Here is a 72089-nt window from a genome sequence, read left to right on the forward strand (position 1 = left end):
TAAAGTGTTTAGAACCAGATGCATGGAACTGCCTTCAAAATGCATTTTGTCCCCACAGGAAACTTGTGTTTGGGACAGGGAAATGGAGGCTTCTGCTGACAGACCAATGTTTTTGAATGCCTTAGTTGTCATAAGATCTATTTGCCATTTTTCTGCATCAAAAGATTCCAGAAATTGTGTAATTAAAATTTTTCATTTATAAAGGTCATTGGCAATAGATCACTTGTTTTGCCAACTTTTGAAGGTAAAATTACATCATAACAAATTGATGGTTTTTTCTGTGCCGTACTGAAATGTCATGAAGGTGCTAAGATGAAGATTAGAAATGCCCCACTACAAGTTGGCATATTAAAGGCAGAACAATTGTCAGCTATAGTTGCATATCACTTTGCTGCAGAAAAAATAATCTCATGATAAATGGAAAAAAGAATCAAAGAAATGTGGTATGGTAAATAAAAATATTTTTAAAAAACCCTCCTTTTCTAGATTTCATTGATACAGTACATAAATAGAGATATTGGCTGATAAAGCTTGAAAATCTCAACATTTTGTCTTGATAACAATATAAATATTGGATAGTGGAAATAAAGAGAATTAGAGAGAGCCAAGCTTTGGTTTATTATTATTAATGACTAATCGGTAATGTTCATAACAATATGGTTATTAATAATATTACTTATGTTTTTGTTAATTACAAGAGCTGCTATTATTGAGCATGAAGTATATATCAGCTATTGCCCTAGTCACTTTGGTATTTCTCTTTTTTCTCACAGTATTGTCAGTGTAGGTATCATTATCTGCATTTTATAAGGGAGAGCTAAGACTCAGAAGAGTAGATCTAGGGTTTGTAGTAGTGAGCCTGACCCCAAAGCTCATATCTTTTGCCAACTGATGGCCAAAATCAAAGAGCAATTTATTAATTGCCTACTGTGAGCAGGGGCCTATGCTGGGTGTCAAAGTATAAAATAAGTTCCTGGGAATATGAGTATGAATGGTGACAAATAACAACACAAAGTGGCATCCAAAAGCTGTGAAAGCAGGACAGATAATAAATGGCAGGAAGTCAGTGGAGGATTCATCACTGAGTAGGAAGGACAGACTTCATCAACCCAGCTTGTGGGGAAAGGCAAGATTTGAACAAGTAAGACAGGAAGTATGAGTGGGGCTGTGATGTCTTTTTTGAAAATTAACCTGACTTCAGTGGGAGAATAGATTGTTTCTTTTGGAGCAGGTGAGTGGGGAGACGCCTGAGGCAGTTCATCCCTACAGCCTCCTTCCTATGTCCATGCCATGGGGTGATGATGACCTAGAAAAGTGAACATAGAAAAAGAAAGGTTGTGGAAACATAAAATTATAAGCTTTGTATACTTTACCTCAGCCTTGTCTAGGAAATATGTCAGAGCAGAAACTGCTATTCTTAGTTAATGGCTGTACATGAAGAACCTTGTAAAAATGGGGACTGTGGACATAGCTGCTTCGGGGGGACAAGCATGCTGCCAGCCATTACTTATTGTTAGAGAAGAGCAATATAGTGAGCATTTGCATACCTGCCACTAAAATGTTTAATCCATACTTGTTTGTATCCCATCAGTATTAAGTTATATTTTTCTTGAAAGCTCTTTGCTAATCAGAGGAAAGAGCTTTCCTGTAATAACAACAAAAAAGATTTTTTAAACTGTTGACATATAACTGTTAGACTAGAAAGTGTCATAAGCAACTACATTTACTAGAACATTGTTATATAAAATTGTGTTCACCTAAGGTTGTAAACTATATTTGCATATATTTGGTATTTATTTGTTTACTGTGGCATTAATAGCTTTCATAATCAACCTGGATAAAAGCTCTGTGAAAATTTTCTTATAAATAGCAGATGGCTGAGAATTTATTTCCTCCTCGAAAGTGAATTAAAAGTAAAACACAGGATCTTACAGATTGACTTTCAGCCACAACTCAGAATTAGTTGTCAGGGTAGAATGGATTCCAAAGACCTAGGAAGGGTAAAGGAATAGGGTGTGCGATTGATTGAGCAGAACATGCTCTGAGAGAGTTTCCTGCATGTGGTGACCCATTTCCCAGATATCCACCCACATGCCTGAGGCAGAATAAACTGAATCAGGACTTCTGGATTCTTGTCCTGACTGCCCATCTGCCAAACGTGGATAAATATTTGGCTAAGTTGGGTAAAACTTTGGATAAATCTTGTAATGTCTGAAAAGATTTCTAAGACCCAAAGAAGTTCTAAGATGCCACAATTCATTGATGCTTTCATTTTCTTGGGACCGTTAGAATATATTTGCAGGGTGGTGGTTTGGGTTTGAGAACAGCCCACTGCTATGAAGCTGAGTGGAACTAACTGGGGCTTACAGAGAATGAAACCATAATTCTGTTATTATACTCTAACTGATTCCTTCCAAATATATCTGACAGTTCAAAGAAAGGCAGTAAAATTGGTTCTCAAGACTCTTAGCATAATTTCTGACTCCTTAGGCAGCAATGCTGTCAGTTGCTAGTTATTTTAAATCAAGGTGAGCAAAAAGATACCTTTGGAAAAGGCAGTAATATTTTATCGAACTTAAAACAATTTTTTGGGGTATTATATTTACCAAACTGATCATTTCACGCTCAACTCCAAACACATTTAGACTTGGTTTCAATAGTTTCAGGGTCCACATGTGCTTCAGAGATAATTTAATACCATATTTCATTTAATGTTCACTCACACGGTCTGCTTTAGCCACACTTCCAAGTTAGCGTTCTAAATTGATTCAGAAGAATTAATCTTCAGACACTCTTACCTCCTTCTGCCAGCTGGTCCCTTTGTAGGTTCTTTAGAAGATATTGGACTGGTAAAAATAAAGGTTTTACTTTGTTAAGTGGTTATCCTATCATCAGATCAAAACAGATTCTAGTCAATTTTCAGAACAAACAATTGAATCTCCTTGGGTATAAATGGGCAATATGATAGTGATTTGAGAGTTATAAAACTAAGGAATAATTTGTTTGGTTAAAGTTTCTTTATTTGTAGAAATGATTGTTTCTTATAGTATTTGAGAGCTGGGCTATGTAATCATGATGATATTTGTAGATGTGAGATGTGTTTGTAAAGAAGTTTTGCTTGCTGGAAAAAGAATACTTTCCAATCATCATGAGTAGAATTCTAAGAACTACGCATTCAGCATGGGCATTCTTTTCTTTATTCTCTTCTTTCTTTAGTCGGAATTACCATGCTTTGTCTTGTTGTTAAAAAGATGCTCAAGATCTTAATTGTGTTCACCTGGCCCCTTTGAAGTGACTTAGGATATTTTTCTTCTAGTGGGAAAAAGGCCAGCCTCAAGAATAACTCATTAACTTGTCTCCAACAAGTTTTTCTAGCCATACTGTTATATATGTTAATGGGAAATATGAACACTCAGATTCCAAATCTTTCTTGGAGAAAGGATTGGGAAATGATATAATAAAGGCAGGGTAAAGGAAATGTGCCCATTTCTGATTCTGTCAATTTTGTAGGAGTCCTGTAAATTTTAACTAAACATTTAATTTGCAAGTTAAGAAAATATAAGAAATAAATGGGGGAAACTGAGCAATGAGGGTAAATAATGTCTTTATTAGTCAGGGTATGACTTGGAAAGTGGAAAATAGAAACCACTTTCAAGCAGAGAGGAATTAATGCAGGGAGTTGGTGAATGACCTGGAAGGATGGAGGAGCGAATCAGAAAAGAGCACGTTACCCAGAGATGGCTCCCACTCCTGTTACCGCCACTGCAGCTGCTGCTGTTGGAACCCTGCTGCTGAACTGCAGCTGCCACTCCAGAGGTACTTATACCAGGTGGCGAGAAGAGATGAGACGTTCTAGTTGAGCAGCCAAAGATTGTAGGTGAGACGTGTGCAAGAGACTTGGAAGAGTCCATACTCCGACGATGAACTGGGAAATAATGGCTTTGTTTTCTTGTAAATGAGAAGTATTGAAGGAGTTAGACTCAATGATGACTGAGACATAATACATTTTTACAGAAAATTGTTGAGTCAAAGATGTGGTAGCTCATTTTAAGAACTTGGGAAGTTGACTGAATTTGATACTAGAATCAAGATGTTTTGTTTCACCAGTATTGGGCAGTTATACTTCCTTTGGTTATAAAATGCAAGCCCTCTCACATGGCCAATGCCTAATCTTTTCTTGGGGATCCTCTCTTTATATAATTCAAAGTGTAACTTACTGGTTTTTGAATTAGTCTTTGTTATTCGTCTGTTGCAACTCTCCAGGAGACAAGGAACTTCAACACATCTTTGGAGACAAAACATCCTTGACACCCACATAACTGACTGGGCAGTCTTGTCTGCTGGCCCTTTCTGCCTCCAGTAAAATTTCTATGGAAATCTCTCCTTCTTGGGTTTTTCTTTTTCCTGTTTTAAACCATATATTGGTTCTGATAAACCGGGGTGTTCACCACACATCCCTGCTCACACTGTGGCAGAACTGGACCTAATCTATTGGCATCAGAAACAAATGCTATGAAATTGATTCCTTGCTTTCTTATTTTTTGGAGGTGGCTGAGACGTGGCTCTATGTGGAACAAAGAAATCAACATTTTAAAATGGCTCGATAAATTAAGCCAAATAACTACTTGTCTATTTCTTCCTTCACTAAATTAACCAGATATTTCATAGAACTGAGTAATTAATTAAATAAAAATGGCCACTTCAGCACATAACTTTATTCCATCCTTATTTGTTACTTGAAAATTGTTTTTATTGCAACCAGCAAGTAACTGGAAATGGGTTTGTAAACAATTTGCCTTGAATGACAAGATAATCACCAGAGCTTAATATTTTCCCAAAGATTTCTCCAAGACATGGGAACTGCCTTGAAATGTAGGTCATTGGCACCTATATATATTTTTATACTCTACTTGTCTATCACTTCTTATCAACTTTTGCAAGTTCCTAGATAGGTGCCATAGTCGTCCAATAGAACTATAGAGCCCTGCAAAAGAAGACATAATGTCTGTCTTCCCCTACTTTTGCCTGGCTCTCCAGTTCTACTGGTTGACTGCAGTGTCTACCTAGAAATACCTTGGTCTCTTCTGCATCACTTTGATGAAGGGGGAATAGCACTTTTGATCTACCATTATAGATAATAGGAGCTATCACATTCTCATGTTTCCCAATTAGGAGGCTCTTTCTTTTGCTCAGTTAGTGGAGTTGGTTGTAGCCTTGAAGGTCATTACAATTAGTAGAATAATAGAAAAATTCTGGGTGTGTTTAATTCTGTTCCCAAGCATACCACCACGTAGTCAAATGATCATAACACTGTTTTCCCCAACTAAGTCTCTAAGAAATTGTTAGTGTCTACATAATGTGAGGAAAAATGCCAATTGCATTTGGACCAATATACAAGATGGCGTTTACCATATGTGATGAGTCTCATAGTTTATTCCATGAAGTTTGTAACTTCCCATGGGACTCCACAATCAAATGCATGTCAGTGATGCATTGAAACAAAGTGTAATGTAAAAAAAGAATGTCAGGAAGTGGGGTACAGGTCTTTACAGAAATTTTTAGGGATGGACAGGTATGGGAGAGGGTAGGAAGTAGGGTTGGCTAATATCAGAGGCTCCATCAGGCAAGTCCAAGATGGTGATCCAGAAGCTTGGATTCCTAGCTATGGTTTAGGCAAGCATTTATTTGTTACCATATGTCCAAGCCAAAGAGGCAAGAGAAGCATGGCAATGGGGACTGCATATGCATTCCCTGGTGTCATCTGTGAGAGACTTACATGAATAATTCACACTGCAGACAGTCCACTTCTAGATAACTGAGACTTGGTTGTTGAGAGAATTACATTAAGAAGGCATGCTATGTACATTTTATGCTTTCTAAGTCTATGCTTTGACCTGATCTAAATTGTTACAGAAATAAATTACAACTGACATTTCATTCTTAGTCACAACTCTGAAATATTATACCATGTTCTTGGAAAAATTTTTGGTTTTGGCAAATAAAAGTTGGCAGTTATTATTTGTAAAAATCCATTCCATTGAGATGAAGTTGACAGCACCATTTAATGTAAGTCCAATTCTTCCACATAGGAGAGTTATGAAGATTAATAAAGTCATTTAAAAATTTTTCTTTGATAGCATATGGTAGAAAAAACTTTTAAGAAAAATATTATCATACCTGGGTTTTGGTAATAAGGACATAAACTTTTCTTAAATAAATGGAAATCTATCACTTACCAGCCTCTCCTCTATTTAGTCTAATCTACAAAATAATGTCTTTCAAATATATTTGACTTTGGCCTAGAATGAGAAAGGCATTTCATATCACACACTAGTGCATGCGTGTGCACACACCACACACACATACACACGAGGAAAAAAATAAGAGGCAAGACAGACAGATGGTTGAAAGCCATTAACCTGGTTTCATGGCTCTTCGGTTGTGACTTGTGGCTTGAAAAATACTGTTAGTACATATCCTCAATAAACAGATAAGCAATAAAAAAATGTATATGCCAAAACCCTTTATAAAAATAATTCAAAGCAGAGCACAAGACTCAGAGCTGTGTTTAATTAGAGCAGAGCTCTTTTCTTTAGGGTCCTAGAGGTGGTGGGGAGAGTTATAATAGGTTGCCTCTGAGTTCAGCCTAATTGAGCACTGACTCCCCCACAGGGTTTCTGATTGAACTTTCCTCTCTTTATTGCTGTGAGGGATGTAGAAATTAACTGGCTAATTTCCATAGCTAGTCTATACACTATTTTTGAAAACAATGAGATTATTTAAAAAAATAAGTTTTTAAAGACACTGGGGTTATTTCATATTTTTTTGCATCCATATGCACATGTGTACTAGAAGATAACTGCATGCTCAGTTCTGCACCCCCTTCTATTGTTCTGCAGGAATCTAGACAACAGTCCTTTTTCTCAGTTATAATCCAGTGTTGGGAAACCCCAGAGAGCATTCAGACATTTGCCTGTGTAAGCATTGGGACAGTTTCCCAAGTCAGAATAGATAATATCTCTTCCCATGTGCTTAGCTTTGTCAAAATGATTGGCCAGTTATGTGGAAATAGCCTGAAATTATATCTTAATGATCATCTACATTGTTTCCCCAAGTTAGAAGTTTTATACACTACTATAGCTCATACTTAACTACGTGTTTTGTATAACTTAAATTCTACTTTTATTTCTAAGGATCACACTGTATTCAAAATCTCACACTGTTTCATAAACCTTTCAGCAAGAATCCACAGAGCAGTGACATGCTGTTTTGATTATATGTCAGCTCATCCATTTAAGAAGGCAGAAAAGTTTTTTCAGCAGATTTTCTGCAGGTGTGTCTGATTATCAGGGTTCCATTGTTTTAGTAAGATAAATGGAAAACTTAGGTCTTCATAAAATAAGAGCTGGAGGGAGAAATTCTGCAATGAATTGTCTTAAGAAGCAAAGAGCTTTCCATCCCTAGAAATGTTTAGTTATAGGCTTAGTTATTACTGTTGGAGATCTTTTGGAGAGGATGGTGATGCAGGATTGTAAGGCTTGTAGGCTTGTAAAGTTTTATCCAATTGGAAGATTCTATGTGTTTAGATTATGTGAAAATATGGATATATTAGGCCTTAGGATCTATTGAATTTTCAATGACATACAGATGGCTGGCACCCATGTAAGAATGACACCAAATGTTCTACGCTATTACTGGTAGAGTTTGGGTTCAGCAAGACAGCAACTTTGAAAAAGCATGTGCTTAATTTATTCCTCAGCTTAAAAATTTGAGTCACTGCTCTTCAACCTATTCTTCTTTTTGGTGGGATGTCAAACTCCAGATTTAAAATATGATTGTTAACATTTAAATTTATTAAAATTTAAAGCTTGAGAAATCCAGATAGTGTCAGACATGAAATTCTTCAAAGAATTTCTAAGGATTCTTAATCATTTTGAAATCATAGATCCATTCAGATTCCACCCAGAAAAGTGTTAGTTGGATTTTATAGGCTCATAGGATTCACCTCAGATTAAGAATTTTTGTAAGGAAAAATATATCCTCTCCAGTCTCACATTCTCCATTCTTAGGGACTGCCAGGACACACCAATTAATTCTCCAGCTATTCGCATGAAACACTGATTCTCTTTGCACAAATTAAACACAGTAACAGAAATAATACCCTCCCCCCACCCAACAAAAATTGCATTTTGTTTTCACTGAAAATCATCTCAGAATTGAAAAGGGGTTTATAAAGCATAAAAACAGTAGAAAAAAGGCCAGTAGATGACTATGTAAAAATGAAAGGCTATTCATCGAAGAACATCAAAGATTAAAAGGAAAATTAGAACTTGGGGGGAAATAATTGCAATAAAAATTTAGTTTATAAATGGCTTTTAGAAATCAACAAGAAAAACCTTAAATAACTGTTACTGGTGATGTTGGCTCTTGGTTCTTGAGTTTGGCAAAGAAAGAATTCAAAACCAAGAACTCTAATGCAAGAGGAAGTTTATTTAGCATACTAAGCGAAAGTAGACTTGAAGGAATTGAGCAGGTTGCTCAGAGAGCTGCCTTGGCCTCTTAGGAAGAAAGTCACAGAGGCAGAAGAAGGGAGCCAGCTGGGCTGTGTAGACTCATGAAACAAATTACAGAGGCAAAAGAAGGGCTGAGACAGATAGCTGGCTTAAACTACCCTCATCCAACACTGATTCACCTGCCTTCTCTCTTGCAGGACCATTACCTGAAGCATTAAACCCTCAGGACAATGAAGATCTGATCAGCATAAAATAATCTTAGGAACAAAGCCTCAGGCCTGTTGACCACAGAGACAGAGTTTTGGTCAAACTAGAGATAATATCTAGGCCTCAGATGTGTTTTAGCTCCAGGTCCAGAAAAGCAGCGAAACCAGAAGAAGCAATGCCATGGCTGGCATCAGGACCAGATGCAATGACCAATGACCCCCTACCCTAGTGACAACAAATCAGTAGAGACCATGACCCTAACCCTATACACTCATTTTGATGAATCAGTGTATTAAAGGACACAGCTGGAAAGCTAATGAATATTCTGTTGAGATCCCCTGAGACCTTCCTTAAAATTCCTGCCTTTAGAAAACAGGTAAAAACCCTTAAGGCAAAGGACCCAGCACGAGCTCTCTCTAGACCACTCTCCAGACTTCTTTCTTCAGGTGTGTATATGTGCTTTCTTTCTCCTAAGCTATGAGGGTCCACACAAAACTTGCAACCAGGGGAACAGTGGGCAGCAGCAGCTTACTCTGGGCTAACCCCCTGAACCTGTCTCCAGGAGCCCCTCTTTTGCCTCTGTAATTTGTTTCCTGAGTCCACACAGCCCAGCTGGCTTACTTTTTCTGCCTCTGTGACTTTCTTTCTAAAAGGCCAAGGCAGCTCTCTGAGCATCCTGCTCAATTCTTTTCTTCAAGTGTACTTTCGTTCTGCATGCTAGAAAAACCTCCTCTTGCACTAGAGTTCTTGGTTCTGAATTCTTTCTTTGCCAATCAGTTGTCTCCACTTGCCAAGAAATTTTCCTAGCTTCTTACTATCCTTCCTCAAACCAATATAATAAGTGGCTGAAGTATATGAAAATATAGTTCTTTCTACAGCAGTGATTGAGTGATTACAATGTGGCAGACACAAAGTGTCTTGGAACAAACACCCCTGTCATCAAGTAGCTTAATTCACAATCAGGGAAATAAAAATAGCCAATTAACATATGAAAAATGCCTAACTTCATAAAGAATTGCACAAAATCATTGAGGAACAACACTGACCATTCTTTTTAGTAGAGATGAAAAATAATACTGAATATTATTGAGGAGGTGGGAAACAGATGCTCTTATCTATTGCATGTAAGAGGGTCCATGGTGACAACTTTTTTAGAAAGTATTTTTGCAACACATATTAAGAGTTTCCAAAAGTGGGTACTCTTTGTTCTATTTATTTTTCTCCTAAGAATCTGTTCCAAAAAAGTAGTTGAAAACTCAGACAAATAGTTATATACAAAGTCCATTGCAGTATTAATTATAACCTCAAAAAACTGGGAGTAATCGAAATTCTATTTAAAAATATATACTATGGTCCAAATTGTGTGAAATATCATATATATATGTATACACATGCACACACACTTAGGAAAAACTAATATAGAAAACATTGTGGTTTTCATTTTATTTTTTGCTTTTAATTTCTAAACTTTCTATTTATATTATTTTTCTAATGAAATATGAGGCAATATTAGCAATAATTATCTCAAGCTGCTGAATTTAGGATGTTTTTATTTTCTCCTAAAGAATAACACTTGTTTTCCAAGTTTTCTATAGTGAGTATTCTTATATCTTTTATGCAGTAAGAGAAAAAAGCCATTGTCTAAAAGCATATCTTGACTGCAAGAATATATTTAAATTATTTTTCAAATGCCCATCAAATTATAATAATTCTATGGAAGCCAGAAAAAACTTTTTCATGTAGAGAAGACACCCAGTAGAATCAGCTGTCTTTAAAACCTGTCATTATTTCTTGATAACATCTATGGGATTTTGATTTATTAAAAAAGAAGACAGAACTGAGTATTTTCTACTTGATACCTAACATAATCATATAATTTTGAAAAGGTTATTCTTTGAACTTTCAAAAGTTCTTAAAATGTATTAGGCATTTTTGAAGTTTAGAAATGGGTTTACAGGGGTGTAAGCTTTAAGTTAAGCACTTGTATCATTTCTTAAATATTATTCTCATAGATTTGCAGTGAGACATCTGAAACCATTTTAAATCTTTTAATCTACTTTATTTGTATTTTTTCACATTAAATCTTAAGGAATGCAGATCAGTTGCCTTTTAGAAAATCCCAGCTAAAACCTAACTAAGGGCAAAAGGTCTGCAAGTATTGTACTACGCTAGTAATATGCAGGTGATTTATTACTACATTCAGAATAAAGAAATGAAAAGAAGAGTTTAAAGAGATCTGTAAGGCATCTCAAACACAAAGTCTTTTCATAGCTTGTATAAGAAGTCTTCCTATTTGTTAATATCTAGATATATATCTTTCCACACCCATATATAACTATGACTATGAATATAAATATGAATATATACATAACACATGCACACAGACACACACTCCAACATCCCTTCAGATATTCTTTGTCTCCTTTTCTTTCTCATTAAGTCATCCATTTATTCCATCAATTGAATGTTTCCTGAATACCTGTTATGTGATAATTCTTAAGTATTACCAGTACCAAGATAAGTCAGATATATTCAGGGCTTGAGGTGCTTACAAGGTAGTGGGTAAGACAAGTGCACAAAAGCTATTACTGGTTATGCTATGATAGACGGAGCCACAAAGTGATATGTAAGTACCAACAAGAGGATGACTAATTTTGGTTTGCTTGGGGGTGGGAGTATGAAGAAGTAACATTTAAATTAGGTATAAAGAGTAGGAGTTTGGTGAAAGGGGAAAGGGTATTCTAGGTAGCAGGACTGGCACTAAAAAAAGTATGGATTTGTGTCCTGGCTGGTGTGGCTCAGTTGGTTGAGCGTCATTCCATGCACTGAGAGGTTGCCCGTTGGTTCGATTCCTCATCAATGTTTTTCTCTCTCATTGATGTTTCTCTCTTCCTCTCCCTCCCTCTCTCTCTAAAATCAATAAAAGCATATTTAAAGGAACACAAAGATTTGTGAATATATACCCTATGTGTAGGACTGACTCAATTGTAGGGTAAATAGAGGGGAATGGCCACTGGGTTTTAATTGTGAAGGGCTTTGTACACGAGGCTATATTTAAGCCTCAGTCACAGTAGCCTGACACGTAACTATTCTCAAGTCCTTCAAGGCCAAGGGTCCTTTGGTTATTTGTCAGACCCAGTTATCCCAGAGCTTTCTGTTTGGGCATGCAAATAAGGCTAGCTCTGTGCAGAAGGCAACCCTCCATTCCTGCTGAAGAAGTGCTTTGCCTAAGCCCATTTGTCTCTTCAGGTGTTTGATGCTCTCAGAATTAAACGGTAAACAACACTCTGAGTGTTTTCACAAGACCTTCTCATCTGCAATGACCCGGGACACCCAAGCTTGGTTAATAAGTGGTGAACACCTACTCAGGCTGGCAACCGGGTCAAATGTTAATTACTCTCCAATAGCTACATTTTTTTTTTTCTCTCCATTTGCTCTTTCAACTCTTGAGAGACTTTAATCGAGTTTGAAATGTCCCTACTGCTGAGACGACTGTGGTGTTAAAAATAAGTTAGTCCTTTGCCTGTCTCCTGGGCACCTATGATCTCAGGCATCTTTGGCGTCTCTTCCTTTCCAAGTTAATTATATTCAGTGTGAGTTTGAATTTTCAAATCCATCTGTTTTCTCCGTATCTGTAGATAGTTTATTTATATCTACTCTTTTAAATAGAAAAGAGATAGAATAACAGTTTTCTCATACTTTAAATATTTTGAGTTCGATGCAATTGCCATTTCTTTTAGAATGAAATCAGTGGGAGAGAATTCATTTCACAGCTGCTTTCTGTCTAAGCACTGCTGAAAAAACTGTCCTATACAGCTAAGTATGTCTGTGTTAGTCTCTTCTCTAGGCACCTATCACTATTTATCATTATATGCTTATCTATGTGTTAACATTTTTATGCCCATTGGACTGTAAACTCTGTAAGGGCAGAAAATGTTTCCATCAAACTGTATCTAGAATATGTTAGGTGCTCAATAAATATTTACAGACTAAAGGAAGAAAGGAATCAAGATTTATAATAACCACAATATTTTAGATGCTTACAACTTTTTTTAATCACTAAGGACGATTTTATTAATTTTTACTTTCCTGGATGCTATTTTATGCAGAATGAATTGCCTCAAAGCTTATGGCTTAAAAGAACAATTTTTTATTTCTCACAATTCTGTGGATTGGTTGGACGGTTCCTCTGTTGCTGTCGTCTGGGTCACTCACATGACTATAAATGCTGGACAGTCAGCTGGGCTGAAAGGTCCAAGGTGGTCTCATTCCATGCCTGGCAGCTGGTGTTGGCTACTAGCTGGGGTGCCTCAGTTCTTCATGTGGCCCCTCATGCTCCACTAGGCTAGACTGGCTTTCTTGCATAGTGTCTCAGTGCAGGATTCCAAGAGGGCAAAGGTGGAAACTAAAAGACTCTTAGGCCTAGATTTTGGAATGTACACAATGCCACTTCTGCCACAATGTATTGGTCAAAGGAAGTCACAAGGTCAGCTTAGGTTCAAGGGATGAGAAGCTGAACTCTACTTCTCAGTAGGAGGGACTGAAAAATATTGTGCCTATGTTTTTCACTCTGTTAAGTATTTTCAAGTGATTGTTGGGGGCAGAGATGTTGATCATGCTCTGTTGCACGTATAAGCCAACTTCTTGGTGTGACATCCACAGCCTCCTACTCTCTGAGTGCAGCCTATTCGAGAGACAATGGTGAGGTGGAAACAGGGAAGGTCTGAGTCAGGAGCTTCAAAATATTGTCCTTATTCTGACAATAAAGAGCTGTTTGAGTTTGTTTACCTGTTTTTTGGCTCCAATTTCCTAATCCGTACAATTAAGTAGTTTGGTTAATAGTTTTACCAAGGTCTTTTACACATAGTATTAATGAGGCTAGAACTTAGGCCAAGTCTACTGACACACCAGGGATTCCAGAGCTTTCTCCACAGTACTGAAAACTGAGGAGAGGAACCGCATTCTTATTTCTTACTCTTGAAAATAATTTTGTCAATTGCTTGGGGAACAAATCTACATATGATATTTTATTATTATTATTTTTAAATATATCTTTATTGATTTCAGAGAGAGGAAAGGAGAGGGAGAGAGAGAGATAGAAACATCAATGAAGAGAGAGTCATTGATCAGCTGCAGCCCGCAACCCAGGCATGTGCCCTGACCAGGAATCGAACCCCAATTGCCTGGATCCTAGGTCAATGCTCAACTGCTGAGCCACGCCCGGCTGGGCTACATATGATATTTTAGATAGCTGTTATTAAAAAGTGCCTCATATTAGTAAAATCTACTAACAATAGACATTTGTTCTGAATTTTTTCAGAGAAATACCCAATGTATTCAGTTTTGTAAATTAAGAAGAACAACACATTTTCTTTAATGTGCTACAGAAACAACTGTATTCTCAATAATAATTATGCAGTATTTTAGAAATGTTTTTCACTTTTGATTAGGGGGTGACTTTATACTTTTAAATAGGTTTCTGATAGAAGAGAGTACCTTTGAAGCAGGGTCCCAGAATTATATTCCCAATAATGGTGTGATGAATCCCAAGATAGCTTTTCATTCTCAAGAACCTGCAAGCTTTATTTTCAAGATGCAATGTTAAGTTTTTCAGTTGTTAAGGCAGCAAGTGCTTGTGGCTTTATTGTTACAAAAATGCAAGTTATTTCAAAATTATTTACACTTTTTCTCAATCCTATGCCCCAAAATAAGTAAAACATTTTATGAGGTGTTTAATCAATTTTGATCCTTTTATATGGCTCATTTATGTGTTTGGATGTAGACATTTATTAGCAGTGAAGAAACCACTTGGTGAATAATTCTTTCACTGAGTGATAGAGATGAGTACATTTAATTTTAGAAGAAGATGCATGAATGAGTTGTCAGTATTGTTTTTTCCCTCTCAGTTCTGTGATGTGCACTTTCCCACATGCTAGCCTTTCTGAAATTAGGGTACAAATTAGGGTACATTAATAATGTGAATATTTAATGTTACATTTTTGTTTCCCACAGGAAATCTTTATTTTTTGTTCAGGAGAAACTATATTAAGGAAATATGCTATATAAGAAAACCTTAAGAATAGAAGCTACCAGCCAGAAGTAAATTAATATACAAGCAATTTTTATTCATTGATTTATATTAATCAAAATTTAAATGAGGCACCTAAAATGGACTAAGCATAGAGGAGGGATACGGTTATGATTTATGTAATGACAAATACCCAAGTACTAATTAGATATATGAAACTGATCATTCACTTCTCTTGAAAGAACAAAACGTATAGAGAATCTCTGTCAAACCACTTCTGCAAACCTGCATGTATATGCTCATGCATAGAAAAGCTATATAAAGGCACAAAAATGAACTTAATAGTCACCTTTAAAATAATTTTGCACTTTGATTAAATTTCTTTACAACTCTTAATAAATACAAATTGAAATAATTCACTGACCAGTTTATATATTGTAATTATTTGAGGCCCATTGGAAATGCTATTAGAAAAATATCTATTGCTTTTAAACCATTTTTATAATAACAGTATTTTCTATTAAAAAAGACAATGGAATTGATAACATCAGTTTTTAACCCACTGTGTTGGGTCTTCAGATGTCAGGGTTAATCACTGGGCCCTGACTCTTGCACCTTAGAGAAGTGAGAATGAAGGCCCTTAGGACTGTAGCCATGACACAGCTTTTGAACAAATTATAAAGGAACATCCGGTCTCTGTGTAGCTCTCAGATCTCAGTTACAAAACTAAAATATCTCAGATATGACCTGCTTGTAGTTTTCAGATTGTTTACATGACCTTTCATCCAGATATGCATTTAGATACTACCTTGTTTCAAAAAAAACCTCTAAAATACCTAGAACCAAATATATTGAGTTGAAAGACAAGTGTCTTGACAATTGAGATATAAAAATGGAGATTAGGTTTGTTAAAAAAGTTGGTCTCTGTGACTCTTTTATATTAAGGGCTGATTAAAAATCAGTTTCAGATGTCATTGGAGCAAGAATTTTTATGTATTTAGATGGAGGAGGTAAGTTTACAGATTTCATTAACAAACAAAATAACAAGATTTACCTTTGTTGAGAATACAGACTTTAAGAACATTTTTCCCTTTCCTTACTATATCAAAGTGCATTATACAAGCCAAAAGAAGAAAAGATAGATAAATGAACATCCACATATTTAAGGGCTAATTACTTTTTGTAGCTTTGAACAAACATATACTGTAACCTAAAGAGAATGTATCTAAGTGTATGCTAAAGAATACTCTCATTAAAATGGAGATGCTGGTTTTTATAATTTGTAGGCATGAGAACAAAGCTAAGTGCAAAAGAATATGCTTAAAGCTGTCAACTCATTTTTTTCAGACTTTGGTTCTTTCCTTGGGGGGCTATAGGAATAAAGCAACCCCTACCTCCCAAATTATTTATTGGTTCCCTCCTTAATGGTAGGTACAGGTTGCCAAGGTAATGCAGTAAAAAGACAAAAACAGGCAGACCTGGATTTTAGGTCAGTTCTTATGTAGCTGTGCAGCATTAGGCCTATCACTTAACCTTTCTGAACTTAGCAAACTGAGGCAATACTTATTTCATGGGCATGTTATGTGTAATCTTACATGTTGCATGTATTCAATACATGATAAGTGTTATGCTAACAGGTAAAGCTGATTGTTGAAGGCATTATATTGGAACACATGAAATTGACATTTTTGTAGATAAAAAGTGGCCACATTTAAGTCCTCATTATAATGGGTGGTCCCCTCCTAGGAACCTCGAGGTCACTGTTACAGTGAGGCCAAAATATGGACGGCAAGGCCAGATTCCTTGGTGGGTTTTCAGTCGATGGTCAGTGTGTAGTTTATAGTATGCAGGAACAGCATCCATAGCCATGGCATGGGTATCTTAGATTATTCCATTCTCTACTCTCAAATACAGATACGTTTTCATGTCTTACTAAAGTCAGCGTATTACACTCAATGCATTTGAGTGGTTACCCTTCTGTTCCATGCTAGTAAGAGTCACAAGCACACAAGAAGTATATCACAAACCCACGGTTTCTCCTGTCCTTTCTGGTAATCCCAGTCACTTAGACAAGCCTGCCGAGGTGACTGGTGATCCATGTATTCTCCTAAAAGCTGGATTTCAAGGTGTTCTCCATGTTGTGGGTTTCCCTCTCAGTCACCCTCCTTTGCGCTCCAGGCAGCCGTTTCCGGAAGTTTCCACTCAGCAGGATGTAGAGGAAAGGGTTGATGCTGCTGCTGGCGTAGCTGAGGCAGACGGCGAGGTAATAGCTCACGTGGAAAGCCAGTGTGGGCTGCTCCACCTGCAAGTTCACCAGCTGTATGACATGGTAAGGGGCCGCACTCAGGATGAAGACTGCCACCAGCACCAGCACCATCTTTGTCAGCTTCAGGACTCGCTGCCTTGGGACACTGGGATTGTAACTACAAAGGCAACGTCAGGATAGAAGGTAAACAACCTCGGAAACTGCGGGACGGTGGGTTTCTAGAGCTTTTTGGACAGTTCAGAATGGCTGTGCAGTGCACTATGAAGCTCATTTTTATTCAGAGCATTGTAAAAAGATTCTTTTTCATTCTGGTCAAAAATTTCTCAAAGCTGGAAGATTTTAAGAAAAGTAAATAATATAGTATTGAATTAAAGCCCAAAGTATCAGATACATGAGTCTATATTGATATAAATATATGATTGAATAAAATGAGAAAGAAGAGACAAACTGCTTTTACAGAAGAATTCCAAATAATCTACATAGCTCCTCCCCTTTCCTGGAGATGGAGCATAGTAACTGCATGTTGGAGAAGCCTGGGAAGCATTGTCCTAATCAAGGGATCACAGTTATCATCATCGGAGATGTCATATAGTTATCATGTACCCCTCATATGTTTTGATGAGAAGAGCTGATTGTTTCCAAAAGCACATAACTACAATCTAATCATGACACAGTATCAGACAAGCCCAGATTGGGGGACACTCTACAGGATACCTTCTAACCAGGACTCCTTAAGACTACCAAGGTCACAGAAAGCAAGGAAAGGGTGAGACACTGTTGCCGACTAGAGACTGGGGAGATTGGCAACTAAATGCAGTGGGGTGCTCTGGATTGGGTCCTGGAACAGAAAAAGGACATTAATGGAAAAACCTGTTAAATCCAATAAAGAGTAGAGTTTGCTTCATAGTAATGTACCAATGCCAATTTTTTTTGTCTTGACAAATGCTTCATGATAATTAAGATGCGAATGGGGAAACTGGGTGAGGAGTATATGGAAACTCTCTGTATTATTTGGGCAACTTTTCTGTAAATTTAAAATTATTCTAAAATAAAAACCCCTTAATTCCCAAACTTTGTCATGTTATGTCATAGTTAGACATTTAATAGAAATTTCCCTGGGACCTGGTGGAAGCAGATGAATAAGCCCGAGGAATAATATGGAAACTAGCAGGGGGCTGACACTCATTCTAAGATGATTTCTCTGCAGTTTATCAGAGCAAGCACCACGATTCCAACTTCTTGCATTTTGAGGAATAACTGGGCAGTATGAGCTTTATTTCATAAAATGTTCTTAGCATTTCTGGAGGAGGTGCTGGGAGCAAAGTGATCTGATTTGGAGACTGTTTGAAAAGGGCTCAAGCATCCATCCCAGCTGTCGGTGTCTTAATATTCTGTTTCAACCTTTTCACCAACTCAGCTCCCTGTGATACATTTAGAAGCAAAATTTTTTCCATAACTGTGGCTGCTTCCCTTTTCCATTTAAATAGACCACCCTTGAAGAATGTCATATTTCCAAAGAATTTCAAGAAATTCTCATTGGGAAAAAAAGTCATGGGCCAATAGACCACCTAAACCTTTGGTACCAGGGTTTGCCACAAATTTTGACCCATGGGCCATAAATTGTTCACCTATTCCGTTTTTTAAACGTTCACAGTGTTAAATGTTGTGTGTGTGGGAAAACCAGGTATCTTGCCTTTTCAAAACAAATATGATAATCTAGTCTAAGGACAAATTTTAATAATGTTTTTTAACCCAACATGTTTTATAAAAACATTGATGCATTTAAATGGATTAGTATGTACAGTTTCAGGTAGAAAATAATTTATATTCATTCATGCGATTTAGGGACAAGTATCTCTAAAGTTCCTCCCATGTTTATTGTCTTTATGTAAGCCTTTATTTTTATTTAGTTCTAATTAATGTTGTCCTAAGTATTAAAATATTAATGAGATATTTCTATAAATTAAAAAATTAAAACACAAAAAAGTTGAAGTTATACACAACATCTAGGATACTTCCATATGTATACAAGTCTGCAAAATGTACAAATAAAACATTTAAATAGCATTGTTGATGACAAATATAAAATTCTTTAAACAGAATCTTGAGTTCTGTTTAATTTTTATGAAACATTGCCTCAGTGATTTCAACATTTATCACTGAGAGACCCTCAAATATCTGCTTCAGAACATGTCTTATTTTCAGAAATTGCCTCACACAGACATTAATGCCCACATGTCTAAGTATGGTATGCTTCAAGTGATAGTTGTTTTAAATTTCTGTTGTAGATGTCTTAGGATCTCTGAATTGTTCTTTTAATAAACAAAGAGAAATAACGCAGACACTTACCATCCGGCATCCTTATTCTGTTGATACACCTCCCAAGTATAGCATAAAATTAAAATATAGCACACCAAAATCAAGGGCAAAGGGACAAAAAAGGTTATTATCGTCAAATAAAGTGTGTACCTGTAAAATGAGAGAAAAGACATGACTGTTAGATTCACAGTGCTAGATATTGGCTTCTACAGTTTATGAGGCATGATTCTCTGATTTTTCAGGGCCTAGAATAAAAGCCCTTGGGGAAAGAGTTAAGGATCTTTGGGTGCTTTCCTGTGGAGATGTTCCTGCTCCTCCCTGTTCGCTGACAATGACGCTCCCTCTTCTAGTGCCAAGGCCGGCACTGCTGAGTACGGAACGGGCGAGGCTACTTGTTATCATCATTACTGTTAGTGTTATTAGCAAGAACAGGCAATAGCAGTAGCATTGATTACATAGCAGGGCCTGATTTGAGTGCTTTATATATTTTAACCCACTGCATGTCCAACCCCATGAGTACAATGGCATTACTATGTGCATATTACAGAAGAAGAGACTCAGACACAGAGGAGTTAAGTGGCTTGCCCAAGGTTAGCCAGTTAGTAAGTGGCAGAGGGAGGATTTGAACCCAGATGGACAATTGAGCTGTACAGCCCATGCTTGTAGCTAAGGATGGAGACAGCCTTTCCAAGGGCCTGTTGTAAAACCAGCCAGTTTTTTCCTCAGTACTTTGCCAGGGGGAATTCTCAGGCGAGCCAATTCCTGTTCTGCACAGGTGCCAGGTGTCTTCCTTCCTGGCAGAACTGTAGTGCTAGTGAAAGAAGGCAGCCCAGGCTGGGTGGGTATGGACAGAGGCAGAGAGAGAGAGAGGGAGAGAGAGGGAGAGAAAGAGAGCACCTGGGACCAGAGGGATGCTGAGTGCAGCACAGGAGTTCCAGTCTCAGTTCATCATAACGATTTAATTCTAGGAGGAACAACCAAGGCTGAAACCTTAGAGTATCCTTTATGATAATCAACCAAAAATAGCAGAAACAGCTATCAGTGTAAAATAATTTATCTTTGTTTAATTTCTTTGACATGGGCCAAAGTCCTATAGTCGTATTGTGAGTCTCAGGTTGTGCTATTCTTTTAGATGGGTTGAGGTCCATATTAATCTGTCAATGCCGGTGATAGGTATCATTTCATTTAGATTGGCTGATGGTTTTTATTTGTGCCTGTAGCCAATTCTGGTGGGAGAAACAACAAATAAATAACCAGTACTACTGGTGTTGCACTCCTCGGGAGATTGCTCTTACTGGATTTGTGGCCTTGCAGGCCGTCTACCTCATCCCTTTGGGTGTGTCTATACAGAAATGACCCATCGATTTGGAAGTGGTGGATGGGAAAAGGAATCTGCCAGATTGACTTGAGATAATGTATGGATGTATGTCAAAAGCACCTAGCACAATAACTCGAGCTTAGTAAGTGATTAAGAAACTTTTTGTCATAGACTTCAATGCTATGTTCAAAATTTCAAGTAGAAAATATTTGACTTAAGTTTTCTTTTCAAATTAAAATGTAAGAAATGCCTGTGTTGGTGGCTGTATTAGTTATGTAGAGCTGCTGTAACAAATTACCACAAACTGGATGGCTTAAAAAACCAGAAATGTAGTGTTTCACAGAATTGGAGGCTAGGAGTCTGTGATCAAGGTGTCAGTAGGGTTGGTTCCTTTTGGAGGCTCTGAGGGAACATCTGCTCCATGCTTCTCTCCTGGCCTTTGGTGAGTTCAGACAATCCTTGGGGTTTCTTGGCTTGTAGACACATTACCCTAATCCCTGCCTCTGTCTTGACAGGCATTCTCCTCTCTGTGTCTCTTCAAAGCTCCCTGTCCTTATCAGGACACCAATCTTTGGCTATGGGGCCCACTGTAATCCTGTATGACCTCATCTTAACTTGACATATCTGCAAGGACCCTACTTCTAAATAATGTCACATTCATAGGTGCTGAGAGTAAGATTTGAATATATTTTTTTGGAGGGACACAATTCAACCAAACTCGAGTTGCATATTGATAAATCAGGTTTGCATCTCAGTCGGTAATGCTGAGACCCTTTTTGAAATTCTGTCCCTCCTTGATTGCTGCATTTCTGCTGTGTCTGGCTGCCAGGGATCTTTAAAATCCATACTTAGATATATTTGTGCCCACCAAGGTTACACGATTAAACTCAAAATCTTTTTCTAAAGATTAGAAAAGGTTACCCTCTCCTTAAAATCAAACAATCAACTTGATTGTGGAAGGCAGACAACTAAGCAGCGGGGAGACTGTCCAGAAGAGGGTCCCCAAGGACACTCCACACGGTATGGAGACAAGGAGGCTGGAGCACTTCATAACTTAATTCAACTTGATTTTCCTTAAGTTGTAACAACCTACCGGAGCACATCGTCAGGGGCTGCTAAATCAAAAGCACAACTCTCCACGCCGTCTTTAAATTTGATGACCTTCGAGTAGACCCAGACAGGCAGCGCCAGAACAAAGGAAGCTGCCCAGAGGCCCAAATTGATGCGGACGGTCTTGTACCTCGTTCTCCAACTTGTGAGTCGAAATGGCTGGACAAGAGCCAAGTACCTGCAAAGCCAGTTAAGAACGGTTTGGGAACAATCAATAACAGCACTGAGCTCCAAGGAGGAATGGTTCATGACAAGAGTAAATTATTAGTATTATGATCCTCCCTGAAGCACACGGCTATCAGGGTAAAAGAAAGTTATAGTTTTTAAGAGCTGGCTGGCACCTGTAGAGAAAACAACTCTTGACACTGCCCGTCTGAATAAACCACTCATTGAAATAGGCATCGCTTCCACGACACACCGATGATGGTAAAACTGTGCCCTGCAGACTCTCTCATTACCAAGGCGCTTGCCTTGTAGATGAAGCTCTGAAAAACTAGGTCTCTGCACAGGGGTTTCCTCCAGGAGGTCGGGTGGGGGGTCCTCTGCTGTAGGACTAACTGATGTCGAGGCAGGAAGGAGGAAAGTGCGCTGGCTGGTAGGAGGGTCCCCCAGAGGGGTGAAGTTCAGGCCCAGGGAACGGGCATTTTGCTCAGATGGCTTTCCAGTAGGGTCCCCAGGCTCTTGGGAGTTCAGTTCAGACAAATCTCTGAGAATAAACAAACGTGCCTAGTGTAGGCGTGCAAATTCCTCAAGGAACCCAGGCTGGAGGCCAGAGGGGGAAATGGGCTATTTCATGGAGAAGTATATTTCTTTTTTCTTTTCTTCTTTTTTTCCATTTTTGATCAAACTTGAAATCCTGACATATCAAAAGTATTTTTGATTCCAGCATATCCTAGAAGAATTTTAAAGAGCCAAATAAAAGCTAAAGGGTGAAAAAGAGAGTTCAGACCTGGAAGGAAGGGATTTGAAAAAGCAGAGTTTTGCTGGAGATGGGGTGGTACAGTAAGAGGTTCACAGAAGACGTCCAATGAAAGGAAAGCTAATATTCTCCTTTATTCAGCATACAGGGCAGAAAGCAGTTTTCATTATCTCCAAGAATGGGATTGTGATTGGGAAGGCCTATACTTTAGGTGGCTTTTCTGCAGCGGCCTGGCTTGTGCATGGCCCTCTCCCTAATGTCGGAACCCCGGGGAGCTCAGCGAGCTTTACTCAGGACAGTCAGCACTGGCTGGTGCCAGGTGAACTAACAAGGCCCACACAGTACATTGATTAAAAAATGTGATGTTAATTATAAGTTGAGAAGCACACTCCATATTTGGAGAATTCTTTTGCAGAAAAGCAGTGGGATATTAAAAAAAAAAAATACATCCAACATTGCCATCATTATTCATTCTGAATAATAATCCAGGGAATGATTTATATGAACCTTGCTATTGCTTTGTTTATCCATTTGAAGAACTGCTCTTAACTTCCCCACCTCTGAAGGCCTACTTGGACACATAAAAGAGTCAGAGCTCAGGAAACAGTCCTGGATGGACCCAGGGAAATTTAACACAGCCCTCAAGACTAACAGTCATTCATTCATCAATGTTTTTTGAGCACCCACTTGCCAGGCACTGTTACACAGACACTTGGGATATATTAGTGATCAAAGACCCTGCCTTTGCGGAATTTACATTTGGGGGGTAGGGGAAGCTAGACAATAAACAATATACACACCCATTCATACACAAAGTAAATTAGACTATGTGATATATTTGAAACAAGACAGGTCAAAACAAGGGGGATAAAGTGCGCTGGATTGGGAAATGGGGTGGGAAGAATGTGGATCAAGATTTTCAGTGAGTTGTTCTCTGAGATAATTCCCATTGTGTGGTATTACTGTTGTCTTTTAGGACTTGCTTCTGTTTGGGGAATACTGCTAAGATCAGGTGTGCAGGTCCTGGCATCTGGATGATTCAGGGCACATCCTAGCTTTCATGCTCTGGAAGAGGCCAGATGGTGAGATAATACAAGCCACCTGCCATCTTTAGAGACAGCCTGGGTCTGAACTGGGCTCCACCACTCATTGGCTCTGTGAGGGCTCGCCGTTGCTATCATCTCCTCAAATAGCATTAGCTCCCGTGGTTGGTGATATGGCTACGACACACTCCAGGTCACAGTTGAATAAATTGCTAATGGTGTAAAATGGCAGCATTTGCATTAACCGGTCATAATGATGAGTGTAAAAGATGGCTTTCCTGGTAGTGGGATATTTCTTTATATCTGTGTAGGAGTCCGTATCTACTCCACTGATTCCTTCAAGCTGCTAGGTAATAGCAAGAGTGTGCGAAGCACTGAACATGTGAGAAATAGCCTTGGACAGGGAGTGAGGAGACCTACTTCAGTTCTCAGCTCTGCCACCGACTCCCTTTGTGCCTTTAGCAAATATCCTCACTTCTTAGGACCTCACCTTCCTTATTGCAAGGATCATGGGGAGGGACATTCATTATAATTTCCAGTTGTTCATGATTTTGAGATCCTTCTATATTGTAGTGAATTGTAAATAAAACCTAAGTAAAAAGGAATGTTTAGAAAACGGGATATTTTTAGAATTTTAAGCTTTCTATTAAAAGTAGACTTCTGTGAAAGTTGGAACAAATATTCTTAAGTCATCAGTTCTACAATGAGACAAGCAAAGGAAGAGGAGCCTTGCTGTTACAAACCAGCACCTCTGTTGCTTAAAGTGGGATGAATTGGGGAAACACAGGCACCTCTGAATTATGTTAGACTTTCAAAGTCTCTTCACTTACCTGTCCATACTCATTACAGTCATGATGGCACTACAGGCAAACTGGTTGCAGGTATCCAGGGATGTAATGATGGTGCAGAGAGGCCCCCCAAAAACCCATTCTCCTCCCCGGGCCCACTGGTGAATAAGAAAAGGCATCCCAATGATGTGGACCAGATCAGCCACAGCCAGGTTGCAGATGTAAATGTCAGGAATAGTTTTTTTCCTTGACCTGAAAGAAATGGATGTAAACTGGAGACTGACATAGAAAGTATGCACCTTCTTCAATTTATGTCACCTGGTACAAATTTTCAATGGCCGAACAGATTTTAAAAGTTAAAGAAAAACCCACACAACTGCACATGTGAGTGCCTAGTCTTGTGTATATTTCAACATTTTGAACTATATACCTGATACCTAACTGTGGTGGTTTAAAAATGTGTCCAGACATTCTTAGAAACTGCTTTCAAAAGATGGAGCCTCATTCCCTCTTTTGAAGATGGAGGGTGAGTTGAACTTAGTAACTCATTTTAACAAATAAAATATGGTGGAAATGACAGTGTGTGACCTTTGAAATTAGGACATAAAAGAATTGTGGAGTTTCCCCTTGCTTGCTCTCTTGGATCATTTTCTCTGGGGAAACCAGATGCCGTCTTGTGAGAATACTTAAGTAACTCTATGGAGAGGTCCACATGGAGAGGAACTGTGGCCCTCTGCCAACAACTAGCACCAACTAGCCAGGTGCATGAGTGAGCGAAGTTGAAAGTCGATGCTTCAGCCCCAGCAAAGATGACTGTTGCCCTAGAGGACAGCTTGACTGCAACCTTATGAGAGCTCGAGCCAGAACCACCCAGCTAAGCTGCTGCCTGGATTCTTGATCCTTGAAACTGTGTTAGATAATATTTGGTTTAAGCCACTAAGTTTTGGGGTAATTTCTACATAGCAACAAATTGTACCAGCTCTAAGGTCACTCAGGCAAAAGGCTCTGTCTTTACTTATCCCTACCATCACAAACAGCTGAGTAGGGAAAATAAATGGTTTTCGTTGTGCAAAGCATTTTTTCCCACTGAAGCTGTATGTTCAAATCCTGACTGAGGCTATTGTTTAAAAAAATCTCAACCATTACTTAGAAATATTCCAATAAAATCTAACCCAATAGCAAAGATTATTAATTAAGACCCTGAATTCCAGATAGTGTGGAGAAGGAATCTGAGCAAATGAACTGGTAGAGAGTACTGAGAATAATCTCACGTCTCCTGCTGAGAGGTGAATTCAATGCTACCTAGATGTGCCACTCTCTCCTCTACAGGCAAAATAGTTTTCTGAGAGCAGAAATTTCTATTTTAAATTCAGTGGCCCCTATCTTAAAGGAGTTGGGACATTCAATAATAAACAGGCATCATCTTTATCTGGGAGACATTTTCATTAATTCAACAAACATTTCATTGTCAGGCACAATATTGTGCTCTGGGGCTGCAAGGCTAAATAATCTATAAGCCGTAACTCAAGGAACCTGTAGTACAGTGAAATGATCATATTACAGTGTGATGAGAGAAAGCCAGAGCAAGAACAAGGAGTACACAGAAGAGGCCTCTGCCCCCTCCCTTGGGACAGTCAAGACAGATTTCTTGGCAGAAGTGACATCTGAACTGCAGACAAATGAGGATTTAAAGAGCACAGAAGAATTAGCCCTAAGATTATGCCACAATTGCTAGTTGACTCTGGATTCAGGGCTATTGCTCTGTGGTTTGGAAGCTAGTGTGTGTCTTTATTATTCATGGGATGCAAATTTTATAGGCTGTGAAATTTAAGCCATCAATACTATGCAGCTGTAAAGAAGAAGGACCTCGTACCCTTTGGGACAATATGGATGAACCTGGAGAATATTATGCTAGCAAAATAAACCAGGCAGAGAAAGACAAACATCACATGATCTCACTTATATGTGGAATCTAAAGAACTTAATAAACTGATGAACAGAATAGATTTAATGACATGGAAGCATAGATGAGACTGATGAATGTCAGAGGGATGGAGGAGGGTGGGTGGGTGGAGGGGGAGAGAGTAACCAAAGAATTCATATGCATATATGCACAACCCAAGGACACGGACAATGGTGTGGAGAGGGACTGGGGAGGGGGTGGGAAGGGCTGGAATGGGTCATTGGGGAGAAAAAGGGACATCTGTAATATTTTAAACAAAAATAAACACACACACACACAAATAAAATAAAGAGACAGCTGGTGTATAACTAAAAAAAAAATAAAAAAATCCTTGTGTGAGACATCAGTCTGGGCGAGGATATTTACCTAGGGCGTGGCAACACACATCTTGTGTGGGGAAGTTATGTCATTAAGTCCTTACTCAGCAGCCATACTCTGGGTATTGTTCATAAAGGAGGCTGGTTCCTTGCACCCAAGGGGTTGGTGGCTCATATCAGAAAGACCAAGAAGGAGAAGAGATTTGAGGAAAGGATGTGTCAACCAAAAGAGCAGCCAAGTGACTGTTCTTGGTCTCTCAGTCTTGGTGTCTTTAGACCATTGGGTGTGGGAAATGGTAAGGGGAAAGGGGAGAACAGATACTAGAGATCAGGAAGAAAGAATTCCACATTAAAAAAAACCAGCCAACCAACCAACCAACCAACCAAAAACCAATGCAAAAACACAACAAAAAATCCCATAAACTTTAGCTTCTAAATAGATATTTCCATTTGAGTCACAGTATAAACCATAAGTGGTTGCTGAGGTCCTAATTGTTGTTAGACCCATGGCCCTTGCTTTTCTCTAGACAGACACCCATCATTTACTGATAATAAGTTACGGCAATTCCATTGTTGAGGACAGTGCAGGTCATTAACTGTCAATTAAAAAGAATAAATAAAAGTGTTTCTAGCCCTGTCTGGTGTGGTTCAGTAGTAGAGCGTTGGCTTGCACATCGAAGGGTCTAGAGTTTGATTTCCAGTCAGGGGCATGGGCCTGGGTCGCAGGTTCATTCCTTGGCCCTGGTCAGGGCGCGTCGGGGAGGCAACCAATCTGTGTCTCTCTCACATTGATATTTCTCTCCCCTTGCCTCCCTTCTACTCTCAAAATCAACGGAGAAAATATCCTCAGGTCAGGATTAACAACAAAAGCGTGTTTCTAAGTGATATCTGTATACAAAAAAAGAATGCTGAAACAAATGATGTACTTATCTGGGCATAAGGCATGAGGGCAATAAAAGTAGCCCATTATATTTATTATTGCTTTCTTTACTGAAAGTGACAGCATAGATATAAAAAATAACAACTTTTATTTTTTTTTTAGGTCTAATTTGTCTTCAGGTGTCCTGTTGCCAGACTTCATTAGATTCGAACATTTAAAATAAAAAATGTAGACGAGTGATCATTTCAGCTAATATGTTTTCCACATGGTTAACATGGTCATATCTAATGCTCACTAATTTGATAAATGATGAAATAAATTATGATATTTCATAATACCATACAATAAATAATATAGTTGTCACAAATCATAGTTTGTAGGAATATATAATCAAATGAGAAAATACTTATTAAATAAAAATGTCCCAACTATGTTCACAGTATAACCTCAAATTTATTTAAACATTTGTTTAAAAATATGTCAAGTGATCACAATAATTATCTACTTGGTAAAAGGAGTACAACTGATTTTGACTTTATTCTTTATATTTTTATGCTTATAAAAATTTCTTTTAAAACATGTTTACTTTTTGCAATTAGAGATAACACTATATACTATGGATTAAATGAAACTAACAAAACATGTAATACCACACATGTAGGAGGATGCTTTGCTAATCAGCTTGCCCTCAAATCCGTTTCACACTCTTCCCCAGCTTTGTTCCTATGTCTCCTTGCCAACTGGTATTGGTTAGCTTTGGCCAATAGGAAGCACTATTGGAGGGAAATTGGAGGATAGGAGGAGAGGAGAGGCCAGGGTATTTCCTTTCCCTCTCTGCTGTTGGCATTTCTGGCAGTGGCTGCATCCATTCCATGGCTCCACCTTTCTCCTACAGCCCTGACTCCATGGTCCCAAATCCCACTGTGGCCACAGCTCCCACCAGGCAGCTCAGACTCCTGGGGTCTGTAAAACCACCTTCTTTCCTCCATCTGGCTCAGGGCCCGGAGAAGGGTAATGGTACTGGGGTAAAGATGGTGATTGGATGTGGTAGTAGCTTCCTGCTTTTGTTTATGTCTGGGTTGCCTGGTTTGGCATTTAACTCTAGTTGAATTAAATTTCTCTTGTGAGTCAATCTCAATGAATGAGTAGTGATTTCATTAAGCATGGGTGTTTAAGAATTCTGAGTCCTCACACAGGCATTACTACAGGACAGACCTGTGTGATTAGAGATGCCTGCCAAGGATGGGAGAGCTAAGAATAGAGTGATATGTTTTCCAACCCTGCTCTAGATACAGAATAATAGAGTGGAAAGAGAACCTAAGTGGGAATTCTATTTTCATTTTTATGCCCTCATTTATGCCCTTGGGCAAGACACTCAACTCCTTTAGATTCCAGAATTGTCTTGGTGTATTGGACCACAGCAATGAGGGCTTCCCACCAACTTCTGAGTTTATTTGAACAGCTGTGGCTGTGAGGTTTTGCAGCACCTAAAACGTAGGGTATATGTGCAGAAAGTTATGAGTCAACCCCAACAAGAGCTTATATATGGTTGACTCTGGAAATAGTAGAAGGCTGGGTCAAAGGGAAATACTAGTTATGATTTAAACTGGCTGGGAAAAAGGAAGAGCCTTGTTCCAAGCATTTTCCCTTCCTCTTAGCAACTAGTATTCTGCCATTAGACCATTAGTGTTCCTTCGGGTTAACACACTGCCCCTGCTATAAAATGTAGACACCTTTGGGAGGGTTAAAAAGTAAGGTGTCTCAGCAATTCATGATTTAGTGCGAATTAGGTGCCTTGACAAGGAGTTGAGGGCAGGGAATGGCAGAGTGGGAACTTTTTATTCATTGAGACATAGGCCATCCTGTAGAGACTCTGTTCATTTAAAGTGGCCTGTCAGGAGACAGGAGAAAGATGTGTTCAGGACATGGAGGTGGGAGATCAACAGAAGGAAATGTCATCTCCTTCATTGAAATAGTTTCCCAGGGCCCACTGCGGCTATGGAGAATAGTTGAGTAGTGGGGTTGAGTTCATTAGTCTCTCCACAAAGAATAAAAGGGGAAAATGTTATAATTGGCTCAATTTTCCTCCTACGCTTTCTAATCTGGATTCCTTTTGACCTGCTATAAGTTTAAAGTATAGTAGACTGGTAATGATCTGGCCTCACTGCATTATAATCACCCTCCTAATGAACAAATCGCTTCTTACTTTAGAAAAAAAGAAGCCGTATAGAACGGCTTCCATCTTATTCTGGAGGCTCCATCTTACTTAAGCCTATTTTTTTTGAGATATATATATGTTCCTAGTCTTCCTTTGGCAAAGTCATGAGTTAGTTCATTGCTTGCTTCCCAGTGTCACTGTCTCTCATTTGGCCTACTCGGGGGTGGTCGATATTGAGGGGAACAGTCTACCATATGACTGCCTGAATCTCTGGGTGGTCAGGGAGAGTCTCTCTCTTGCCAAAGTGAGTGAAAAAGAGTCTTTTTACCAGCCAAATCAGGTCAACTTCTTAGGATAACTCTTATTGCTGGAAAATAAAATGGTTGCCTTGCAGTTTCAGTCCCTGCCTGGGCTCCACCTCCAGAGGCTCTGAGTTAATTGGTCTGGAGTGAAATTGTATATTAGGATTTTAAAATTGTGTATTATGATTTTAACAAGCTCCCCAGGTGATTCTAATATGTAGCTAAGACTGAGAATCATGGCTCTAAAAATTCACTAACCCAGCAGTAAGCATTGGCCTAGGTCTTTTCATTTTAGGATCTGCAACTCAGATATTACTGAATACATGATAAAAATATCTGTAGAACCTTTTTTTAATTATCTTAAGCAAATACTTCCAAAACCTGATTTCACTAAGAAAAACCCTCCAGGGAGAAAGGATGCATTTTGGGAGTCTAGGATGTCTCTAAATTGTGGGAAAAGAGAAGAAGCCTTACCTTATTATAGTAAATACAATGAGGATGTTGCCAAGCAGCCCCATTGAGCAGATTATCCCGATCATGGAAGGCAGGAGGACTGTATCCACAACTCCGAGCGTTTGAGAAGCAAACTCTTTATCCCAGGATTTGTTCAAAAGTTCAGCAGAGGTGTTCCAACAGGAAGAGTGAAGTGGATTCATTGTTCTTGAGCTTCCGGTGGTTAAGCTGAGGGAATAGGAAGTGCAGTCCCCTCAACATAGATTTTCTTTAACTTAATTCAAAACCATTTATTGGGGCCTTGTTTGAACCATGAATCCGTGCAACAGAAGGTCCCAGGGTGGACGTGGATGATGGACAGGTTAGAGAGACCTGGGTACAACCTTGTGCTCGTGCGACATTGAGCATGCTGCTGTTCAGATAAGCATTTCGTAAAAGGATTGATCTCATGTGATATGCTTTTTTTTAAAAGCCAGAATTAAAAAGTATGTTAGAGGACAAAATGGATGTTTGAGAAATGGGGCAGAGTAGATGTTTCATGTTTTGTATTAAATATTCTAGTAAGTAGTCTATTGGTAAAATATGTTCACAAAAAATAAAAAGTAACATGAAAATTGAAAAAAAAAGAGAAGAAAAAGATATCATTAAGATAGTGAAAAGGCAAGCCTCACAGGGTATTTCTAAGGCATATAACTAACTGAAGGCTGTTGTTCAGAATATATAAAATATGTATATAAGCCAGTAAGAAAAGTATAGACAACTCAACAGAAAAATGTCCAGAGACCTGAATAGGCATTTACAAAACAGGCATCCAATGGTAAAGAAACATTCTATAAGGCATTCAATACTACTAGTGGTAAAAAAAAAAAAAAAAAAAAGGTGAATTAAAACCACAATGGGGTATCCATACATACCTATCACATTGGTAAAAAGTTTCAAGTCTGAGATTTCCAAGTGTTGGTGAAGATACAGAACCACAGAACTTCTACTGGTGAGAATATAAATTGATGCACCACTGTGGAAACCAGGGAGGCATTATTAAAGTTGAATAAATACACATTATCTGATGACCCAGAAGCTTCCCCCTAGGTGGGATATACTTAGAGATACACGTTTATATGTACCAGGAGAAGTCCTCCAGAAATGTTCACAGAAATATTTATTTTAAATGTTTTAAATGGAAAATAGTCAAAATGCTCATTAACAATGAGATGGATAAAAAGATTGTGATATATTCACACAATAAAACGTTGTGCAACACTAGAAAGAAACAGACTGTAATTACATACAATAACATGGATGAATCTAATAACTTAAGGTTGGGCAAAAAGCAAAGATTCATAAGGCATGATTCAATTTATATAGAATTTAAAAATATGGACAAAAATAAACTATAGTATTAGAGATACATGTAATAATGGCTAATATATAAAGAATAATAGAGTGCTAACTGGAAAAGTCGGATTGATGGTCACCTCTAAAATGATGGTTTTATATACGACTCTGCAGTTTATTTTAATAGTAAAAATAGTTTTTAAAAAGCAGCCTAACATCTGACCATATGTTTTTTCTAGGCAAAAATCTAAATCTTTGTTTTTTCTTCTTTATTAATAGTTATCTTACTCTTAAATTTCTACTATGCTTCTGTTCACTTTTACTTTTCTATTCAGTTATCTCAAACTTTAAAAATCAGCTTATATAAATGTTAACTTTTGTTGTGTTTCTCTTATGCTACAACTTGATGCCAACATGTATGCAAAAATTTAGCAAAGAGCCATCCTCAGGCAAAACAGCTATATATTTATATATATATATGACTGGCCAAACTCACGGAAGAATTTCATACAGAGAAACATTCACAGTCACTCACCACATGTTGTTTAAAAAACAACAAATGTGGGTATTTTAAAAAGGCCAAGATGATTATATTAATTTTATTCTGTTATTTAGATCATGAAAAACCAATGTTTAAGAGAGATTTTGGGAGATACACAAAAATCTAGAGTTTAAGATAAGAGATGAAAATTAACTTTTATGACAATTGTTTTTATTTTTTTATCCTCACCTGCTGATATTTTTCCCATTGCTTTTCGGAGTGTGAGAAGGAGAGAGAGAGGAACATTGATGTGAGAGAGACACATTGATTGGTTGTCTCCCTCACGTGCCCCAGCCCAAGGTCAGGGATGGAGCCTGCAACTGAGGTACTTGCCCTTGGCTGGAATCAAACCCAGGACCCTTCAGTCTACAAGCCTATGCTCTAACCACTGAGCCAAACTGGCTAGGTTGGCAACTGTTTTTTTTTTAAACAGTTACTACAAGTTTAAAAAAGAAAATATGGATTATATATTCAAATTAATAGGTTTGGAGAACATACGCATTTTTGGAAATTATGATTTAAGTTTAAGACATAGGCAAACTTTCCCCAATGAATTATGTATAGCAATATCCATTATCTCCTACATCCTTATGTATTTCAATATCTCTTCTCCAAATATAATCTACAGGAATATGACTCCCCAAGTTTCAGACAACTGTCATGCTAATAAGTGTATTTCTAAGACTAATGCCCTCACATCTAAGATTTGGGAGTGTAATCTAAATGGCTACATGTTAAGTTTTTTTTTTTAACATTTAACAAAAAAAAATTTGGCAAAGTCAGATGGCTTACTTGTTATTGACAACTCCTAGGCTATTGAAGTCTCAACCCAAATCTTTTCAGCCTCACCCTTCCACTTCTCTGTACCTCTTGTTTTATTTATCTTCCAGATCTCAGGTTGTCTGAGGGAGATGGGAACTTCAGAAAGTGGGAAAGGAAGCTATCTGTAAATAGTAATTACTGTGGAAAGAACCGTGCCAGTAAACTCTAGCTTTTAAAACTTTTACTCATGCCACTAAAAACCTGACAAAGCAAGAACCCTGTTACCTTTTCCCTTTTGTCAATTAAAATTTCACGTTTAACATCTCCTATAAATATTGGAATTCAAAGTAAAGGCAAATTGGGGTATCAGTGAAAATTCTATATAATTAAAAATTTGTGAATACTGCCATTTTTTTATAAGAATTTTTTTTTTTTTAACCAATTCATTTAATTTCAAATTTGAGAAATTCAGCTATGAAATAATAAATCCATGTCAAGGAAAATATCCTCACTGTCCTTCATCTTGTCTTGTTAGCTGTGGCAGGTATTGGCCTGCTTTCCCTCCAGGTATATGACTGCTAAACATAAACATAAACACCTAGTGTCCAACAATATTTGGTAGTTCACAAGGCTCAGTAAGTACCTTATTCTTGTCTCTCTGTCCTTGACAGACACTGCTCATTGGTTAAATATACAAAAACAAAATATTAATCCACTGATGATTGTTAACTATGAGCCAATGAAAAAGTTTTAAGCATTATTATTTAAATTATGTTCATATTTTAAATATTGTTATATTTACTCAGAAGGCTATTTGAAAAAATCTTTTATACAAAAAAACTCTGAATTCTTAAGTATGATTTCATTATATCTAAAGGTAATTTTATCCAGGACAACTCCCTTTAATATATAATGAAAGCCAATGCTGAAATAAGGTTAACTTAATACCCATCCTTTGCAGAAAACTCCATGTATATCCTGTTTCTGTCCTTACGTGGTACCTCTGGAAGAAACCCATCCACTCAGGTATTAAAGTAAACACGTTCCCCTTGAAACTTTTCTAGGTATAAAATACTTTCTCAGTTATTAAATTGCAAATTTTGACACTTACTTGGAATATAACCACAGAAAACTGGTCCTAAATAGTTAAGGATGCCTTTACGTAGGAAGATTTTTTTTTCCTTAAAAAAAGGAAATTTATGCTTATGAGGTTGGTGTTGACAGAAGACTGACAGTGTCAGTTTAATGTATTCTGATTCACATCGTTCATCTACATACACTGACATCTTCATACATACACAATTTATTCATGACGACTAGGACAACCAAAAGGAGGAATGACTTTAAAAAAAGTTAGACTTTTTTAAAGAAAAAGAGTGTTAAGTCAGAAAAGTGATAAAATGTATATGGCAAAGACGAGCATGGTGTTTGCTTACACTGCAGTGATAATTTCACACAATTTTGATTATTTTAAAAAATAAATCCTAAAATAATAACCCTCAAGTGTTTTTCAGTCAGCATAGTCATGATGATGGGATGAAGTGAATCTAATGAGCTAGCTTTATGGCTACTTGTCTTGTTACTACTTTCAAGTTAAATATCAGAAAAAAATTATATGGGGAAAAAAGCCTGCTGCTAATAACTAGAAAAATCAATAAGGATGTTTAAATAGCCACAAAGCACAAATTATAACAATTATATTTACCTGCTATACACCTGCCTCCCCCCCCACTTGTGGGTCCAAGTTATATAGATTTGCTCTCCAAGTTGTGGCCCAATTAACTGGCCTCATTATTTTTACTCAATCTGCCCATCTCCTTCCATTCTATTGAACCTCTCCAGGCATGTCCATTTATTTATTCAACAAACAGTATAATGTCTGCAGCAAAGAACAAGACCAACAAGACTTCCACCTCCTGGAGTTACATTCCAATATGGTTGTATCAGTGGTTATAAGGGTTTATGGTTTATAGAAATGTACTGTGTCCTGTCACTTGCAATCTGTCTGTTTGGTTAAGTAATCTCTTTAAGTCTCAGTTTCCCCCGTAATAGCAGTACCTGTCTCAAAGTATTGTTGTGATGATTAATGTGATAAAATGAATAAGTGCTGAGCCTAACATGTTCTAGTAAGTGTTCAACTAACATCCGTCATCACCACCATCATCTTCATCATCATTGTGCAGTTAGAGTTTGCTCACTGGGTACAGAACCAGGGGATAGGGGTAGACTGGCAAGAACTGTAGGAATAAGGGTTGTGAACCAAGGCAGGCTGCCACCTTTTAATCTTTTATCTAGAGCGAGTGGGTTTAGAACCTGTTAAAGGATAAACTGAGGCATATTAAGACTTTCAAGTTCATCTGAGCAAACATCAACTCAAATCAGGCAGCATGAAGTTAAAAGTGGTTAGGAGCACTCCACCGACAGAGGCCAGGGCAGTTTTAATAGAGGAGATGCAGAAAGAAAAGCAAGGAAATGATAGCTTACTGTCGCCTTATTTGGGAGAGCCTAGTCGGCTGTTTGTGATTGGTTGTTCTTAAGTGTTATTTCCTCAGATTCAAGTGCATGGACTCTGGTTCAGGATTCTGGTTTGTTTACACGGGCTACCAAGGCATTAGGGCCACCTCAGTCTAATGACCTCGTTCAATTACTTTAACAAAATGTAATACTGGTTCGTAGCTCAAAACACTTCAGACAGTAAAGAAAACCAGAGGAAAGGGGATCACTCCCATGATGCTGTTTCTACCTATGAATTGTCTGGAAGGCAGCTACAGTGAACTGATCTGGACATGGGAAAACCAGGCTTGGTTACCTCTCCCGGCCAGGAAGAAAATCTTCTAGGGGTGCCTCCACCTCTCAGTTCTCAATTTCCCATGTATCTCTAAGTGACAAGGAGACACTGGAGAGATGAGACCATTGAGTTTATCCTAGTGATGAACACACCATGAGCTGGTCATGATGATGCAAAAATGCGGTCAAGTTGGCTGGAAGTGTGTTTTAAACATACTCACCACGTCACTTCTGCCTGTCCCCTATCTCCTTAGGGTAAGCAGCAGGCAACAATGTAGCCTAAACTGCTGAACCTTATGCTCACCCTTGATTGATACAAAGGCATTTCATTTTTTATCCCAAACATTCATGGCATCCTTCACTTATCTTCTCTTTCTAAGCAGAGAGAAGTCTCTCTTCGCTGGAACAGTGAAGGACTTGGACCTCACATCTAGTTGTGGGCCTGCAGACAGAACAGCTGCAGGAGGCTCATGGGTCCTTTAGTTATACAATGGAGAGGGTGCTCTTTAAGAAAAAACAAAGTTACAAATACAAATTTCAGTGCAAGTGTCTACTTAGACCGAGAAAAGACATGACAGCACATTATAAATTTTAAAACGCTAAGAAGGTCCCAAACACAAAATCCATGAAAATAACACATTGTTATTAATTGCCAAACGAGCCTCCAGAATGCTTTCTTTTACAAGTTGAAGTTGCATCATCTTCGATTATCTTTTCAAATGACAATGATTCTAAAATATCTTCTATTTACGGTTCAGAATCTATAGCCTTGGGAAACCATGTGGTTTTGCACAAACCTCACCCTTTTTATGTCAGATTTTTTAGCCTATATAAAAACCAGTTGTAATTCGATGGGCACCAACTCTGTGTGGATTTGGGGCATCTCAGGTTGGCATTAGTGCCCTAGGAGATGAAGCCACTGTTGGTGATTGATGGTGTGAAGGAGCAGGGTTGCTGTTGGCTCTACTTGTGTAGCCACAGCACCTCCAGAGCTCAGTCCTTCAACCCACTGCCTACCCATCCCCTTGTCAAAAAAAAGCTTTCCTGGGTATGGCTCCTGCAAGCCAGCCAAGTCTCAGCTTTCATTGGGTATCACCTGTGGCTTTTCGATGGCACTCTCCAGCTACCATGTGTTGCTGATGCAACCCACCTGATCTCCAGGTGTCTTCAAGCCCGTTTCTTACTTCAGCTCACATTCTGGCAGCCTCTTTTGTTCCAGCAACTTCCAGCCTCTGTACACGGACTACTGAGGCCTTACTAAGGTAAGGGGTGCTGGCTGGAATCCAGGGTCTGCTGCTCAAATTCATTTTGCTTTTAATTTAAGGGATTTGCATCCTTTGCTAGCATTTTTGCCTCACGCACTTACTGGCCCCTTGCCCAGCACATTTCTTTGTCAGCAACTCACACATTCCACAATATTAAAAGTGATCTTAGGCTTACAGAGGCTATCATGTTAATACTTACCCGACTTGTTGATTTTCTTTTAAGTTTAACTTCACTTTTATTATGCACTCATATTTAATGATTTGGTTTGAATTAAATAAATGAATGCTTAACTTTTTGATAAGCGATTAAGGTCTGGGATAGAGTCTGACATGTTATCCCACTCATTCATGAGTCACTCTCAAAATGTGTGAACAAAATTAGTTTTCCTCTGCTTAAGCAATAGCTAACATTTTAATTAGCACGTTCAAAATCTCCTTTGACCTTGAACTGTATTAGCGAGAAGAGAATGTTCTTTGCAAATTTGAAAGGAGGTTAGAGAGTCCAGACTCTCACATTCTAGGCCTTCTTTCTCTAAACTCTTTAGATTCTTAGAAAAACTCCAGTTCATCGTTTTGCTAGAGAAATTAAAAAGAAAAATAGTTGGAAGGAAAATTTGAAGGAAACCTATTCTTTGCTTAGGAAGAACAGAATATCTATGAGACTGTTCAATGGGGGTTGTGTTATCAACCATTGTAGGGCTGGGCCATTACTTTCCTAGATACTTTCACTTTCATGAACCCCCTCCTCCATAAAAAATATTAAAATTTCTGTTTTGTATTTCCGCTGGCCTAAAGACAAATATAATCCAGGTTGTATTATATTTATATTTTTCTTTTGAATTAAAAAAAACCCCAACATTTTCATTGGCCTCTAAAAGTATCATGGGCCTTGAGCACTATGGCTTTTGTGCTTAATGGATAAGTCAATTCTACTTATCATTACATTAAAAAAACACAACAAATATTAAATTAGTAACTCAAAATGCCATACTATTCCCTTGGCTTTGAATGAAGAATACTCACTTACTTAAAAACAAGGCTATTACTAGTTATTTCAACCACAATGAAGTTTATATGTAAGTATAGTTTAATCATGCTAACATTCAGTCTATATCATTACTTTCTGGAAATAAGTATAAACTGAATATAGATACTTCTAATATGTGGTAAACTCAACCATTACACCCCAAAACTGAGTAAGCAGAAAAAACAAAACACTTTAAGAATCAACTTAGGCAGAGGTTCCAGTGTTACATGGCAGAGGTGTAGAGAAAGGGAAGGGAGATAGTACAACTGATGGGCTGTCAGGCAGGATCACAGCCAAAGGCAAGGTAGTTGTCCACTTAATTAGTAACATTAGCTCCAGGGTGATGCCCCTTCTCTTACTTGATTGATGATATTTGCAATTAATTTCACTTAGGAGGTAGACTTTCCTTCCCATAGTGGAAATGGTGCTTATCATGTGAAAGCCCCCGAGAAAATGAAGAATTGTATTAAGTGCATGATGCAGAATTAAGGACTGCCATCTGAGCCACAAGTTGTGTTTAGAGGAATGTCCTGGTTTTTCCTAGCTTTTAGAATTTGGGAGAGGTTGTGGAAGCTCAGGACAGTTCTGCAGAAGTATAGGTCATCCACTAGCCTTCCTTAAGGAGGAGAATAGCATGTGGGTGAGGGGTACAGGTAAGGAGTCTGGGGCACTAAAGAGAGTTCCCTTGTTCACAATTTGTGCTATGATCAGGGTAAGGGGCAGTGGACTTTCTGAAGCAGCATTAGAGCCCCGCTCTTCTGGTGTTGGTTGGGATGAGGGCAGGGATGGAATTGGAGAGAGGAGAAGGTGCCATGACTAAAATTAGGCCTAGGAAACCCACAGGGCTCCTGATACAATTGTGCACTGCTCAAGGGTGCCACCTCTAAGGGAGGGTGGTTTATTTACTTTGTAGACATTCTAGGTTTACATGTTTATTAAAACAGTTTTCTGGTTGATGGTAGTGGATTATCTTGTTTTAATAGAATCAGCATATTATGGCCATTTTCTGAAAGATGGGAGTTAAGTGACTTGGGGCGAGAGCGTGTCTAATTTGCAGAAAGGTACGTTTAAGCTAGTAACCTTATAGTCCCCAAGAAAGGTCACCAGCTCAAAAGAATTCCTGCACTTTGTTCTCATGGAGGGTGGGAGTCATATTTGGTAATTATAGTAGCACAGTATGCATGTGAAATTAAACTCCCCCCCCCCCATGGTTGCCTCTAGCCACATGTGGGCTATTCAGCACTTGAAATAAGGCTTCTCTGAGTTGAGATACACTCTAAGTATAAAATACTCACCAGATTTTGGAGACTAAGTATAAAAAAATGTAAAATAGCCCCTTAATATCTAGTTTATGTTGATTATATATAGAAATAATAATGGGTTAAGTAAAATAGATCATTAAAATTAATTTCACCTTTTCCTTTTTACTTTTTAAATGTGGCTACTAGAAAACTTAAATGTGTGGCTTGTATTGGACACTCATATTTCTGTTGGGCAGAGCTGCTTTAGAAGACTGACTGGAGAAAATATTCTGGTAACAATTAACATGATAATTATTTACAGACTCTCTTATGGGGACAAGTGAAATGGGCTAAAAGATGGTCAATATATGCCATCGAATATGGACTATTCTCATGCTATACTGGGATTTTCAGGGTCGAATCAAACTCTGGCTGTTCTAAAACTTGGGAGTGAGGTATATAATGCAGTATATACTAATGTCAATATTGGTATATTGGTATTGACATTGGTGTGTTTATTCTGTCAATATTCAGTGTTCCAATGACGGGTACTGATGACATTCAACTAATTTCCAAAATATGAAAGAAAATATATATTCATTCAAATGTTACAATCCCAGAAGTGATGCATGAAATATTTAGTATTCAATTCTGTTGCAGGTTTTATGATAAAAAGTTATTTCATATTTGAGTAGATGTTAAGATAGGATTGTGAATTTAACAAAGAAAACCCTTAGATAATTTATACTTCTTTTAAATAGGTCAAATGCTTATAAAATAAGACACATTTTAATTTGACAATTAGAAATCTAATATAATAAAAACAAGGGTCTTCCTAGCTGCTAATCTTTAACTTGACCATGAAAGGTAATAGTTCATTTGCTTTTTAATTTTTATCATTATTTTTAATTTTAAAAGTACAGATTGTCCTAAGCTATGGTCCAAATAAAAATTTAGCAATTTATATATCTATCACTTACTATTCCATATTGAAGAAAGAAAACAAACAAAGATGCTTTACTTAATAAAAACAATCATGGGCACCTGATCCCCCCATCCCAGGCACCTGAGCCCTCCAAAAAAGAAAAAGAAAGTTGTTTGTTGCTGAACATCTGCTAGTGTTATTTAAGTAGTCTCAGTAGTCTCAGATGAACATGCTGGTTCTCTTTTTATTTTTTATTTTTTTAAGCACACACTTGGTTCTCATTCCAGGATTTTTAGAACTTGATCCTTCTTGCTCTAGAGTGGACTGAGTGGTGTCCCTCATAAGGAGTGTCTGTGGGAAAGAATGCTTGATAGGAACCCAGCCATAGGCCGGGAAACACTTTTTTTTTTTTTTTTTAAATGTCTTTTATTGATTTCAGAGAGAAGAAGGGAGAGGGAGGGAGAGAGAGAGAGATAGAAACATCAATGATGAAAGAGTCACTGATGGGCCGCCTCCTGCATGTCCCCTTCTGGGGACCAAGCCTGCAATCTGGGCATGTGCCCTGACCGGGAATTGAACCTTGATCTCCTGGATCCTAGGTCGACGCTCAACTGCTGAGCCAAGTTGGACGGGCCAGGAAATACTCCTGAAACCACTAACATATTAAAATAATTTCACAAAGAAACTAGGAGGACTTAGAGGTCTGTGTGCTGATTAAGAGTGCAAGTTCTGGAGCCTGACTGCCTAAGACTAGCTGTGACCGTGGGCAGGTCACTTCCCTGTTCTAAGCTTTATTTAATTCTCCTACAGTGCTTCACAGTTCTATGCCCAGAGCCTTTATTATTATTATTTTTTTATTTTTTTATATATATCTTTATTGATTTCAGAGAGAGGAAAGGAGAGGAAGAGAGAGAGAGATAGAAACATCAATGATGAGAGAGTCATCGATCAGCTGCAGCCCACAACCTGGGCATGTGCCCTGACTGGGAATCGAACCCTGGTTGCCTGGATCCTAGGTCAATGCTCAATGGCTGAGCCACGCCCGGCTGGGCTGCCCAGAGCCTTTAAAGTATTTGTGGAGCAAGTGAAATTTACAAATATTAGTTTATTGAATAGATTTCCTTAACATGCTCTTAGCCTACCAGATTTCCAATGATATGAGAGTATCTGTTGTTACAATGGCCCAGCTCTTTCCTCCAAACGTTGTGGTTCTGCCACCTTCTCCTTTTCCAAAACCCATTTGCCCGCCCCATCTCCGCCTCTCCCCAGTGAGACTTGCCTCTACACAAGTACCCTGTGTTGCTTTAAGATCCCAGAGGGTCAGTTAAAGAAGTGTTTGTGGATGGAAGGTGGCACCTGTCCCACCACCAAATTCCATAACTCCTCCTGTGAAACAAAAAGGACATTTTATAGGTATTTTGTTTAATAGTTTCAAAAGACCCAACACCATGGCTTAAACATGAAGGGGGTTTACTATCTTGCATAACAAAGAATTCCAGAAGTCTCTCACATTTTGTCTTCTGTTATATGTAGGCACGTGTGTATATATCTATATATGAAATATATCTACTTATGTTTTTCATTTTTTATTTTCTTATTTTTTTAAATGCATTTAGGAAGGTGTATATTTTTGTTCTATATGTTATATTTGTTTAACTTTATATGCTACTTTTAGATTTTACTTCTTTTGACATTATCTTAATTCTTTAATATGGGCAATGATAATATTAGCATAATTTCTCTTCCTTGCTTCTTTCCTTCTGGTCCTCTACTACTCAATTTGGTCAACATATTATAGTTTTAGTTTTTAGCTTTGTACATTTTTATATTTTTATATTTTAAGTACTTGTTGTGTCAGTTGAATAATATATCCTTTGACTCACATTTATCGCACGTGACCATAAATGAATTTATTCTACCACTCACTTTCTTTCTCTCTCCTCTTCTCAATTTTGATAGGTGTGTAATTAAAAACTTTCAGGGCATATAGCACGCCACCCTAATCCCTACACTTCTTTAAGATTGATTTTACAATTAAATGCACTCCATGCTTACTACCATTCCTTTAGCTTTAGGTTAAGGAATTTGCCAAAAGCTGCCCAGGAAGCAGGTGGCAGAGCTAGTATTTAAAACAAAGTTTGACAGAAAATGCCATGTGTTTTCCACTACATCGTGCCTTTTTAAAAGTAAAAATACACACACACAGTTAAAAAATAAACAAGATTGAGAGCAAAAGATCAAGATAGTACACGAGAACAATAAGCAAAATAGAAGAGGCAAAAGGGAAACATAGTAAAATAGAAATAAGTGGACAAATAGATGAGACTAGGAGGCGCTTCAGTATCGCCCTTGTCATAGCCGAAGGATGATAGACGGGCGCGTCCGCTCTGCCAAAGGCCAATTCTACTGTCGCATTAAGGGACGTCCGGGTCCCAGCGGAATACAGACAAGGCTCCAGCCCAGCCCGGCCGCGCCCGCCCGGCGGCACCTCTCCACGTCCCACTCGCCGCCACGCTCACAAACAGGCTGTGTCAGTAGAAAGCGCAGCGCTGAAAAGTTAGAAGGCATTCACCGAAAACACCCTGCCTCCGAAGGCGCGCTGAGTCCGGGGAGGCTTTGTGCCGCATCGGAGAGAAAGGATTTCATGTTCGCGCCTGTTTATTTAGCAGTAACTTCAGGGGCATTTTAATAAGATCCCGCTACAAATACAGATATCAGACCGTGGGGCAAAACCTGCCTAAGAATTAGGAGAAAGCTCATTTGTCGCTCTTGCAAAGGCCCGCGCCCCTGCCCTCCGCCGCCGGGTCCCCGAGGCCGCTCCCTCGCGGGGGGACCCCAGGGCCGCGGAGCTTCCGGCGCCCGAGGGGCACCTCGAGCTGAGGGGCGCGCGGGCCTTCAGAGGCGGGGCCGAGGCGCCCCGCGGAGGCGCGTTCGGCTTTTCGGGTTCAGAAAAGGCCTGTGAGCTCTGCCTTAGGAACACAGCCCCGCGGGCGCCTCGCCCGCGCCCGTTTCGCCCCTTTGCTCCGCGCAGCAGCTGCGCGCCCGGCGCGCTCCCCGAGAGCCAGGCCCCTGTTCTCTTCCCGCCTGCGCTCCCGTTTCTCTTTCCTGGGTGGAGACAGCACCCCCCCTCCCGCCCCGCAGGCGCCCCCAAAGCAGCGCGCTCTGTGCCCTCCCGGGGTGCAGAGAAGGTGCTCAGCGCCTGGACACCGTAGGTGACACGCCCCTTCGGAGGAGCGCAGGTGGAGCCCGCGCCCGAGGTCCCCGCGCCTCCCGCCACTCGCCGCGCCCCCGGCCCCCAGCTCCGCGCAGAAGCGTCACCTGAGTGCTCGCAGTCCTCGCAGCCCTGGAGCGACAGGGTGGCCCGCCGGGACGCCCTTCTGGGGACTGCAGACCTAGCCCGCCAGCCCTCTCGCCAGGGGCGCAGGAAGGTGGGGGGCAGGGGAGGGTCCGGATGCCGACCCAGGTCTAGCAGGGTTGCTCGCCTGCGCTTTCTCGGTTTCCAAAGGGGGTGTCACAGGAAAGGAAGCGGCCCAGCCGCGAACCGGGGTTTCCTCGGGCGGCTGACGCGCAGCTCCCCCTCCAGCGCGGCTCTGCCCAGCGCCCGCTGCGCCCGCGCCCTCGCAGGAGCCTGGGGATTCTAGGGAATAAAATGCCCAAATCTCTCTGCTCTCGCGGAGCTTGTTTTTTTTTCAAGTGGCCCCGGTAATCAATTTGTAGGTGCTTCTGGCCAAGAAGTGAGGGAACAGAAACCCAACCCTTTTATTTCAGCAAATGTTTATTGACGTCCCAAAGATTCAAAGGGAGGGAGGGAGAGAAGGAACCTGCAATACCACCAAGGCACTGGTTTCTTTCTGGGAACGTTGGCTTACCCACTTCAATCTCTTTGGTATCCCCAAAACTATTAGCTCAACCCAGCAAAACTACTTGATGAGGACCACAAGCTTCATGTTTTCCCTTTGATCAATTCTCTTGGCCTCGGTTGCTACTTAGTAAGTAAGGTGACATTTGTAAAGACGGAGCTGGGACTTTTCTTCTCACCCAAGGATCCTAATAAGGTTTTGAAGTCAAGCAGCCCTGATGACATCCCAGTATCATCATTTGCAATTAAGCGCATGACCTTGGGTAGATTCTTTAATGTCTCTAATCCTCAATGACTCCTTCTGTAAAAGGAGGGTTGTAATTCTCCCCTCCTAGGGTTGCCGGGAGGCTTCATGGAGAGGACAAATGCAAAAGCACTTAGACCAGGCCCAGGCATGTAGTAAGTGCTCAGTAAGTGGTCTCCATGATAATTAATGACGATTATAACGCCTTTCAGAATCTTTCCACCTTCTATGATCTGAGTGGTCAGAGTGCATGGTGTAATGTGATGTACTTACACATTAAATTAGAAAATTCAGAAAAACTTGAAAGATTAGACAAATTGGATACACAATTCAAGAAATCAGAATTTTTAACAGCAAGTGTACATTTGGGAACTGGAAGCTGCCTTAGAGTTAGTGTTTTATGCAAAAAGATATTGCATTTAAATGAGTACTCGCTCTAAAATCTATCAAAGAGAAAGGAAGGGAATGAGTATGGGGAATGGAATTTAAAGAGAATTGAAAAATAGTTCAAAGTGGGAGACTTAGAGGCCACGATCCTAGAAGGGTGTGAGCATTGTTAGTAAGTGTGACAAATGAGATTTCATGACAGCACTTTGAGGAAAGGGGGAAAAACCAACAGAAATAACCACCTGATCCATCTCTCAGGCTGATTCTTACTTGTGAAAACTTCAACTGTAATACCCTGGTCACGAGGCGTTTTCTATTTCTCCAATGATATAACAATGCAATCCACTTTATCATCATACATCTCACATTTTCTCCAAGTTAAATTCTTGAAGTTCATTTCCCTGTTCAACTTTTCTACCCCGACCAGATTTTGAGTGTTTCCAAGGAAACTCAAAGGTGACTTGTCTGGCGTTTCTCGCCTGGAAGTGTCCATCTTAAAAAGGCCGGGGCCTCTGCAGTAATGATTTTTGCCACTTAAATCCTTTGTTCCAGTGATTGGTAGTGACGATGACAATCACATTTTATCTACTTGTACTCTACATGAGGATGAATACATCTCTTTTTGTTGTCATTTCCATATTGTGAAAGTTAAGAAACTAGCTTTTTTTTTCTGCACTGCATTTTACTAGGCATTGGTAGCTAGAAGGCCTGTGCTAGAGACCACTCTTGAGGAAAACGTCATCATATGAGATTTAATTACATCATTGCTTATGTTTGATAATTTCCATTGATGTCGATGGAGGATATGTGATCTCATCTTGTGGTGGCACTTTTAAATATACTTTAAAAAGTGTTATTTTTATAACAACACTGGAAGGTGCGAATGATGGGTATTATTCCATTTCACTGATAAAGAAACTGAGATAAAAATTAAATGATAGGCAGTGAAGCAGAGGCTGAACCAGGAATAGAATCCCATTCGGTTCTTACTCTAAGCTGTGAGTTCTTTTGATGGTATCACCTGCTTTAGAAAGCACCAGGGGAGCAGAGTGCAGAGTCGAAACCCTGCCCCCCGGAACATCTGTGCCTTTTTCTCTCAGTTGGAAACAGGGTAGGGTTTGAGGCAAACCACTTCAGTGTTACTGGTGATGTGTGTGGGAGAGCAACTGCTGACCTAGTTTTGCCCCACTCTGGACACAGACTTCTGACTCTGTTTATCAGATAAACTTTTATGTGGTTTAAGAATATTTGGTGGGATTCATTGATTCTAGTCTTACAAAAGTAACAAAAGGAATGATTGATGACTGACCACATATTCTGATGAGAATGAGGTTCACTGTGTTCCACACATGTATATTCATGGATGGTAAGAGAACCATTGGTGTCCGTTCCTCCTCTTTAAGGGAATGTTCAGGGGCAGCTCCATACTGACCTGGCATGGTTTTCTTCTGAGGACACTGGCCTGTCCTGGGATGTCACTTCCCTCCACAGTCTACCCGCTGTCAGCTCTGTACTTCTCAAAGCACAGCTTTACAGCATTCTGGCTGAGGCTATGGAGAAGTGCTCTCTTTCCAAACCAAACACACCGGTGTTCACATTTACTCTAGGGGTTGAATTCTTAATGAGTTGTGACAACAGGAGGGACTTTGTAAAGTCCCATTAGAGGAAGAAGCTTTTATAAGAATAGAGTGGTGAATGCCCATTTAGATTATGGTGTTTTAAAATATCTCACCAATGGATGCATCTCCAAATGTTGCTCTTTGATGACCTTTTGTGTCCACTAACATGAATACTGCATAAGCACCAATGAGATCTTGCAGTTTCTGAAAGTGTGTTCCATAGAACGCTGGTGCTGGGAGATGATCTATAAGCAAAAGGTTTTATGGTCGTGATAGATTGAATTATTGGTCCCAGGCCTCTTACCCTTCCTGGGATCCACTTCCTTGCAATAGACAGAGCATATTTTACTATATCTTTACTTTGGGCTTGGCCATGTGACTTTGTCCAACTGAACATGGATCAGACAGACAGTATGACAATTCTAAGACTAGGAGTTAAGGGCTGTCATGCATTTTCACTGCCTGTTTTTATCTGCCATCGCCTGAGTGGACCCTGTTCTGGGCCGAGGAGGGTGAGAGGAGTGTGAAACACTCAGGTCCACAGGCCTGCAGCGTAAAGCAGAGCTGTTTCAGTTGAACTGTGGATCTGTGGGAACAGATGATGATTGTTTTAAGTCACTGAGTTTGGCATGGTTTGTCACCCAGAATTATTGTGGCAATGGATGACTGATGTAATGGTCAAAAGAATTTGGGACACATCGTATATTGTATAACTTCCTCATTCCCTTTTTGAGAATCATAAGTCTATGTAGAAACATTAAAGGCTCTGAGGAGAACTGCATTAACCCATTACTTATTTAATATTTGTACTTTTATATTATAATAATATCGTTTAGAACATGTTTTGGATTTAAAAAAATTATTAAGGGTAGTTTGTGTAAATCCTAGATTTGCTATTAAGAAACCTGAGGTGAACTCTTAGAACAATTGATAATGATTTTCAAGCCTTTGTCAAAGGGACTATTTAAAACTTTGCTTCGCAGTAAGTCCCCCTTTACCTTCTCATGGGTGCTGAATTTCATATCAGTGGCCTGTATTGTATGGCTCCAAATTTCTGAAGGATTAAAAGTTATTTTCTGTTGCTGATTTCAGCCATATTTCAGAGTAACTTTGTAATCAGTGTAGGAACATTTAATTTTAAATAAATGACCAATGAATTAAACTGAACAATTTTAATTACATTCTTTTTTTTTTTTTTTTTTTTAAACCACACATTATCTAATTACTCAGAAGTCATGTTGGTGTCAAAAATGAGAATAAAAAACCTGAAATACTGGTCAATTCCCTTTTCTCCTCATTTTTGAGAGATGTGGAGCACAGGCAGGAGAGCTCTTTTTCAAGCTTATTCACAATGCCAGGCACCAAAGAAAACACAGGGGTTTCAGGAAATGTTATAAAGAACATTGAATGAAATGTCATTATTTAAGAAACTGCTCTGGTATAAAAGTAACAAGCACAGGTTTGTTATGAGACAGACCTGTGCTTAACACCTCATTATATCAATTACTTGCTATATTTCTGAGCTTTTCTTTGTCTGTGATTCAAAGGTAATAGTATCTACCTCAGTCCACTAGAATGAAAGCTCTATCTGACCCATAGCAAGTGCTCAGTAAGTAATTGTTGAATTTATTGAATAAAAAAGGTAGCTATTCAGCTACCAATCATTACTTTTCACCTAGTTTTATTAAAAAGCCACAATAAAGTCAAGGAGAGATTGGAGAGGGGCCACTGGTTGACTACTTGTTTCTCAATTCTGACCATTTTCACCTCTTTGTCTTCCAAAAAGGTATTTTAAAGGTTCAGTGTCCTTGTGTGTTGAGTAAAAATAGCTTCATAATACTGGAGAGAAGGGAAAGGTATACGAGCAGGCTGTGCTCATGATGCTTCCCCTGTGCATATTTGTGTCATTTGTCATGTCGCCATGTCCATCAACATCCGTGCAAGGATCCGAATACTCAGGTCTGTCTATAGAGATGGTATCACCAAACAGTCTTACTTTTTCTGTTTTTCCATGTTTTTCAGTTTCTTTTCTCCCTCCCTCCCTCCTTCCTTCCTTCCTTCCTTCCTTCCTTCCTTCCTTCCTTCCTTCCTTCCTTCCTTCCTTCCTCCCTCCCTCCCTCCCTCCCTCCCTCTCTCTTTCTCTCTTCTTTCTCTCTTTCTCTCTCTCTCTCTCTCTCTCTCTCTCTCTCTCTCTCTCTCTCTCTCTCTCTCTCTCTTTCTCTCTCTCTCTCTTTCTCTCTTTCTCCCTTTCTCCCTTTCTCCCTTTCTCCCTTTCTCCCTTTCTCCCTTTCTCCCTTTCTCTCTTTCTCCCTTTCTCCCTTTCTCCCTTTCTCCCTTTCTCCCTTTCTCCCTTTCTCTCTTTCTCTCTTTCTCTCTTTCTCTCTCTCTCTCTCTCTCTCTCTCTCTCTCTCTCTCTCTCTCTCTCTCTCTCTCTCTCTCTTTCTTTCTTTCTTTCTTTCTTTCTTTCTTTCTTTCTTTCTTTCTTTCTTTCTTTCTTTCTTTCTTTCTTTCTTTCCATAAGTGGACAATTATTCCGAAAAGAACCTTTTCCCAAATTGTCGAAGAGAAAATTGTGAACATGCTAGAGTAGATCACCTATAAGGCTACCCCTTTTATGTAAATTCTCATGTAATGGTTTGACTTATTTCACATTTTACTGGAAAGCTGTCACACAAATATTACCCTAGAGAGTTGATAGACCTCCACAGCTAGAAAGTTGGGTCTTGGAAAGACAAATGCCTCATTGGCAATTGATTCTAGCACCAAATGCAGTTCTCAACACTGACCACTTGGTGGCAGTGAAAACTAAGTGCCAACTCAAGAGGTCAGGGTATACATGTGTGATCCCTAATTTCTCTTTAGACCTTAAAATTTTAAGACCTGCAAGAGGTGTTTGGTCGATCCCATGAGTTAGGATAAACTTTTCTGATTGGAAAAAGAAGCTATAGTAAAATTTTTAATAATTTTCTTACTCTAGTTTATGATATTCAATCAGGCCCATAGTTAGGTGACACCTGAAAAGGTAAATAATGAAAATGTCCTCAGTGTTCTTTAATAATCTTTACCTCCACTCCACATCAGTCGCACACTCTCTGGGAAATATCCCAGAACTACTCTGCCTCTGAATCTGAAACTCTGCTCTCTGACCGCAAGCACCAATTGTCCGTTTACCTCTGCTATTGCAAAAGTTATGTTCTCTCTCATACTTACTCCATCCTTGGGCCCCTTTCTCCTCAATTTTTTATTTTGAGGTTTACTAAGTCTACAAAAAAGTTGAAGAAGTAATATTATTAACACCCCCATTTCTTTCACCTAAGAAAATCAATAATAATTATTTACCATTGAAAATGCACTTAAATTTTCCCGATTGTCACCGAATGTCTCATTGTATAATCTTTTCCCCCCGGCCCTGTATCTAATGAAACTTCATGAATTGCATTTGTCTGTATCACTTTTACCTCTTTTAATCTTGAACAGTCCACATACTTCTTTTGTTAATTTTCAAATTATTGACATTTTGAAGAGTCTTACAGAATATTCTACAGTTTGGATTCATCTACTCTTCAGTTTTAAAATGTTATAAAGTGAATTAAGAACATGTGGCCAAGGACCCTTTTATTAGACAAGGATGTTTTAGGGAACTGTGCTTTCAGGCATAAATGTCAGTCATACCGTGAAGAGATTTCACTTAACACCTAAGACAGAGGGTTTCCTTTCCATATAGTCACGGAAAAACCCCCACTTATTTCAATGGAGAAGTAATCATTGAGAATTCATTAGTAGTTTCTTCTTTTCAAAAAGATTAGGTAAAATTTCCATTAAGTAATTTTTAAAGCACAATAATTAGATTTGAAATTTTTTTTTTATAGATTTAAAGCACATTGCTTTTAGCTTACATTTCAACAAACTTTACACAGGAGCATATTTGGAATAAAATGACCTGTCAAGCACACGCTAGTTATTATTTATGCCAATAATAGCCAAACAGGGTGATAAAGAGGTATTTTTAAATTTTATTCAATTTTCCTACATAATATTATCTTTCTTGTCACTCTTAGTAGAAAAGTAACTGCTTTGGGGGGCCAGGGAATAATGCAGGCATAGGCATCAATCCAAATCAATTCTCCTTTCATTAAACAGACTGACTTGTATTGAATTGGTTAATAGCATTTATTTGGTTTAACTGCACTAGGTGCTGTGAAAAGACAAAGAGACTATAACAGGTAGGGTTCCTGCTTTGAAGATATTATTTTCTAATAATATAAATAATAGAAACACACTAATATATGTTTTTCCATCTTTCACTTTTGCAGTAGATAGATATTAACTTTGAGGGATATTCAGTTTTATTTTAAATGCTTCATTATCCAAGCCTTAAATCAATCAGCTTTCAGTTAGCATCTTGTGCAGAAGATGGTAGGTGCTCAATAAATGCCTTTTGCACAAATGTTCTGTGCATATTGCTATTTTCGAATTGCTGTCACACATGGTCTGGGTGAATTTCATCTGCACTGAAATTTGGAGAAAGCTCTTGACAGATGACAGTGCGGGGCCCTGCGGGGTGAGAAGAAAAGCGGTGCCAGCTTGGTGGAGAATATCATGACCTTAAAGCTGCCCTTGAAAGACAGCAGAGCTTGCGGCTCACACAGCCTCCCCGGCATGTCTGTGTGGGGCGGTCGGGCCGGGATGGACCCCGGGAGAAAACAATAGGGACATTAGCATTCAGAGCCATCCCTGGCCAAGTGCTGTCTCCCCCAGCGCCTGCACATGGGAAATCTGGGCATCTTTACAGGGCTTTTATGATAATTCTAATGCCACTTATATGCTCATCTTTCTCTACAACACTGCTCATGAGGTAACTACCTAACCAATTATGTTATTGTTAGAGGATGTAAAAAATTAAAATTACCCAGTTTCTTTGTTTACATGGAAGTCTCATCCAATAGAATACATTTACATGTATTTAAATAAAATGTATTCCTTCTGGCACTAACAGTTTCAGATCAGTCCTTTCACCTCTCTGAGATTCAGTTTCTTCATAAGTAGATGAATAAAAACATCCACTGTGTTTGCCTCTCAGAGTTGCTAAAAGATCAAATGAGACAATGCATGTGTGTGAACGTGCTACAAGTATTATCACTACAGTGACTCCTTCCCCACATATACGTGACCCACACGCATGTATAGAGTGTGGTCATCGAGAGTGTCCGCAAGCAGCAATCTTACCCTTGAGACAGCATGGATGGGCCCAGAGGGTATTATGTAAAATAAGTAAAATAAGTCAGACACAGAAAGACAAGTACCATATGATTTCACTTACATGTGGACTCGAAAGAGCAAAATAAATGAACAAACAAAATGGAAACAGACTCATAGACACAGAGAACAGACTGATGGATTCCAGAGAGGAGTGGGTTGAGGGGCTGGATGAAAAAGGTGAAGGGATTAAGAAGTACAAATTGGTAGTTACAGAATAGTCACAGGGACGCACAGGGAACTGTCAAGAATGTAATAACTGTGTACGGTGCCAGGTGGGTACTTAAAATATCCAGGGAACAATTTATAAAGTATATGATTGTCTAACCACTATGCTGTACACCTCAAATTAGTTTGAAAATAATATTTAATGTAAACTGTAGTTAAAAAGTAATTTTCAAAAGTGCACCCACATTCAAGCAGAGACTGCTGTGGAGAGCTGGAGTGAGCAGAACAGAGTGGTGGGGTTGATGAAAGTCAAAAGTTTATCTGTTGGGGTCAGAAAGTCTCCTAAGAAAGGCCTGGCAGACTTTAAAGTCAGGAGAGAAGACTGTGTTGATGGCCTCCTAGGACCACTTTCTCACTTTCTGTCTATCCATCAAAGCCCAGTTCAGCATTTCCCCATCCGGGCCTGTGATGGGCATCCCCACGCAGGAAGACATGGCGTGGTGAAAAGACTGTGAATTCAGAAAATAAAAAACAGGGCTGGCATCCTAATTCCACCCCTAATCTGGTGTGTGATCCTGTTTACAATATTGAATCTGTCAGGGTCTCATTTTTCTTACTCGTGTAACTATCTTAGCATTGTCTGACAGATGTGTAACACAGAAGGTGTAAAGCAGCACATAGGGGGCTTACAGAAATTGTAGTTTCCTTCACTCTACATTTCTGGCCCACGCAACCCCAGTGCCTTCATTCTGGGAATGGAAATAATACTTGTCTTACAGAGGTGCTGTTCAAACTAATGAGGCGATATACATACGCCCCAGCTCAGGGCTGTCACTAATTCATTCAGGCTCCAGCCCATGATGGTGATGGAGACCAGGGCCTAAGGAGGCAAACAGGGGGGGCTTGTGCAGTTTGCGAGGAAGAGAATCCGAGTTGTGTGTGAGAGGGTTAAATTGAGCCTGCGTGATCAACTTACGGGTACAACACGTACGTTTGGTTTCACCCTGGGCTTCAAAATGTCAAGTGTCAATCATGAAGTATTTTCACGTCTGACTTGCATGTTGCATTGAAAAGCAGAGCCCTGTTCTCTGGAGTAAGCTGTCTTGAAGCTGAACCTCATAATGATCTGATCTGTATTTCACCTGGAGGAGCATTAGGAGTAGAGTGTCACTCAGTGTTTTCTAACCAGTTTTTCATAATTAAAAATTTAACACATCTACTACCCCCTCCCCAAAGTACCAATCTAGCTATAAGTCCTCTTGGCGCTACCTTTAAAACCCATTGATCCTACCCACTTCTTTCCACCTCCACTGTCATCATCTTGAGCAAGGCCACTCTTATCTCTTAATTGGATAACTATTAAAAGTGTTCTGTTGGGATTTATTCTTTTCTCTCTTTCTCCTCGCAGAAGATATGGTGATAGTCTTGACAACCTCCAGTCACTTCTTTCGACTGTGGCTGCTGTGTGGTTTGTTCCCAGCCCGCTCTCCAGGGCAAGCCCTGATGACTTAGAGCCTATCAGGAACCTCCAGCCTTATTGTAAAGGTAATTGGCTCAGACAACCTAGCCCTTGGCATTTATCTGGCTGGTCCAATTAGTGCAAAGCTTGGGCATTTGTCAAGTGGTCAGCCACCTTGTTCTCTTCTGGATGCGAAGGGAAAAGCAGGAGGTGGTACCAGACTGGCAGCATCTGGCACAGCCAGCCCGGGGACGAAGCTACCACAGTAGGAGGCAGAGCCATCGGAATCTCAGAGAAACGGAGTCCAGTCCCGAATCCCCAATCAAACCATGCCTAAAGCCCCCTTGCCCTCTGAACTTTTCAATGACATGAACTAATAAATCCCCTTTAAGCCTTTTTTGGATCTCTTACAAAGACTCCCAATGGCTACACTCTGTACTTTAGACAGAGCGATCATTTCACACATACGTCAGGCCATGTCATACCTTCCATGTTTGTTCAGTTCCTTGGTCTTTTCTTCTTCATTAGATTCAGCCTCAGCTCAGCTGCTGTGAGCTAACTGCACAGAATATAATTTGAATGATGCTCCTGTAGTTTCTCAGGCCCCAGATCTAAGTCTGATTCTGTCCACTGCTTAACTGGTTCTCACCCCTGGACTGGAAATGTTTTCTTCACCTTAGCCACTGGCTGAAATATGGCTCCACAACTGCCAAATCACTGGGCCATCATGAGCCATGAGACCACAGCCTGTCCTTAGCAGAGCCTCTGCCTTGGGGATCTTAGGCCAGCTATTGCCTTGCTGCTTTGCTCAGCTCTAGTGGGCACTCTTTCGTCTCTGCTGTCTACCTGGATAAAATCAGAATGTGCCAGCCGTTCAGCCCACCACAAAAATACACCACATATGTACGTACACAAGGGTTTCTTAAACTCCCCCTCCTTCCATCTTTTCGGGTAGTTTCTCTTCTTTTCTTCTAGCTTGTTGTGGATGAGCCAGACTAGCTTGTAGCTGATCCCGCTTCAACTCCGGGGGGTCCTTGACCATTCCCCTCTGGGGTGTGTTGCCATCCAAGGGGACAGAGGGATAGAGAACAAGTCAGTATAGGAAAGGGGATTATGGAGTGAAGGAACAGTTCAGTTGTGAAAAGAGGCAAATCCAAGAGGTAGGACAGCTACATTTTCTGTTAACGACAGACATAAAGGAAAGACGAATGGCGTAACTATTCCGCTGTACGTACCGTCCAGGCCCTGGGCCTGCCTTCCGTTTCGTTGTCACTCACGCAGGGCTTTGAGGCAGACCAGAGACTAATGGGAGCAGACGTCGAGGAGAAGCCTTCAATTCAGAATGTGCTGTCTCTTACACCACAAAGGGTTTATATTATATGTGTAATTGATAAATCAGGGGGGTGAGGGCTTACGATTGTCAAATGGAAATGTCATTTAGGAAAAGGAGTGACGTTATACAAAAGAGAGCGGGTTGACTTGGAATCTAGAATTTCAGATACTCAGATCTTTCCTTTGATAATGGAGCTGAGAAATGTCTTTTTATCTTCATCTTCTTTTTAAATATCCCAACCATTTATTTTTATTTCTAAAACAACAGAAGTGAAATCTTTTACATGAACTCCTTTAGATGGTAAATCTTTTACTATGACTTAGAGTATTGGAAAGTTTGGGCAACAAGTTAGTAAAAAGTACTGTCATCTTAAGTCTCCTGACTCTCCCACTATTCTCTCATGATTGGAAAAGTACATGACCATTTGTAGGATATGATTTAGGCAGAGAAAGGTGTACATAAAAACATAGCATATAAACCATTGAGCAGAGTTGCGTACATTTGGAAAGTTCATATATGCTAAGAGCCTAAAATTTTTATATTCACAGAATGCTTTATAGATGAGTCAGTTACAGGAAAGCACATAGTAAAAAACTCAGTATTGATAAATTTGCCTTTTCATATTTTTTTCAGAAAGTGTCTTGAATTTAAATGTCATCATAATAGAAATCACATTTTCAAGGATACCCACTCCTTTAAGTGGGAGTGGGTAGTCTTCTTAAGTATTAAGGCAGATTTTCTAGTATCCTGAAAAACAAGCACATTACACATTTTTATATATTACTTTGATAAATTTTTGCATATTGACAATTTCTGCATATGGCTTTATGAAACAAACTTTTGTATCTCCTTTCATTTCAGTCAGCAGACATTGATTGAACATACAGAAAATGAAAAGCACTCTATCTGCTACAGAAGGAGTATATGGGCATGGAAACTGAATCCAGGCTGACCTGAAATGATCTTAGTTACACTAATGAACCATTTATAACCTGGGAAGCCACTTAGGTTGGAGTGAGGTGTGTGCTGTGCCATGTGTGTTCTTGAGAACCAAGACAAATGAGAGGTTACTGCAACTTTTATGAAAAGCTTGATGAGAAATTAACTGTTAACATAGTATATAGAAGCCAGATGTGATCAATTTAAAGTTGGAATTGTTATCTTGGCTAGATGAAAGAAGCAGAATATTAATTCTGGTGACAGCAAAAAAACAAACAAAAAAACTATAAAAAAATAAATGAATATATGATACTCTACAGAGTCTAAATAATAATTTGTTGAATATAGTCACTAGAACCTGGAAATATCACTTAATTAAAATGCCAAAGAGTTCAGGTAGGAGAGATTAATTTCTTAAAAAATATGTTCTCCATATTATTTGAGAAAAGTCATTAAATAACTAAAAATCAAATGTTTTGCCTATTTGCAGACTTAACCACATACAGAGGTATTTTAGTCATTTCTTACAATGCACACTTATCTTTAGAACCTTTGAAGTATATCAAGCTTCAGTTACCTTAAGCTATTGGAGATGTTAGTTTCCAACTCGAATTTTAAATTTAATCCTAAATTTAATTTTAAGTTTAATCCTAATACTACTTATTGACTAATAAATGGATTTTCCTACCAAAACCCTGATTACCTTGGAATTCTCAAGTGAGATGTGAAGTTCTTAAAATCATAATAGATACAACTAAAGCATTTTGGTTTGGGACACAAATTTATGGAGCCCATTCTGTGTTTACTGAAAAGAGCAGGTAGTGCAGTGTCTACATGAAATCAACAACCAGATGAAAGTAAAATGTTCAATTATTAGCATTAATAGCACAGCTCAGCAAATATCATTGCGCATGAACTTCTGTCCTCAAGCGGCCTGTAGTTAGATGAACTGTGAGTTGATGTAACTCACTGTTCCCCCAGCACTGGAGTTCTGGTCTCCCTTCTCTGCTTCTGAATTCACTGTAACTGTGGTGGTAGAATTTGCATGAGATATTTTCTGAAGGGAAAATCTGCAAATATCATGGAAAATTGAACAATGAGAAATCTGGAAAGATGAACTGTTCATAAGCAATAATTGACTCTAGTAGCAGGTGATGCACTTGTGGAGAGGTTAGGGGTAAGATGTTAGGCTAGGATTTTGAAAATCCTATATTGGACTATAGTATTGAAGAGAGGGCAAAGCAGTCTTGACTTTCTTGAAAGACTTACAAGAAAGTGTGCTCATGTGGTACAGAAGCTTGGGTTCCCTGCCAGATTCCCCAATTTTTAAGTTCAGAACATGGTTGGAAGTGGTGTTAATGATATTTCTCATTGGGCTGGAAGGTTTGGTACTAACCCATCAGCTGTTCAGTATCTATGAACCTGAACTGTTTCCTGGCTTTACTGACAGAATGGCAATACTACGGACTGTGTTGCTCATTTTTGTACTATCTGGAAAGGTTGTGTTGACAGGAGCCAAAGAATGCTCTGAAAGCTATGAAGCATTTGAAAACACCTATTCTATTCTAAAGGATTTAAAAAAATCCCTCAGTGTATCATTTAACAACTTACAATACACTGGTCTGAGTATGTGCATAGCCCAGGAGGAGGGGTGGGGCTATGTCAGCTCAGACCTCTTGAGACTGGAAAGCCCTTGGGGAGGCTCTGAGAGGAGAGGGAGAGACAGGGAATGTGGGGAAGGCACAGAACACATGTCACATGTATGGAGGGCTTGGTCCTCTCTGGCTGGGAGGAAGCTCTGGTAGAAATTTATCAGATGAGATGCCATGGTTGAGAGATTCCAATATCATTCTTTCTGTTTTTGATAAAAATAATTTATTTTTCCTTATGCTATATTTAAACACATGTGGCAAACATCACTTATTTGCAGTTTAAAACACACACTATTAATTTCCATCTTGCGTCTTTGTTTTGTGAGCTAATAACTTACTCCACACAAAGGTACAGATTTTATTATACATGCAAAATTAAGTCTAGCTGCAAGCAGATAAGAAAATTGAGCAGACCTCATTTAAAAAAATTGGACAACTCAGTTTTGTTGTTTGTTCTTTCAATAGAGGAAGAGATCCAGTCACCCATTAGTCAGTGTTTATTGCAGAACTGAATATTCTTTCAATGTCTGTGATTCCACCAATATAGAAAGCAGAAATTTAGTAGAATAATGAGAGTAAAAATTTATTTATAATGTTGTGTTTTCAATCATCTTCAATAGTTTAATCCCAGTGCTATTCATTGGCTCATAAATGGATTTTCCTACCAAAGCCTTAACCCTAACCCTAACCCTAACCCTAATCTCTACACTCTCAAGTGAGATGTGAAGTCCTTAAGATGACAACAGACACTACAGAAGAAATTTGGTTTTGGACATAGTTCTGATATTCAGGCAACACATTTTGTATTTATTGAAAAGAGTAGATAGCTAAGCCTCATTAAGAACTGGAGTTTGCATGAAGATTTATTCTTGACTATCATATTATCATTAAACACATCTGGAATTTTCCAGGGACAGAACACATATGTAATGTGAAATTACATATTTCTGAGGCCAAGCACCTACTGAACTCTCAGGGAAGAGGGGATTCATGGAATGTTTCAACTGTGGTGAATTCATATCATTATTAATTGGCATTGCGTTGAAGCTGTTCTTTGCTTACAGTTGTAGGTAGTTTAATCTAACAGCCTTGAAAAAGATTATGACAACTCTAATTTTTACTTGTGATGGAAGTAGACATCCAAAACCAAATTATAGCTTATCTCTTCAAAATCAATGAAAGTAGTATCACTGTGGGGAAGGCTGTGGTCAAGGCACAAGGACCAGAGACACCAGTTTCAAAATTATGACTCTACTCCCTCAGTATCTCCATTGGGTTTAGAACATTTTAAAATATTGGGAATGGGATAAGCATAATTTTCTTGTTCTTATCTGAGTAAAAATTAATGTCCTTGGATTGACATTTATATAAAAATAATCTGAAATTACATAATAATGGTTACTGGTGTTTATTTTCTATATTTTAAAATAGAAATGGGAAAGTCATTGCATTATGTTTTGTGGATATGAAACTTGAAAACATGTTGATGATTATTTAAAAAATAACCTTTTAACTAAAATCTGCTTTAAATGTAGTGTTTAACAGTAGCAAGGACTTCTACCTCTGACCAAGATATAGTAACAGGGACTGAATTCACACTCACTCCTGAAACAACCAAAAAACTGGAAATGTGAAACAGCAGTTTTCAAGACATTGGATGTCAGATAATGAAGAGCAATAATCACAAAGAGACAGGAAACAAGCCAGGTATGACTTTCCCAGCTTACTTCCAGGAGAGAGTTTCCAGCCATGGTACAGGAGGGGAAACCCAGGTGGAGCCGGGCAGTATCCCTGGGTCAAGAAGGTGGAACTAGGGTCCCAGGGAGGCCAAGGGGCTGGCATTTGCAGGGACAGTACTGGAAAATGTCACAGAGAGCTCTGAAGCTCTAGAGAGGGTCCTTTTTGTGTCTTCAGAGGAGAGCTTACCAGCTTACACTTGTGAGGAAACCTTGAATGGTTTATTTAAGGTTGGGGAAAGAACCCCTTGAAAGGAATCAAAGGAATAATCCTTGGAGATTACATGGGGCCAAGAATAATTCCTTTTCCCATCAGCCAGAGTGGAAAAACTCATAAATCAGAGGATATTGGACAACATACTCAGAAGGGCTTTTCCTCACTAGTGGGGCAAAATTAGAGATACATTAAAGGCTGCTCTATTCCAAACTCACAGGGCTGAAATAAATCATGCCCTAGAACAAAGCTCAATAATATTTATAGAAATACAAGAATATTCAATGAGTTAAAATCCATAATTTTTGGCATTCAATAAAAAAATTACCAGCATGCAAAGAAGTAGTGGTGTATGTTTTTGAATATATGGCACACACTGAGGATATAATCAATCAATCAATTGAAGGCAAACCAGACTGACACAGATGTTAGAATTAGCCAACAAGCACATTAAAAGTTATAATATTTGCATTCCATATGTCTAAAAGTCAAGTAGAGACATAAAAGATATTTTAAAAGATGCAAATCAAGTGTCTAGAGATGAAAACTATAATGTCTAAGATGGAAACCTACTATAGGCTAAGCATTTTAGAATCTTGTTGCTGCCATGTCAATCAAAATGAATTTACTGATCACAAATACTTATAAGAAATGTTCACTTCATCCCATCAAAGGTGTTAAAACAATGTACACTGGAAAGCCATTCCAATGATTTTCAGGTCAGCCCAACCAGAACTGGTTCTCTGCAGATGTGAGTCCTAAGCAGAATGATAATTGGTTACCCTTCTAACTCATATTTTCAGGTATTGGTTTCACATTGGTTTACTGGTAGGAGGAAAAATGCATAGCCCATGGACACAGACTATAGTGTGGGGAAGGCCTGGGGTGGGGCAGGGGCTTGTTAGAGGTGGGCAAAGCAGGGGGAAATGGGAGACATCTGTAATACTGTCAACAATAAAAAATTACATATCTCTTTATGTTAAAAATTCAAGGTTTATTATTATACTGATATAAAATATATTTAATATACAATTACTGAATATAAAATATATATTGTAAATGTGTATTCAGGATAGCCTTTCTTTGTCTTTCTGTTACTCATGCTGGATAGTACAGTCACTGAAAATAGAGGTAACTCTACTACAATATTCTGAATTTGCTTCTCCACATCCACTCGCCACTTTTCACCCTGCTCTTCTCTAGAGGAGGCTGTTTAGGCTACATCCATGGGCTCCCTTGTCCTCTGGCTTCCAACTGGGTTTAGACAATTGGAAGTATCAGCAGGAGATGGGAAGCCAGGAGGAAAGATTGGTATATATATTCTCCCAGGCTCTTTCCTACTGGACTGCTGCAGATTGGCTTCATCCTTCCACTGGGCTCTGGAAACCACTCTCTCCCACTCTGTTGTCTTCTCTTCTTAGTATCAACTCCTTTCTCATTTTGCACTTTTAATTCCTTTTAATCCTTTATCTCACTCAGGTCCTTTTTCATCTCAGCATATTGTCTTTATCACTTACGTTGTTTTATGTGCATATTCTTTTTTCATGACTTCCTTCCGTTTCAGAGAAATCACAAAATCTTATACATTATTGATAATTATTACTCTTAAAAATATCTTCTGGTTACTGTAGTTAATTATTTTGAAAAATATGATTTTACTCTAAACTTTCAAGATGCTCTTCCATTTCTCCTGCTGCACCACACTTTCAGGATTCCATGTCATTTTCTTTCCATTTTCCCACTCTGGAATGATGTGAGGTCTCTCTAATCCTGACATTTGCCAATAGGCAGGGTAAGTGGTTTCCGCTTCTCCTGGCTCCCTGACTACTTGGGCATTGGCGAAATCCCCTTCAAATGGAAGACAGATTGGTGTTTTAAAGCTTCTCTTCCTCTAGCAGGCATCTCTTTAGGGTGGCGCTTTGGATTTAGTGGTATTTTCCCCTGAGAGGGGCACTTTCCTTCGCAGTATATGCCATTGCCAGGCTCCTCCTGTTTCTGTAGATTGTTGTTATGACTCTAGCAAGTAAAATGCTAGATTTTTCACATGTTGCTTATCATTGCTAGCTCTCGCCACCTCTCATTTCCTATTGTGGTGGTTTCCAGAAATTACACTCTCTGAAGAGAAATAGGCATTGGGGAGCGGTTTCTTTCCAAAAGTATCCTATTCTGAAGGATAGCTGCTGAGTTTCAAGTTGCTATGGCCTCTGGGCCTCTGTGAGGGATTTAGGAAGTTATGAGGATACAACCTTTTCCTTTATTTGTTTTTAACTTAGTAGGTATGTTCCATTTACGGCAGCAGAATATGCACAAGCTCCCATGTGGGATTCTGAAGTCAGCTGCATTGATCATGAAGTTGGTAGAAGATCCTCTCACTTCCTGGCAATAAGATGGGTTTGGGTAATGATTTTCTGTTATGACTTGTAATCCTTTTCTGACTTTCTATGGGTTTATTAGTGAGAAATTGAAAGAGAACAAACCTGAAATAGAAAGCTATGCCCTATACTTTTGAGTTATGAAATTGCCATGAATATTTTAGTTGGCATAGCTGAATAGATGGAAAATCTATGACTTGGAAGTACTCAATGACTTACTTGGTCACAAAGTCGGAAAGTACAATATTCAATACCAACTCACAGGATAATTTGTAAAAGAAATGACTGAAATAAACTCAATTATGAAGGAGAGTTGACTGTCATATAGGTCAGGCAGGCCCTTACTTTTCTTTTTCTAATGTCCTGTCAGCCTCTTGTCATACTCATTTTCATTAACACTTATATCAGAGGGCAGAAAGAGGTGACATTTCAATCTGTCAACTTCACTGCTCATTAGCAACTCATGTAAAGGGCAGTAAAGGGAAGATCAAAGCCTAAATTGAGGTTACACTTTCTGCGGCTCTCACTTACCCTGGTGTGCCATTAGCACAGATAATAGAGAGGGAGCTATATTAAGATATTTAGAGCTCAATGGAAGGAATGAATGGTGAAAATCTGAAGAAGGGTTGAGAACCTAGATGTGGTAATTCTATCTGAGAGGGCTGGAAGCCACAGGCGTGCTTAGGAGTTAATTGACTCTGTGCAATGTTGCATACAGATGATCATGATTAATGGCCTTTGTGTGGTGGAGAAAAAAGGATAGGCTAGTAGGTGACATTTCAAACCCACATCAAATGACGAGATACTGAAAGAAGACAGAGAGGTCAGCTTTAAGTATGTGCTTAATTCACTCGTGAGAAGGAGTATGTGTGGATCTGTGGTGGAACCTATTTGAGGAAAGTAGGAATATTTACATAGAACTCACACTACTTTCAGGTCAGCAGAATGTACTCAATTAATGATTTTTTTCCACTTTTGAGTTCTTATAAAATAGAAATCCTTAAGGAGCAGTGCACAGAATTTAAATTTAACTTTGGATTGATTTTTCCCTTGATATATTATGCATCCTTCATCAAACATTATTTGATAATTTTGGTCTTTTCAAGAAAGTAGCAACGTGAGAAGAAAATAATGGGCACTGCAATGATCAAATTAAATAATTTGAGTGAAAAGACTAAGTTAAACAGTGGTGTGCTGTATAAACATGAGGAACTTTTTTTCATAATATATTCATTTTCTAAGTATCACATATTATTGCCAAGGTGTGTATATATAGTGCAGACATTTTATCTCTCCTCTCCCTTTCACATCACAATTTTAAAATAACTTTATATTTGCATTATTTGTAGACCACTTTAAAATAGGATGCTAATGAAAATCAATCAATTAACATTTTAAAATATCAATACCTCTATTTTATTATAGGCAATGTTGGGGATATAGATGTGATCCTATTTCCTTTCCTCAAGGACTCACAACACAGTTGAGGAATAAAAAAATCCTACACAGAGATATGACAGAAACCATGTGGCATCAAATATAGTGTAATAGAATTTTAAGTAAGAGCCAGAATAACTCTTGGAACTTGATATGGACTTTAAAGGGTGGGCAGGACTTGAAATTTGTCTCTAAAAGTGGTTTTTCCTTTAGCAGTTTAAAGCCTTATCTCATGAAATGATCTACCATTTTGGGGGCATCTCTCATACTGACTCCATTAGATGCTTTTTGACCATAAAGGAGTCTCAGTGGAAGGCATCAAACATAGCAGTTAAAAAGTTCATCTCCTAGAAGCACCTGAAGGACAAGTCGCCTCTCTCTAAGGCTCCGTTTCTTCACCCAGTGAAACCTCCCCTGCTGCACGCTGGTGCTATGTCATCATGTCTTCCTGGATTTTTGCATTAGGTTCCTCACTGATCTCCCCCCTTTAAAGGAATTTATTTTTATTGTTGACAGCACTACAGATGTGCCCCATTCTTCCCCTATTGCCCTCCTCCACCCTGCCCCGCCTCATTCCAGGCCCTCACTGCACTGTTGTCTGCGTCCACGGGCTATTACACATACATGCCTATAAGTTCTTTGGTTAATCTCTTCCCTCTGAGGTCTGTCAGTCTGTTCCAAGCATCCATGTCTCTGGATCTATTTTGTTTGTCAACTTATTTTATTCATTAGAGTCCCCTCCTTTTATCCTTGAGCCCTAATAATCTATTCCCAACACTGAAGCTGGAATGATCTTTTGAAACCTTAAGGCAGATTCTAGTTTTGTTCAAAATCTTCCAAGGGTGCCTATTTCACTTAGAGTTAAAATAAAAATCCTTATACTTTCTAAAAGCAGCCCCCTCCCTGCCATCACCTGTGTGACCTCATCTACTCTCCCACTTTTGCATACTCTACAGCAGACACTTCAGCCTCCTTGCTGTTCTAGAACATGCCAGACATGCTGTGTCTTTAGAAAGTTTCTACAGGCTGTTCCCTCTTCTGTACATGCTCTCCCCCCAGATATCAACAGATTCACTTCCTCATGTCCTTGATGTTTTTGCTTAAATGTTACCTTTCCAATGAGAATTACTCTGACTACCATATTTAAAGTTGCTAGTCTCCTGTTCTAGCTTATCCTGTTTTACTTTTTTTTTTTTTTTTAATCCTCATAGTGGTCAACTTCTAACATATTCCATAATTTGCTGAGTTGTTATGACCATTGTTTAGTGTCTCTCTCCCTCCAGTAGAATATGTTTTGTTCACTGTTATGTCTGAAACACCTAGGATATTCTAGGCACTTGATAAATATTTATTAAATTAGATGCAAAAATGAGCACAGTGCCTGGAAGATAACCACACATTCCATAAATGTTGTCTATTATTATTATTATTATTATTATTATTATTATTATTATTATTCCAACCAGGAGAGTATTAGAACCCCACTAGAATGTGGCTCCATGTAGACACAAAATTTTTAAAATTTGTTTTTGTTTTCTTTTGTTTAACCTGAGCCCTTAGAAGAGTTTCTGGCACATAATTGGAAGACTTCTATTTCCTAATTTTTAAATTATAATTTTGTATTATTATTACTAACTTTTCTCCTTTTTTGGAATTCAAGTCAAGAATGATAAAAATTTTAAATCCTGCATGATTGTTATACTTTACTGAGCTCAAGATCAGATTACTGTTCTACTGTGTGTGTATTTGACTTTAGCAATTGGCTATACAAAAACATCTTTTGAGGAGAATTACCAGAGAGAGTGCTTGAATAAAACATTAGATTTTTAAAAACTATATAAACTGAGCACTATTGGGGGACACTAGCTTCATTTCACTTTCATGATGAGCTTAATATGGATATTAAAATATGATGGGGAATATGTGTGTGTGCTTGTGTGTTCTGGAGGGAGTGCATGCAGATTGAGAAAGAGAAATAAGAGCCTACAGGCATTTAGTCTTGATTGTTAGAAATAAGGATTGAAGTAGCACACAGATAAATTACCCACAAATAACACAAGTGTCAAAGTGGATACTTAAGTGATGCGTGATGGAGGGCAGAACAAATAAAGAAACAGGTGGCTTAGTTGATACTTTATGAGCCAGAGATTTGCATTAACTGGTGTATCTGTACACATTCTAAACAGCAGCAATTGACATTTTTAATGATGACCCTGAGACATGGTAAATGCTCTGTGAATTATCAAAGAAAAATGAAATCGTGTTAGTGCAATTCAGGTGTTAAGTGTATTTTATTGTGTCCTCTCTTATTAAAATTAGTCACTTATATAGAGCATATACATTTTTCTTTCAATCAGAAGAGTTAACTGTGCTTCTAACCAAATCACGTGGCACACAGGTCATTGTAGAAAGTTACCGTACTATTTTAGTTGATTACGGACTGTGCTACAGGGGCTAGGCAAACAGTGATGAGTAAAATTCTGTCTCCTCAAGAAATTGGCAATTATGGGAGACACAGATTCACACGGTTGTTACAAAAATGGAATGAGGCCCTAATGGATGCACATATACAATGGTAATCACAGTTTTAAAGGTGACCGATAACCCCAGGGAGTCAAGGAATCATCACTGAGGAGGTGAGACTTGAATTTCATATTGAAGCATGAGTAAGATTTCTCCAGCTAAAGGGAAATTTTACTCTCGTTTCCCAGAAAGGGGAACTTATGTATTTTGTCTTCCCTCTTTCTCTCTCCTCTACTCATTTCCAGGACTTAAAGTAGATCCATGATATAGTAGAGGATGGAGCCTGATGTGAGTTTAAAAAGACTGCTCTGAACACCCGAGGCCCTGCCTTCAAGTGTCACTTGTTTATCAGAGTGGGCGCTGCAGCCATGTGAGAATCTGTTGCCTCAGGTGGAAGAGGAAGACCCAGGAATTAAACAAGGTACCCTGGAAAAAAATCATGGTGGGCTGTTGGATAATTGACATAGTTCATCTATTTTCACCATTCTAAAGTAGAGTTACTGCAGATTCCTCTTGGTATTGCCAAATCTTATGTTATAAATGGAACATCCAGTGGAGCAGAGCCACCCTCAGCAATGAGAGGGTCACAAATGGCTCAAGCTTCATTTCTCCTCAAGCCATCCTCCACACGGCCTGCTTGCTAATAAATAGTTAACTAGTGTTTGGACTGCTGCTAGTTCTCTGATTGACCCCAGCCAGTGGTGACGAGGCAGTGGTGTTTTCCAGCTGTGTTTCGGTCCGGGCAGGGGTGCCCAGGCAGAGCGCAAGGCAGGAAGAGCAGCCTCTTCAGTCAGGTACAATTCAGAATAATTTAGGCCCCATGCTAGCATCTGAGTCCCTCATCGTTAATCATATAAGCCCATAATTTACCAATTTTCCCTTCACATCTGATTCTAAGGGTGCAAAGAAACTAACAATCTTTAATCGTTTTATTTTCATCCATTCTACAGTTAAATAAGACACTGGATTGGGTATATATGCCTTGATTCTAGTGTTATCTCTGCTAGTGTTAGATCTGTGTGACCTTGGGCAAATCAATTAGCCTTTCTGGACCTCATTTTATTTGTAATAAATGGACTAAATGACCTATACGTTTTCTTACAGCTCTAATGTGCTAGGATTCTTAAAAGGCACTTTTACATAGATGCACATAACCAAATTTGCTCCTGCTCTTTAATTTTAAAAAGAGCATTAATTCATTCTACTAAAAAAAGCTGAGTATCTCAGAGTATGAACCTAAAAATTATTATATTAATGTGCTTTTTTCTAAGAAACACTTAATTCTAAAAAATAAGTTTGGGGCCCTAGGAAAGAAACACCAAAACCTATCTCTACCTTCCCCTCCACTCAAGACATGAATGAAATAGCACCAATCAGTTTTTCTGCTACCCCCAGTGAATAATTGAGGCTGGACACTTTGATACGTGTGACTGATGACTCTCAAACATGATCCACATATCTGCATGGTTCATTCTCCAATATTTCCCATGTAAAAATTTATTTACTTACAGGCACACATGTGGAAAGCCTTTCTTGCTTGACAATCACATTTTCTAAATGGCTGTCCTACATTTAAGTTTACTAAACAAGTTTATTAAACGCCCTAAAAATAAAGAAACTTAGCTCTAATAGTAACACCAAAGAAAAATTTCTAAAATTATATCCTATGATTTTTTCCTTTTAATAACATAATTCAAAACTTTGTGTATGCACATGGTTGTTTATCACAGAAGTATTTAAAATACCCCAAATTGGAGACAATCTAAAGGTTCATCAAGAGGTTAAAAAATATGGGGGCATGATCAGTATATACATATTATAATTTACTTATGATAAGTATTATAGAATATTACATAACTGCTAAAAAGAATAAAAATTACATGTACTCACATGGAATAAAAAAAAAAAACAAGTAAAAAAAAGCTAGTTGCAGAAGTAAAATTTCATGGTATTAACAGATACTTATAAAAAAAGTATCAGTGGTTATCTCTTAAGCCATGTGAGTCCTGGGAGTGAGTACAGAGGATACTTTCATTTTTTAACATCATGCATTTTTGTATTGCTTAAATTTCTTATAAATATACATTACTTTAAAAATTAAAACAAAAAGCTCTTGCAACAACATTTGGCATTACCTTTTAAATATCTAAAATTCCAAAGATTAATATTGCTAATATTAACCTTAAAACATATAGTTATTATTCTTATTATACTTGTGAAATTGCATCCTCTATTCAGGAACTGAACAGAAAACGGATTGAAATTAATTTTTCCCAGAGCCACAGAATAGCCTATGTTAAAAAGTTTTAGATATGCTCTCTTTTTCTCACCATCCCCTTTTTATCAAGGTCTCTGAAGGCCAAATTCTAATGTTCCTTTTACTCAGTAAATGCTGTATTGCTATACACTGGCTTCAAAAGTGAATTATTATCCTTCAGCTTTTCCTTGCCTTGTTCCTCAAATAATTCAGGGCATCGCTAAGTGAGTTAGTCACCCTCACCTACAGCCTAGTGGAGCCTCAGTATTTCCCTTTGCTCACCCTCGGTCCTGTGCCAACATCAGCTGTCCCATCCTCCATTTTCCTAAATCTATACTTTTTTTCTCTCAGGAAACATTTTAGTTCACAATCCAGGTTGGAGGAACTAGTCATTATTTTATGCAGCCTAACGATACTGGAATCAGAGTTATTTATGCAAAAGTCTCTGCTAAAGTTGTGAAATGTTTAGGTTAAGATCAAACACTTGCATTTGTCAAGCACTCTTTCCATGAGTGATCTTTTCCTGACAGTCTTGTCTGCCATTTCTATCGTTCACACTTCCCGGAATATTAATTCTACCAGTGAAATCTCATGTAACTTGTGTTCATTGTCTAAAAAAACCCCCCTCTGAATAGTGCATACAGTATGCAGCGAAATATCTGAATGAGTCATTTCTAGGTTGTGATTCAATATTGTTTTTCTTTGAATATCTGTGCTAATCCAATTGCAAATGATCTTTCTCCCAATATTCCCGTTTGATGGGGTACATTTTCTCCTAATTGGGGAAAGGTTGGGGATATCTGAGAGTAGAGAGGCGTGTAATGCCAGAAAGGTGAAGGGGGATTGAACAGGTGCTTGGGAGGTACCAATCTTGCAATGAATATTTGCCATATCTGAAATTTCATATTTCAAGAGTAGATTTACGCAGGTCTTATGGAGTCCTGGAGTCCTGGAATCCAGCTCTGCCTCTTGCTGGCTGTGTAGTATTTAACAACTCACCTACCTGTCTGAGTCTTTTCCTCACAAAATGAAGACAAGATTACCCACTTCAATAGATTGCTGGGAGAATTAAACAGGAAGACTGTTTACGCAAATACCTATCATGATGCCTAACATAAGAGTAGGAACTCAATATGTTTCTTCCTTCCTTCTTTTTTTCTGCAAAAAGGAAAAAATGAAACAAATAGGACTCTTAATCTTTGTCTGAGATAAAAGGATGGAAATATTCAATACAACTGAGCCTTCCATCCAATTAAAGAATCTCTTCCAAGAATGAAAGCAGATCTTTGGTGTTATTATCCCAAGGAACTGTAGATCATGATGCGATTGTACCAGTGTTACTTGTGAAATTCAGGTGTCATGAGCAAATAATTATTATTATCTATGCCTTAGAAAAACATTTGAGAAGATTTTGTGAGCAGGAAACTGAGTTGCTCTGCTTATTTACAGTGGACCAAATAAAAAGAAATGGGATTAACGTAGGGAAGATTTTGATTGGGTAATAATAAATCTGGAAATTAACTGCAAGAGGACTTGTGTAATGTCTGACCCTTAGAAGTTTAAGAAGGCAGAGAGCTCCAAGTACTTCATGAGTTTTATGATAAACTTCTAGGTTTATGAGTCTTTAATTGCATTTTCATCACTACTTAATAGCCATTTATGTCCACAATCACAATATTTAAAGGTTAATTAAATTTTAATATGTTCAGATTCAGCCTTCTTCATTAAGCAAGTGTGAAATGTAGATGCAGTGTTTCTTATTTGAATTAGGCATTTTAACAAAAGGTTAATGAAAAGAAAAATTCTTATCTGCTCCTTCCACACCACAGGTGCTGAAATGATAAATTCAAATTTCATATGACACAATGCCCTGCTCAGATGATGGAATGTAACATGGAGCATACTGAGAGAGTGGTCTTTGTGCTTAATTTTTTTTTAAAAGATTCCTTGTTGATTTTTAGAGAGAGAGTAAGGAAGAAGGAGAGAGAAATATCAGTGTGAGAGCAAAACATCAACCTGCTGCCCCCTGCACGGCCCCCACCAGGGTCTGTGCCCCCACAACCTGGGCATGTGCCCCACTGGGAATCGAACTGGCAGCCCCTTGGTGCACGGGATGACGCCCAACCAACCAAGCCACACCAGCCAGGGCTGTGCTTAATTTTAAAATACAAATAAAATCAGGCTTTCTTTTAAATCACTGGTTTTGTATAGAGGTAACCACTGATATTCAACAATTAAGAAGTGGTGAATGTAAATGCTATTGTTTAAAATAAAGATCTAATCATGAGGAAATAAATGTTCTCAAGAATATTTTAGTTTTGGAATTCTATACTTAGCAGTGTGTTCACATTTTGATATCAATGTCTGGATTAGCTTGGTTTGTTACATGGATTAAATACATTTTCTTATTCCCAGCAAAAAGAATTAATTTGCTTTCAACAAAAAGAATTTTCAAATTAATTCAGATTTGGAATATAATTTATAACTATAAATATATCACAGATCAGAGAACCAAATTAATTAAAAATCTGATATATATATTTATCTATACATACATACATGACACAAACAGATTTTTTGAATGATTCTGGGATATTAAAAAGTAATGTCATAGTATTATAACTGAATTCTTTTTATTTTTATTACACAAGTGATATAGAAATTAATTTTAATTATAAAATTTTCAAACAATACAGAATGTTTAGGAAACTGAGACTGCTCCCCATCACTCACTTTTCTTACCAGTTTTTCTCCCTTCCCAAGAGATAATTAATGCCAAATATTTGATACACCTTTTCCCAGTTCCTTTCTATTAATTTACACACATACACATTAACACATTTATTTATTTACTTAGTTTTAAATTTTTTTATTTTTAAAGAAATGACATCATACTATACATGTTATTCTTTACCTTGTTTATTTTTACTCAACAACTTATCTTGGAGAGCTGTACACATCAATATAAAAAATTTTACCCTCTCCTTTTAATGGCTGCATAGTAATAGTAGTTTACTTAATTACTCCTTTATTGATATTTAGCTTCCCCTCCTCCTAGCTTTTCACTATTACAAACAATGCTACAATGAATGTACCTATATAGGTATCTATATGTCTCTCTCTCTCTCTCTCTATATATATATATATATATATATATCTATCTCTATCTCTATCTCTATCTATCTCTATCTCTATCTCTATCTCTATCTCTATCTCTATCTCTATCTCTATCTCTATCTCTATCTCTATCATCTCTATCTCTATCTCTATCTCTATCTATCTCTATCTCTATCTCTATCTCTATCTCTATCTCTATCTCTATCTCTATCTCTATCTCTATCTCTATCTCTATCTCTATCTCTATCTCTATCTCTATCATCTCATCTCTATCTCTATCATCTCTATCTCTATTTTTACATCTATCATGTAAGTATTACTGTTGAATCATTTCCTAGAAGTGGAACTGCTGGATCAAAGAATATACACTTATTCAAGATTGAAGAAGTCTCAGAAATTGGCTTCCCTGGAACCTCCTGATTGAGTTCTTGAGTGTAGATTGTTGACATTTACCACTGCTATCAGTGTGCATTACTGTCCCTAATGGAGATGGATTATATGTGTTTGTGATGAAAGTTTAACGTGCTTAGTATCTTTAGAACCCAGGGATTTGTAACCCGAATCCACTACCACTCATCTCTTAGGACAGGTGGACAACCAAATGGAAAGAGTAGTGGTGTTACATGACAAATAGTAGTGGATTACATGACAAGTAGTACTAGTCTCTGCCTCGAACTCTTGTATCTTTCTGAGATTTCCCATATGTTGTTAGTTTCCATTTTTTTAATCATTTCTAAATAGTTACTTGTCCCATAACACTCAGGCCTATTATTATTATTTTATTTTTAATAAAACTTATCTATGATAAACACATTCATTTATCTGTGATTCTTATTTAAGAATTATTTTGAACTTTAAGCTATAGCTAAGAGTGAGTTGGGAAGTATACCTGTACAAAAATTGTGCTTTATTTTTGGCAAAAAATGTCATAATCTTGGTTAACATCAGAAATCCTGTGTGAAAAGATGTTGGTTAGAAGGATATTAATTATTTATCATGTTGCCACCTAATTTCCTCTGTACATATAAAGTGTCAACTTGAAACAATATC

The 72089-nt window shown here is 38.5% G+C and overlaps 1 protein-coding gene across 1 annotated transcript; it reads right to left on the reverse strand.

Moving 5' to 3' along the window:
* Window positions 1-16845: 16845 nt before the first annotated feature.
* On the reverse strand, window positions 16846-30799 carry MCHR2 (melanin concentrating hormone receptor 2). Its single transcript, XM_016220200.2, has 5 exons — window positions 30606-30799; window positions 24554-24763; window positions 21745-21939; window positions 19364-19483; window positions 16846-17171 (listed from the first exon to the last, which is right to left on the reverse strand). The coding sequence occupies exons 1-5, from the start codon at window positions 30785-30787 to the stop codon at window positions 16856-16858; spliced, it is 1023 nt and encodes a 340-aa protein (XP_016075686.2). The 5' UTR covers window positions 30788-30799; the 3' UTR covers window positions 16846-16855.
* Between the last annotated feature and the right edge of the window lie 41290 nt (window positions 30800-72089).

This window comes from Miniopterus natalensis, chromosome 5, assembly GCF_054644295.1.
Source record: "Miniopterus natalensis isolate mMinNat1 chromosome 5, mMinNat1.hap1, whole genome shotgun sequence".
Classification (NCBI taxonomy): domain Eukaryota; kingdom Metazoa; phylum Chordata; class Mammalia; order Chiroptera; family Miniopteridae; genus Miniopterus; species Miniopterus natalensis.

What these genes read in the sequence shown, in the direction of transcription:
- MCHR2 (XM_016220200.2), bottom strand. Translation starts at nt 30,787, where the DNA reads ATGAATCCACTTCACTCTTCCTGTTGGAACACCTCTGCTGAACTTTTG. An exon ending in ACTGTAATGAGTATGGACAG is followed by an intron (nt 21,940 to 24,553) that starts GTAAGTGAAGAG and finishes CTGGCTTTGCAG; the next exon opens with GTACTTGGCTCTTGTCCAGC. An exon ending in CAGAATAAGGATGCCGGATG is followed by an intron (nt 17,172 to 19,363) that starts GTAAGTGTCTGC and finishes TTGCCTTTGTAG; the next exon opens with TTACAATCCCAGTGTCCCAA.